Raw genomic sequence first — 52,875 nt, forward strand, 5'->3', positions numbered from 1 at the left:
ATCCCGTGCTATCTGACTCCGCGCATCCATTGTTCATTCTGTGTGAAACATCTGTGCATCTGCTGAACCGTGGAGAGCTTTAAAGGGGATAGCTCCTGATAGATTCCTGTTTGTTTTTCTCGGCACAAGATCAAAGCCAGGTGGCCTTTAAATTAGCTCGTAAGGGTTCGCATCGTGTGACAGCGCTGAGTAAAGGCCCACGGGAGGGAGCGGACTCTTTAATGTTGATCCAGAAACCAGACTATCCACTTTCGTAATGCCATCTCACAGATGGGAGCCGTGTCAGCCTCCGTTAATAACAATAAATTCCCACAGCGGCACAGTGTTTGCCAAGGTAGCGGTTCTGGGTCCAACCTGTTCGTTTGTACAAATAAGTGATCCCGAAGTGGCAAAGCTATTCTCAGCCACGAAATCGGATTATGTGACGATCCATATGCAATCACTTTGTGCCGAGGGAGAAAACGCCGTGGAGGAGAGACGGCAGAGAGGAGACAGAAGGATTAGAGTTGAGAAGGAGGTGTGGGGGTGTGCGAGGAGGAGGGAGATGTAGGGAGAGCGATGGTGGAGAGACATAGCGGGGTTGCCAGGACTCCAAAGCTTGTCTGTCATTTCGTACGTCAGTCAGCCTATTCCTGGACTCAGACGCAGGTACAGTATTTGCGCAAATGAGAGCGTATATATAACGCACCCGCACACAGGAAAAAAACATGCTCTCGCTCCATCCAGCCAAATGTATCCATTTTTACCCTCTTTCACAGCCTAAATACATGCCACCGCCATAGCAATCCATTTCCCCCTCCTCATTTTTCTCTCTTTTTTCTTACCTCACTCTCACGCTGAAGCATTGCAGACCTTCTGGCTGTTTCCCTGGCAACAGCTGCTTCCTGTTTGGCTGTCTGTGTTGCCACATAGCAGGGGTAGTAGTGGTGGTGGTGGTGGCAGAACTGGCTATCTAACAATACTACAGCAGCCCTGAAGTTGACATTTGGTGTTTTTGCGGCGCTAGTAGATATAGTAGTGTATCAGCTGTAGCTAAGCTAACGCTAATGGTCAAGTGATGGCTAACTACCCAATGTTGGGGGTCGGAGGGTAAAGCTTCCTGTCCTGGCCAGCTGATGAGCGTGTGGAGGACAGTAATGTAGAAGTATCCTTTCTATTAAACGGCGGAATTTTTAAAGAAATTGGTTGGTTTGAAAACTCATTAGAGAAAGAAGAGCTTCGAGCAACATTTGCTGACATTTGCATAAAAGCTGAAAAACACCACTTACGCTCTGGCTTTTTCAGTTTGGGATTTTGGAAAGGTGATGTAAACAACCCTTTGAAATCTCTCTTATTACAGCCCTGTCAGTGGTCATGTGAATTTCTGTTCAAAACCCTGAAGGCCCGAACCTTCAGTTTAGTAAATTGATGCTGTTTTCATCCCCTTGTGGTATTTTTTCAAAATCCCAGTAACCCACCTGATCTTGAGGCTCAAGGAACGTTCTGTAACTGAAGAGTAATTACAGGACAGCTGTTTCAGATTTATCCTCATAAAAAAAAAAAAAAAAAAATCCTAAATCCAAACCGCAGAATTTGGTTTAACCCCTGTTTTCCAGCCTGCCACGTGAGCTGTAAATAATGCAATGAGTTGCACAGACGTTGTCCCCTTCCACGAAGCCCACGCAGACTCCGGGCATAATTAATATTTTGCGGCACGGTGCTGTAAACAGAGATGTGGGCACCTGCGACCTGTGGTAATGAAGGTCAGTGCGAGTCAGCAGCAGCAAATTAGACCCCAGGATCCCTGGGAGTGCACGAGCCATTTAGGTAATTACTAGGCTACTGTGTTTTAGACCAGAGTACGCCATTAAGGGCACTTTTGCAAGTCAACAAGAAGAAACAACCCGGCGTAATGAAGCCTGATGTATGAACGAAAACTCTACATTTGGTAAAACATCTCCATAAGGGAATTGCTTTTCCTAAAAACCTCTTTGGGAAAGAATGAGCGAATGCAGATTCGGGCCCTTCACACGGTTGTTGCTGCCGAGTCGTCTTGATCCAGCTGTTGCACAACAACCTCATTCAACGGAAACACTCCTCTCAGTGCTGCGAGCTCTGCATCACATGATGTACTCTTCATTTGTCATTAACCTGTCCGAGCAAAGCGCCTATTGTAAATTTTGTTTCTGAAAAAATGGTCACGTCAGCATCGGGGGAGATTTTTCCACTCCGTGTTGTCACCCTGACCACGAATTACTTTTATACGTGTGAGTGAGTGAGTGAGTGAGTGAGTGAGTGCCGCTTAGAGTATTAAAGCTGCGGACACCCGCCATGTCTGTCAAAGCATATCAGACATGGCTGAGCGCCGCTTCCCCTCGTCCCCCCCCTTCTAAGTGTGGTTAGATAAACGCCAGGAATGACATCAAAACTCGGCTCCCGAGGCATTTATTCAAAGAGGAGCTCTTTGTCCAAGGCGACCGCAGTGTTTTGGCAAGAAAATGCAGTGGAGGGAGGGAGGGGGGGGGGGGGGGGGCGCTACACTCATGTCTCACAGGAAACAATACCTTCTACTCAAGACACTTCTCAAGTTCACAGGTACACCACGTGTTACATAGAGTATGCAGGCAAGTATCTTGTTCCAGTTCCCCTCCCAACTCGAAAAAAAAAAAAAAAACCCTCTCAGAAGATAAAAGAAGAAACGCAGCACAACGAGAGTGGGAAACACAGAGCGACTTCAAAGCTGGGAGATGAATTTCTTTAAACAGGGTTCTCCGAAGACCACATCAAACGCAACATGGAGGGGGGCTGTGTTGGGTTCAAGTGTGCGCGTGCTCGAGGGAGAACCGCTGTGCGAGCATCACAACACGCAACGCAGATCGTTGGCGAGATACATCTGGGCCACGACGCCGTGAACTAAAAAAAGAGGCTGTCAGCTCGGTTAAAGAGTTTCAAGTGAATGTGTGTGTGTGTGTGTGGGGGGGGGCGGGGGGGGGGGGTGCTGGGTGTGCGTGTGTGTGTGTTTTCTTCTCGTTCTGGGAGGCCTCTTCAGCACCCAGAGAGCCCTTCAGCCCAGCGGCTGCCAGGGAGACGATCAGAGGGTGCCCCCCCCCAGCCCACACACTCGCTCACGCACACTCACCCTGCCGCGTCAAACCACACACTGCATGTGCTTTTTTTTTCTTCTTTTTTTTTGATTGCGTATCAGCCGGAGCGGATATTGATTGTTTTAAACAGAGCATTTTACGACGTAAATGCAATTCCTGAGGCCTGCAGGACGCCCACTCACGTTTTCCCATGACAGACACGAGCAGCACTAAACACACACAATACACAAACAACCACAGACACATTAAAGCTGGCATTCTTGACATTCCCGCAAAAGCCCTGTGGTGCGATCCGCAGGCAATCCCCTCTGACCCGATGGCCCTGCGCCGGGAAAGACGATGTGACCTTTCTCCTGTTTTGACCGCGGCCGCCCGCGCAGCTTCAGAGCTGTCGCCGCACTTCGTAACCACGGCGTCGGTGGAAGGTGGAAGGCCGGTTAAATGGGAACTGTAAAGCATTCCTGTCTGACCCTTGGCCTCCTGTTCTTCCTTTTTTCATGGAATTCTTCATCTTTAGTTTCTGGCCTTGTGGCTCTGCATCCTTCCGGTCGGCGCTGCTGTTCCTGCCCGTCTGCCCGTCTTTCTGTCTGGCGTCTTGTTTGTCGCTTCCTGCTCTCTGTCAATAATTACGGCGGCGTGTCTCTCTACGCTCTCCTCGTCTCATCAGGTTTGACGGCTTAGAATTTGTTACTTTAAGAAGCATCAGGTGAAATCGATATTTAACCAATGGTCTAAACAAATAGGGGGAAGCGCTGAAACACACTCCGATATAACACACCCACAAAAGCACAACACCTCAGTTGTGTTCAACTGGTAGGAGACGGAGAAGGCTGAGCGGTGGAAAAGGTGTCGTTATTAATCTGCGTCCCTTGTATCACAGACACAATCAGTTTCTGCGTTTCCGCGTTTCATTTATCCTTTCCACTGAAATTAACATCCAACAAGAATACACACAAACACACGCCACCACAGGATGCGATCTGAATTTGAATTTCCTCTCTGCCCCCTGAGCATCCTGTGTGAAAACCCTCCCACCGCAGCAGCAGGAAGTCACATCTGTGAGGAAGGTCGCAGGAGTTATTCTGGACGGGCCGACCTGCCGTGATCCGAGCCGAATAGAAGAACTGACACCGATATTGCAATCAACACTGACCTGAATGTGACCGTTTCGCTGCCATATTCAAGCTGGGAGATGGAAAGCATTCACGATCATTCGATAACATCCTTTCATTCTCACGGGAGACGCTCCGCCAGCTGATGGAGTGTAACAACCTGTGTGTAAGAGTCGCTGCTAATGGGATTAGGTTTGATGCGGCAGATGATTGGCCTCGGGGCAGCGTTCTGCCCTCTTATCCCTCTTAATTGATACGCAGACGTGGGCGGATGGCTAAGCCAGGCCAGCGTTGGGAGAGGGAGGAGTACGAAGATGGGGAGTAAAAAGAGGGGGTTTTGTGTGAGCTGAAAATAGAATAGAGGAGACACCTGCTGGGTCCACATGGCTTTGAATGGCCCATTTTAAGTGGCTGCACTCACGCACGCATCAGTCTGAAGCGCTGCGCCTGCTGTGAGGAAATGTGGTTGAGCTCACGGTGCCCCTGATCAAGGCTTTCAGAAAGGTGGTTTGAGTTATCCGGTGGGCGGATCAGAGATGGCGGGCTCTTATTTTGAGGGAATTGAGGCACAGGTGCATGTTGCACAGAAGGATGGTTACGGGTGAAATGGGGATAGAGAAGAGCAGGGTAACAAGTACAGCACCAGAAGGAGGCGCATAGAGAGGGTTCCAATATTACAAATATTGCTGTAGTAGCAAATGGCTTAAGGTCAATGTATGTTTAAAAGTGATACATTACAAATTTAGAGCATATATTGTGCTTCAACACCTGAGGCTATGCAGCAATTCCGCAGTGACAGCATCAGTCAGGACGACGATATCAGCTGCCATATAAGCGCAGTGCAACATAGCAGCCACGAGCCAGACGGTCGGGCATGTCAGTGCCCTGAACGTCATACCGAGAATCTTTAGGGTAACAGATTTATTGGTCTTTTGGGGGCGGGTGTGTATATTTTCCAGGGCTGTCAAAGTTAACATGTTAATCTATGTGATTATGGTGGTAGAGATTAACGAGCTAAGATATTTTAATTCAGTTAACGCAACATTGTTTACTTCGTTGTGCGTTGCCCCCTGACCCCTCAAACTGCTGAAGGAGAGAGGCTACATGTGTGTAGCTTTGTGTACAGCTTTGTGTGTAGCTTTGTGTGTAGCTTTGTGTACAAAATTAAACAACTGAGTCCAAAATACACGCTTCTAAAATGCTCGCCAAGTGATCACTCATCATTTTAAAAGATTTGGGGAAACTTTTAATCGCGATTTATTAAGTAATCACTTTTACAGTTTTACAGAGAGCAACATTAAAATGCACGAAATGTGTTTGTGGTCAGCTCATGAATAGAAGTCCAATTCTTTTTCCTGTTTTGGTCTCCACCAACTCGCGAGGGAAATATGTGGCTCTTTAGCACAGTGGTCACCAACCTTTTTTACCTCACGGACCATTTTAATGTCAGACAATATTTTGCGGACCGGTCAAGAAGGTCCGGCGGGATAACGGGGGGGGAATAGTTGCACACTCTCTGTTTGCTGGTGGGCGAACTGCCGTGCACGGTAAGAGGACAATTGTAAACGTGAAGAAAAACGCTTGGGAAATATGAGGGACGAGCGCACACAATTAGGAGAGAAAATAAAACATTTTTCATAAAAATCTTTCTGTGGTGCCCCGGTGGTTGGAGATCATTGCTTTAGCAGATGAATGCTCCTCTATGTTCACCGGCTAATTGCTAACCTTTCTAGTCTGTCATTTTGGACTTGAGTGCATGTTAGGGAATATTCGTGAAAAGGTAATTGGGGAGGGGTTGGGTCAGCAGAAAGCCACCATGCGCACGTGCCTTTGTGCGTTTTTCTGACCCACTCAGCAAAGAGAAAACATCTGCGCGTGGATCCATCTGCATGCAATCTTCTGCACACAACATCTGCGTTCGTCTGTGAAGAAGCACAAAGAAAGCAATCAGCTCATCCAACGCCACAACTAAAGGTGCAAATTCCTCTTCCATTTCAGATCAGAACCACCATACGCGCGTTCACATATGCAGGTTCAGACGTCAAGGGTGTTGGTGAGTCACCGATTTTTAATGCGCATGGTCTTGACAGAGGTTATCGCCAGATAACATCAAAGCAAAGTTGGACACACAGAAACACACACGCATACTGCTGAGCTGAGAAGTCAGTTACTGAGTTCTTGTGGTAGGACGAAGCCAACTGAATGCACAGATGCTGGCAAAGTTCATGCTTTAATTTTTTTTTAAGTTCATTTGATATCTGACACCGCGTAAGGCGTTGCAGCGTTTCTGTTAGACAGAACGGAGGAGAGAGTCACTCGCGTCTCAAGAACGGCAATGGGATGAGAGCACAGCTCTCCTTATTACTCAGCCAAAGAGAAAGTTGACCGAGCTGCTTTGTGAGACGGGGGAATCGTCAGAATGAGAAGCAAGACTGCCGCGCACGCTTGTTAAGGGTTGAATAAAATAAGAGGAACTAGGATTACAAGTGCATACAGAGTAGGTGTTTACCATCAGGCTCTCGAGAGGAGCTCATGGGTAAACACCCATAAAGCCATTAAGATACCCGGAAATATTATTATTTATTATTTAGCCACTCAGCGTGTGTAGCGGCAGCTAAAACTTGTGAGAGTATGAAAAGGAGCGAGTGAAATTCTGTATCTATGAGTAAGAGTTGTTGAGTGAGGGAGTGAAAAACATCTGTCAGTAGTGTGTGTGTGTTGTGTGCAGGTTGTGGAGGAGAGTGCTGGGGGGAGACCACCTACACTTCCACCTGCTCAGCCTTTTAGAGGGGCCTCTTCAATCACAGGGCTGGGGTCATTATGGATGCGAGCTTCTAGCCGGCAGGCATTGTTTTTTCCGCTATTTCTGTCCGCGCTTCACAGCAAAAACATCGAACAAAAGCCCCATTAAAAGCTGCGCTTCAAAACGCGAGAAGCCACGACAGGAAACATCGGGCCCTGCACATCTCACCCTCCGTTGGCTCATGTGAAGAATGCGTTGAGAAACTCTCAACATCTTCAAGAATATTTCACATAATCAATTGTTTTTCTTTGTCAAGAATAGAGGTTATATTTGCATACAGTGCCGCAAAATTGTTGGATAATAAGCTTTTTTTTAGGTGAATGCGCGAAAGAAAGTGAACACCTCTGACTTTGCCCAGATTGACACGGCGATGAGGAATGACAAATCAGTGAACTGTTTGACAGGCACTGTGAAGATGACTAAGTCTAAACTTTCAGAGTGCGATATGAAGGGGGAACGTGTTTGTTCTCGACTTGAGGGAAAAATATCTGCTTGTGATGCGGCACATGTTTGTTTTGGAAGCTGTGCAAAACCAATGCACATTAAATACATTTCATAGAAATGTTGCACACGTAATTGCAAGATTAAAGGAACAGATGGCCTGTTGGGGTGTTGTGTTTATGATTGTATGGGGTTAGATGAGTAGATATGTACCTACTGCCAGAAGCCAGCTAGCCTAGCTTAGCATTAGAAAAAGCTTGCAAAAATACAGTGATCAGCACTAAATAAAGCTCACTATTACACAAGTAAAAAAACTAGAGAAAACACACAAGGAAAAAATACTTATATAATAAATAATAAATATAATAAAGGGGTTTGCAGGTTAGCCGGCCAGCTAATCTTAGCCTGCTAGCTGTAGCTTCAAGATCAATGACCAGACATAAAAGTGGATTTTCTGTCTCTTGGCAAGTAAAACAAATGCTGGTACCCGTCTTTCTTTACAAAGTCCAACTATTCCCTTAAATTATGCCTGTTTTAAGTGTTCTCATAAAGTTGAAACGGCCTCCAAACATCTCGAAGATGCCAGATGCAATCTGCTCTTAAAAGACTAGTAAACAACTCTGCCATGCAAACAATTTGTGACCAAACAATACTCCTTAATTGCCCAGGGGGAGTCTATATTTGGAGCCAAGCTCCCTAAATGAACCACTTAAGGTAAACTACATTAAATGTGAGGTAATTAGCGTGCCACATACCAAGTTCTGCTAATTCTGCTGCCTGTGGTTCTCTCCGCCTGCTTCCACAGGACCTGCAGACGGCTGTTAATGCTAGAACCTCGGCATCTACTCTGCGCGACACCACCGTCCGGGCCCACAACTGGTAGCAGGCTGAGCCGAGCCACGGGACAACACAACGTGCCCGTGTGTGTCTCATCACTTCAAGCTGCTTTCAAGGTGGCGCGCCAGCAAAAACAAAAAAAAATATCCAAATTTACATATGTGGGCAAGAGTGTGACTGTGAGCGAGAGAGCGGAGTGCAGTGTCAGTGAGACTGGAGGAAATACGTGGGTGTTTGTGGGGGAGTCGTTTGATTTTTACTGGCACTGATTCACCCGGGGGCGTCCGTGTCCGGGCCTGTTTGAGACGTGCCGGGTCCCGGGCGTCATAGAGCGGCGCTCGGTTACGGGATCACGCAAAGGCCGCCCGAGGCTTAACAGGAGTTGCCAACGCAGACAAAGCCGGAGAGAATCTGCGGTATTTTTGTGTTGACAGAATGAAAAAAGTTTCATGTGAGCGTTTGCCCTGAGAAACTGCTGCCGAGGCTTTTCTCTGAACTGTCCATAACCTGGGTCAAACCCAGGGGATTTCTAACACAAGCACACTCAAAGCACATGTGTGCTGCTTGACAGACTGCTGCAGCTGTTTATTTATATTAACAGGGATTTAAGGGTGTGTATTTGAGACTTGAAAGTTTACTCACACCCCTGTCATCGGCTCAAGCTCTATACCTCATCCTCTCAGTGACGTCCTTCCTGCCCAGGTCACAACCTCCCTGATCATTACGATTCCCCCCTGCAGGGATTCCCTTGTCTGGCTTCACCTCCACTATGACGCTCTGCTGTCTAGCCAAGTAGAGTTTCCGTCGTGTTTATTTGGACTTCCTGATTATGAAGGAAAACTGGAAAGTGGACCAGACGGAGGACAAGACTGAACACCAACAAGAAGCCTCTGCTGACGAAGAAAGGGCAGTTTTGCAGATTGTTCTCACGCACAGTTCTCTGATAAAGGAGATGTATTTGTTTATCAAAGAGCGAAGGATTCCAAGGTTGATGATTTATATTGTTGTGAAAAACAAGCAGATTAATGTGATCCGCGGAGGCTGACACGGCAACACTCTAAAAGGCCAAAGCCATGTTTTGACCATGTGGCAGATGAAGAAGCAAAAGGAAACACACACGTCGCAGAGCAGCTGCGGCCCGAGCGGCCCGAGCCAAACCATAACTGAGGAGAACCGGCTCGGGGGGAATGTCAAAGGCGCTTGACGACCGGCGGGCAGCGCGCCAGGCCCGGTTGTGTGCGTTCCCTCGCTGCAGAACAGGAACTGGCGGCGGTGTGTTATTTGCCACTTCAAGACTATGCGAAGGAACTATGTGTGCTTTCTCAAATCACCGACTCGGAGTTAAATCCTCCTCTTCCTGAGACACACACACACTGACGCAAACACGCACACACCGTCACACAAAGATCTGGAGCCAATTGTTCTCTCATGCCACAACACCCTCACCCCCGCATTCCCCTCTGCTGTGCTAAATGTCCTCTTGTGCTACAGGCTCTGTGGCTTTTTAACTTATAAGTCTGAACAGGGCAAGACCATTAAGAGCACATTCTGCCTTCATTACCATGATTGCATGTGCGTGCGCTATAGACCCAAAAACAGAGAGAGAGCAAAGGGAGGCGGAGAACCAAACCGGGTTCCAACGGAGAAAAGGACAAACGCGTTGACCCCCGGCGCTGACATCGGGGACCCACACTTTGGAGTAACAGGTCTCTCCGTGGTTTCTCTCCCCGCTGCCTCTCTGCAGAACATGGCGCCCGGCCGGCGAGCGCGGCGGACCCGCCCCAAGCTTCGGGCCCGCTACCTGACTCACAGCGCCCGTAGGGCAGTTTATGGGGTTCACTGAGCAGCGTGGACCAGATCTCAGTCCCTTCAGTTAGCACGGCCACGTACACCACCGATGGGATTTAAAAAAAATCTTTTATGTATCAAATGTGTCCCTAGATGTACATAATTCACACTGCAACTCATTTAGATTTCACCACTTTGTGCACGTCTTTGATTATCTATCTATGATTGTCTATCTATGTCTATGATTGTCTCTCCCCTCCAACTGTCATTTCACATAAGATCAGGGAGATTCTTTTTTTAACTAGCGTTCGTAGCGCTTTGAGTATTTGTGTCCATCACTGCGTCTGGTAGGCCTACATGTCACCTGTTCAGCCTGACGTGGTTTATTTCACTCAAGTATTTTGTTAAACTGGGATAAATCTGCAAGTCCCCTTTGTTTGAAATTAGAGAGTAGCCGTATCTCACGGCGTTTGTCATGAATATATTTCTTGAGACACATGGGATAAGGGTAAAGCACTTTCCCAGATAATGATGGGTAGGTCCTTGCTTTCGAACAAAATGAAACATAACGAGGTCCTATCTTCAGTTTAAAGTGTTATCATGTTAACGTTTAATGTTCACTAAAAAAACACCAAATATTAGCCCGATGAGAACACTGGACGAAACATGACGAGATCATGTATATATATATATATATATAATTACCCATTTCATTAGTTGTTACAAAATTCACCAACAAGCACAAATGTTAACCTCTCGGTGGCGCTAGAGGAAAATGATTGATCATTCGTCCTGTGGGGACCACGAATGTACGTTTCTCAACTTGAGGTAACTCAACAACAGTCGTTGAGTTACCTCAATCTGGACCAAACCAAAGGCCTGACCTTGCCACGTCATCCTTAGATCCATGCTGCTAATGTAGCGCAGTATTAGGAGTGTAACGATTCATCCACTGAATCGATTAATCGATTTATGTTCCTGCGATCCAACTGAATCGATCTGTGCTCCGCAAATCGGCATTCCAGACGACATGAATCGATTACGAATCGATTGAAATGGTACATCATCGATTTGTATCGATACTTGGAAACTGCACATTGGATTTAAGCACAAAAACTGTATGGATGTGTGTTTGTTTTTTAACACTTTAGACACGTTAAACGTTACTCGAATCAGTCTGCCTGTCCTGTCTAAGGCGCCGTGGGATTAAACAACGGCGACAGTCAGGACCTCTAGCAGCGTTACCGCTGCAGCAGCAGCAGGTGGTAACTCCAGCTCTGCAGACACCTCAGGCCTCGCCAGCACCAAACTCAACATCACAGTAACAAGTTATCTGTAACGACATGCGACCCTACAATGTGGTTTTAAAATCCGGGGTTGTCAAGAATGTTGCGTGGGGAAAAAGGCAGGACTCAAACGCAGAGTTTGCGGGAAACAAAAAGGACTTTAATAGTCAAAATGCAAAGACGCAAAAGGCCAACAGGAAAAAAAACACACAGGAACATGGGGCAAAAAGGCAGGACCGAGGAACATCCAGGACGATAGACAGGGACATCCGTGACAAAAGACATTGACACGACAACTGACAACAGACACACATGGCTTAAATACACTAGGGAGGTGCAGGTGATTGGACACAGGTGGAAACAATCATGACATGAGAGAGAATCACAGAGGAGGACAGGACAAGGCAGGAAGTGACATGACCCAGGGAGAACAGAGGCAAGAAACTACAAAATAAAACCAGACATTAACCCAAACCGTGACAGGGGTTTTGTGAATTGATCCAAACATTGTGTAATTATTGTGTAATGTTTACATTGAAAATGGTTGCACTTGATTCAAATAAAAGGTTAATACATTTGCCATTAATTGTTGTTTGCTTGTTTATAATATCCATAATTAATTTAAACCGGATTTCCTTACAAGAAACAACAGGGATCTCAGAAACTTTGCCTGCACTGTCCAGTAAAGTTACTGAATTGATTTCAAGTCACTGAATCGAATCGAATAGAATTGTTCTAAATTAACCCAGATCGTCCATGAATCGAATCGGCAACCATGAATCGCGATTCGAATTGAATTGTTGTTAAAATGAATCATTACACCCCTACTCAGTATAAATGATCTCATATTTTACACTAAATTGAAACGCTCTGATATTATCTCTTCTGGCTGCTTCGCATAAAACATGATTACTTCTATACTATACAGGATATTCATTATTCCCGAGGCCTGTTCCAGTACAGTTACATCAATGGTCCTTCAATGTAGAACTACAGTTCCTGTTTCATGCTACGGCCGAATACGAGGCCTCAAAGATGCCGCGTTATTAGATGCACTGATGCATGCTTAGAATCAATCAAGCATCTCTCTTTGGAAAGCTCATGAACTTTAGCCTTCTAATTATTGGCACACAACGGCAAAATTAAGCAGAAGCTGCCATTAACATCAGCGAGCTCAAATGTTAATAGACCGACATTGGCAGTCTGGGATTAATGGAGGAGAACGGAGGTAAACACCATCGGGCGGTCATGTGCTGTTGACGAGGATGCTGCTGCTGCTGATGTAAATGGTGATGGATCCTACTATTAATAGATCTGGCGATACAGCGACTGCAGTCACAAAGGAGAGCAGCGACGCTATGGATGAGAGGCCCCATTATGTCCAAATGAAGGAGTCAGCCACTCTGTCAAGAGGGCACTTAACAAACAAACCTCATCTGACTGAGCGTGTCTTTCTTTTTCCCCTTGCCCACTCGCTCTCGCCGTGCTAGGCCCAACACTTTTCTGCTGAGTGGGTGTTTGGAGGAGTTGTGAAGGTCAGGAGAAAGACTCGGAAGCGAGCACTGAGCTTGGGGCTTTGACCTTTGATTGACCCCGGGCGTCCCGGCTGCTCTGAGTCACGGAGACGGAGCGGCAGAAAGGGTCCTGCGTCGAGGAGCAGCAGACGACGAGTATCAGGCTGCTGTCCGGCGCTGACAAAAGAAGAGTTGTGCAGAGGTTGCGAGGCACAATGGGGCGGTTTGAGGAGGAGGAGGTGAGGACAACTCAATCCCCACCATAAGCACCTTATTGTGAAAGCCTGCTGTGTCAAGAGACAAAATCTATAGGGTGACAAAACTAAGGGGATTTCCCGCGTGTAGGAATTTCGGGGACTAAAAGAAGCACTGTGAATTATTCAGGCCGCTGAGGATCCGTGGCACACATGATAAGTAAAAAGGGCACGAGAACGGTTCCTAGCATGTAGGGCAGCTTGTATGGCACTGCAGGTTTTCTACATTTAAAGGGCATCCACTAGGGGCATCGAATAGGGGAACACAAAAGGTAACTTTATCAGGTTTTCTCCCCTGGACGGGCACCATAAAGGGCCTTTTATTCAGTGTCCTCCACTGGAAGGGCCCCCTGCAGGGCATCAAGGAGGGCACCTCTGCTGCATTTCTTTCAAACAGCCCAATAATGCCATAAAATGTCCAAAGAGTTCATTCTACAGACATGGGGCTCAGAACACCCACCACCCTTAAAGCCACACCCCTACATGAGAACTAAGATCATTTTCCAGGGGATGTGGGAAATGGTGGATAAATATTTCCACTGAAACTTATCTCTTTCCTTCAAGCAGATGTTCACATTATTGTCACACAAATTCTAAACTCATGAATACTGATATATGTGCTTGTTCACACGCGCACACACGCGCACACACACACACACACACACACACACACACACACACACACACACACACACTTTACTTAATCTTACAGTTAACAGCTTCTTTCCACCCTCCGGCCTTGCCTTTCCCAAACTCACCCAGGGAAGCAGAGCAGGTAACACTCAGTTGGTTTTGGCACTCGTCCATGTGATCCCGACTGTTAAAACCGAGTCTGTTGCCAAGCAGCTTGTCCTGCCCTGGAACTCTTTGAAAGTTTGCCCAAAAAAATATGCATAAAGAACCCAAACACAAAAGCCTGGCACAGTTTTTAGGCATCTTCTAAAGAGAAAAAAAGGGGAACTCAGAGGAAGGAATGTCTGTACTTGAGTACACAGAACAACTCTAAATCTAAACAGACTAAACAGAGACGTGACTAATCAAGATGTGACTACGACGTCGGCCACCTCTTTTCCCCCCACAAAAGCTCAAACCTGATAACTGAAATGGTCAACGGATCACCACCACGGTGCTGTTCAGAGACAAGACCCCCCGAGTTCACAGCACTACTGTCCACAACGTGGGGATCAAGATCAAGAGATCGCAAAACAACTGTACCACCCTCACACTGTTTTCTCTCCCGGTGGATCACGAGTGCTTTTGACCAACATTTGTCTTGATGGCACGGTGCCACCTCCACCAACGTGGACCCTATACTGTTGCGCTTTGCCAAAATGTCACTGGGACCGTGGTCGGCCTCCGCCGCAAGGCTGAGAAAAACCTAAACCTGAACGGCGCAGGGCCGCAGCAGCCAGCTGCACAGAGAATAGAATTTATAGGGGAGGTGGCAAAGTGGAGGCATAACACTGCCAGGAACTGTTGTTTTCCTCTGTTTATTCATATTCCCATGGATACTGACAAGAAGGCATGGAATAAAAATAGTGCCTCGGAATACCGGTGGATTACTCGACAGTGGGTCATTATCAGACCCAAAAGGTGGTGATTCCAGACTCTCAGGCCGACTTCCGAGTCGTGGAGAGCAATTGTCTTCTCCCCTCTGTAACGTCTCAAAAAGACGTTGATAAGTAACGAAGCGCTCCCTTTTAGACATGATGACAGTCAGAGCAAATATCTCCAAATCGGCTTTTTACGGCGGGTACATGTTATCCCAGGGGACTTGTAAGCGTTCATGGGTGGAGGGAAAAGACCCCCCACCCACATGCTGACTGACATTGGATGAGAACAGGAAATGGTAAGCAATCAAAGGGGGAGGGGGGGGCGCACTGGTTTTGTAATATTTTTGAGTACGATGATATTCTTGTTTCATTTAGGAGTTTGCTGAGTTGTATTTGTTGTCATTTCGGCCAGTGGTTCCCAACCTGGGGTAGACATTTTGATTATTAACTATACTGTAAAGTTACTGTGGGGTTATGACAACAGTAACCGTTTCAATGTTTTTGACACACACGACAGTGTTGATGAAGGGCGCCTCAAGCTCCTCTAACAGAGCTGTGTGCGTATGTGACACAGAAAAGGTAAACCACTAATAGGGGACTGCTTTAAACCTGTTTCCAGGTTCCATATTTCCCTGTGATTGGATTCCGGCCTTGTCCCCAGCCGGCATCTGCAAACAAGTCCTTCATTGTTGGTGTTACTCGTGGTCATCCCTCAGGATTTAGCGCCTGCCGAAGCCGAAGCGTCCTACCTGACTCGTTTTTGTCTGCGTGGCTAAGTGGGATACATCGGCAGAGGCACTGGTGTCGGCGTGGGTGTTGGAAGAATTACAAACAAGAGACAAAGGTTTCCTTCTCACTGAAACAGGTGAGGATTCACGTTTCCTTTCTCGGCACTCTTAAAGAAGAAACAGCAACTCTTGAAAGCCAAACCCAATGAAAGGTGGTTTTCTTTGTGTGTGAAACAGGTTCTTGAGACCAGAAGGGAAAATTGACCAAACATGAATTTTCCTGAGGTTGGACAGAGTGTGTTCACTCACGGGTATGTGCGCTTCACTTAAAGCGTGTCTTTGCAGCATCACAAAACACTGGAGAAGTCCAGTCAGAAATTTAAACTTGATATCAATGACAAATTAAGAAATGAAAATGAAAAGTAGACTTGTCGGAGTGTCAGTCACACAGATATCTGAGACGTCTATTTGTCCACCCGACCCAAACAGAAAGCCCCCGACCCGCAAACGCAGTTTATTCAGGGGCTGAAGGACCGCTGGTGGAGTGAAGCCCAGTTGGGCGTGGCTTCTCGGTTCTCCCGGAGAGGAACCGAAACGTCACCATGCCCATATAAGGCCGGGGGACTTCCTCCTCCGCAGGGATCATAATAAACAACACAGCGGTTCGCTGTTTTATAGAGGCCATAATTCATATCTAATGGGGGCAAAGCTCGCGTGCAGAAGAGCCGACGCGTAGTCGATGTGACGTTTGTAAAAGTACATCACCTCAAACCAATGATGGCACTCGTATCGGATCTATTTATTGCGATGTAACAGCGGGGATGGGTGAATTAAAGAGCCCCGGTCCGATCTGACGGAGGCGCCTCACCTCTGCGCTCCTCCAACGGGCCGCTTCTTCAACCTACGAGGCTTTATAAATAAAAGCGGACTCTTCTATTTCTGAAGCCGGTCTCCGCTGCGAAGCCTCCTCGGTGCACGCTCGCTCTCTCTCTCTCTCCCTCCCTCCCTCCCTCCCTGTGTCTCTCTCTCTTTCGGTCATGCCTACAGGCTTGTTTACAGTCGCCTCTTCCCGGCAATAGCGTCAGTCGACGTAGTCCTCGCCGGGGGGGGTGCGGGGGGCGGAGTCTGAGCCGCGCGGCCAATCACGATGCAGCGCTGCCTGGCAGAAAGCGCGTGTGGAGTCCTGTATAAAAAGACCCGGTTTCCAGCCGCCTGAACACACCTCAAGGAGCGCTCGAGTCCTCGGCAATAGCGAATTACGGAAAGCAAAACTTCTCTCTCTTTTTTTTCCGCCGCGGGTTCGCAAAGAAGAAAAGCCGCACTGAGACGTTGGAGAAAGACCTTGTGACTGCGTCGTTGGAGGACTTTGGACTTTCACCCCGTCTCCTTTGATTCTTTTGGGACGCTGTTGAGAGAGAGGCAGAGGCAGACGTCGGTTTGCGCGCTCTGCTGACACTGACATTTGTTGATTCTCGAGAAGCTGTGTTTCTAAAAAGAAGCGGCTGGTAAGCTCACTTTATTCCCCTTTTCCGACTTTATGTCTACAAAGATGGAACAGCCCTTTTACCACGACGACTCTTTTCTGTCGCATTACGGCCAATCGGACGCAGGCATGCACGACTACAAGCTGCTGAAGCAGAATATGAACTTGAACCTGACAGAACCTTATCGCAGCCTGAAATCCCAGCTGAGGGCCGAGATAGACCCGTACCATGGGGGTCACCAAGACGTCGGGTCGCTAAGGCTCGCGTCCCCGGAGCTGGAGAGGCTCATCATCCAAAACAGTAACGGCGTGATCACTACCCCCACCCCGGGCCAGTACTTCTACAACCGGGGCATCACCGATGAGCAAGAGGGCTTCGCAGACGGCTTCGTGAAAGCCCTGGACGAGCTGCACAAGATGAACCAGATGCCCCCTCCTAACGTGTCCATCGGAGCCGGCGGAGCTGCGGCGTGTTCGGCGGCGGCCCCTAGCGTCTTCGGCTCAGCGCTGCAGCCGGAGCCTCCCATCTACACCACACTGAACGCCTACTGCCCGAACACAAGCCTCTCCTCCGCCTCCAGCTATCCAACGGCCACCATCAGCTACCTGCCGCCGCACCAGCAGAACCACCCCCAGGGCGCGACGCACGGGACGCACCCGTTCCAACACGCGCTGCCGGGCTCTGGCCTCCATCCGCACCGGCTCCTCAATCTGAAAGAGGAGCCCCAGACCGTTCCCGACCTGCTTAGCAGCGACGGCTCGCCCCCGATGTCCCCGATCGACCTGGAGACCCAGGAGAAGATCAAGGCGGAGCGAAAGAGGCTGAGGAACCGCTTGGCGGCAACCAAATGCCGGCGGCGCAAGTTGGAGCGCATCGCACGGCTGGAGGATAAGGTGAAAGGTCTGAAGAACGACAACGTGGGGCTCTCCAACACGGCGTCGGTGCTTCGGGATCAGGTGGCGCAGCTCAAGCAGAAGGTCCTGACGCACGTGAGCAGCGGCTGTCAGCTGATGCTCACGAGCAAGTTGGAGGCGTTTTAAAAAAATTACGACAGAGACTACTAAGTGACTGAGAAGTAATAACACTGGAGCCGCGCTCTGCACGCGTAGCACCGGGAACACCGGGGCTGGTGTGTTGTCAGCGCGGACAGCAGCAGCACAGGGCCGCCGGGCCGTGCGGAGACAACTATTTACGCTATTTAGGGTGAAAAGACTGAGTGAAAAAATGGTACTTCCGGATGCTGGACATCGCTCAAAGCACCATTCAACACCTGACACCGGGGCCGCATCCAGACCGAGCGCACAGTGAGCCGGGCAGCGCGCACAGACAGACCCACAGTCGTGGGAATGATTATTATTGTATTTCTTTGTATGTTTTTGCAACCGATAATTTCATGCCACGCTGCATTATTTCAATGTATAAATTATTTGTTGTTTGTCCGGTTGACCCGGGCAACCCAATGACGTCCAATGTTTACACTGTCTTTCATTTTTTATTTGTGATGTGTATTTAAGTAAAGTGTCTCCAAATGAAACTGAAAATGGTGGATTTGAGTGTTTGTTTCTAAATCAGTATATCACGCGAGTCATATACGGGGTGGGGAGATAAGAACCAACAACGTCTCTTTACTACCATATTGTGGCCGTGACAGTTGCCATGACTCCCGGCGAGGAGCGCTCACAAAATCACATTCGGGTTTCCGCGTTTTTACGCACAGAGCGTAGCCCGCGCACGTAGACCTTTCCTTGTTACGCACGGGCATGTCCATATACGGGTATGCCGGCGAAGATGGCGTCACATGGTAGCGTTTCTGGGAACCCCCGCCCAGGTAATGCGAACGAGTTCCATCTGCCCTTCCTTGTTTTGCATCGATAAGGGCTGTTAGCTCCGCGAGGGTGGTGGAATTTCCTTTTCTTATTATGCAACTTTCGACTTAAGAAGTAGTTTTATTTATTTAGACAGATCATTTGCTGGGCGCAGTGAGTGACATTATACATAAATATTAAGCCTTAATCACATCCTCAAATTCCGTTGGGAGACACTCACACGCGTCAACGCCGCAGCACATATTTAGGCGTCAGAGTAGTAAAACAAACAAACGAAAAAGGGGGAAGTGACGGCGACTCCAGGAATGCCGGGGCGTCTCGCGATGCCGTGCCGGTAGGCGCGAGTGGGCGTTCGGAGCAGGCGGGGGCGTTTCGTGCGGACGGACGAAGATGTGCGCGCTGCCAAGGACAAAGTCCTCGTGGGACGCGTCATGGGCCAAAAATGCGCGGCTGTGGGGCGCTGAACACACTGAGGGATGGAGAGGAGGGGAAAGTCCCGCGTTGGGCGCAAGTGAATTAGTCGGCATAGGGGTCACTGCACGTCCTCCCCGGGGCCCCCCATGACGCAGACAACAATGATAGTGTGTGGTGGGGGGAAGCGAGGGTTAATTGTTCGCTGAAATTACTCAGGGGAGCATTTAGGAGCTCATACTCAGGGAAATATGCGAAAGCCAATAAAAAGGAACGCGATGCTTTTGTGAAGTCGTGTGCAAAACTGATCTCAGGAAAACTGAGGGGGATTTCTGTCGTTTTAGCAGTCTGTGACGTGCAAACAGCAAACAAGACAGCCGGCGTGGATTTAGATTGGAACATCGTTCTCTATCTCTCTCTCTCTCTCTCTCTCGTTTTCTCTCAGTACTCGAGAAAACCACTTCAAAAGAGCGAAGACATGAGGGCTGCGGTCTTTTTCTTGCGCTCCCACACCTGAAGCTGTTTTCGCCTAAAACATCATTTCCATCAATAACAACGCCTATTCAATTAATCTGCCATGGATGTGGAAACTGAACCGGGGGACGCCCCCGCAACTTCTCCTTTTCATCAAGAAACATAGATTTCAGGGGATGTACATTTCTGGACGTGTTTATGTGTGTCGTTTTTTTTGCCCTTTTCAACAGTTAATAGTAATGAATTTCAGTGGCACTGAAGTACAATTGATTTATTTTCTCTTAAATATTCATGAATGTGCCCTCAACCCAATAACATCCTGCACTTACAGCATCAAGCAGAACAGCTCCTACTCAAAGGAATACTTTTTAAATATCACTGGAGCGTTCAAGTCTCCATTTACGCACGCAGCAGGCCTACATATTATTATGTGCTCACACACGCTCACAGAACAAGCCAATGGGTGCCATACTGGCTCTCCACACGCCTCGGCCCACAACCCACACTGAGTGTCTGTGGGAACATCTGTGATGCGAACCGTGACGTATGAAGAGCTCTCGGTGGGTTTGATTTTCCTCTCCACGAGCCCCCATCCCCTCCCACAGACGTGCTCAGGCCTGGCTCTCTCTCGCTCATCCTCTCCCTCTCTCTGGTCTTCTGTTATCTTCTCGAAGGCCATGAATATTCCTCCCACCTTGCCGCAGCCATCTGAGGTTCTTCGAGAAGTCGGAATACAAGTTTTAGACGGCAAACAGAGGACTCATTCCGGAACGGGACGTTTGCCTTCGCGAGACCTTTGGGGTAGTCATGAAAAGACATCTTTAAACCGTGTACAGTAAATAAGAAATGATTAGCAGTTCGCTGTATGTATTGAGGCCATGAAATGGGCCAATGTATGTGTTTCCCCTTTGATCATAATCCCAAGTGTGGGAAGCTCATATGAATGACTCTTTACTGTATGACGATAGAAGTGGTTTACACTTAATTACGCACAAATCAACAATCATCCACCTCTTTAATTTGACGCATTATTATATCCATTCATCAAAAGTCCCCGTCACAAAGCTGCCAGTAAGATGGATCACTCATCGGGCCTGTAGCAGGGGTTGGGCCCCTGCTACAGGCCCGTTGAGTGTCAGGGCCCCCCCCTGAACTTTATCTAGAAAATATTAACACAAAGAAATGTGTACCCAACAGGAAGTGAGCCAAAGTGACCACAAGGAAAATAAAACAGCCAAAGAGATAAAACAACTATAAAGAGACACACAACAGTTGCAAAGGAACCCAAAGAGATTCACAACTACGAAGAAAAGGGGGCAAACAACTAAAGAGAAACTCAAAACGACTACAAAGACACACAAAGTTACCAAGAAAAGACATAAAACAACAATGGGAGGCTGAACAACAATGAGGTCTGTGCGTTTGGCCCAGAAGTAGGAGGGATGTCGGAGCCTTTCGCATGTCTGTGCCCACGGACCCGTTGTCTAATCTTACGCCCATAGCAGCAGTAATGCATCTCCGCCATTGGTTTGGCTGAGAGGTAAAATAAAGCAGTCGGCTGTGACTGAGTGATCTGGCGCGTAGGAAGCGTTTGTTGGAATAGCATCGGGTTGTCGTACACGTTGGTGTATTAATACTACAGCAGTGCAGTGGCCTGGACAGCAGGCTTTAGATCAACACGTGAAGTTCTGATGAGGGTGAACTAGCCAGCGACAAAGTGCAGTCTGAAGGGTTCCTGTAGGCGCACAACACCATCTAGTGGCACAACACTGGAACCGCAGGTAAAAATCGCGAGCCACAGGCCAGAGCTTCAGCGCCAATAACACGTGGTGGTTTATATTAATCCTCATATTGTTTTGAACAAACATTCCTTTTTATACAAGTTCCCTCACACAGGGAGAGAGCATACCCTTTTCATCTGCATGTGCAGCCTCCACGACCACAATTCAGTATCTTATTTACAACCAAGGGGCCGCCGGAAGATTATCAGTAAAACGTGGAGGGTTGTGTATTTGTTTTCATCGGCACAAAGGAAATGAGTTAAAGGCCTGTCTGGCTGCCCGCGTGCACCCATCTCATCTTACCGTTAACCCGCCACTACTGCGTCCCATCGGGCATTTATCTGTTGTGTGCTAGCAGGCCATACCGATGAAGGTACAATTAATTGTGTTTCCCTCTTGTGTGGGAGGTAATGAAATGCGCTCCTTTTATGGGTGAAGTTAATGTCACGACGGTAATAAGGGGGGGCGGCTTCCAGTGTAAGAGTTGTCAACACTGGGCTGGGTTTTTGGTTTAATATTTTTATTTAATCCGTATTTTAGTTGAAGGGTAATTATTATACAGTTCTTAAAATGATTGCGTTGGATTTGACTTTTTTCTGGTGCATAGAATTGAATTGTACCATCCAAAATGATGTTTCCTTTTTGTTTGAACTCATTCTCTTCCATGTTACAATTAGTCCTACTAATGAAGCGCAGTCATCAGCATAGTGAAATGAGTGCCTGTGTGTGTAGCGACACTCATTTGTGAGCCCCTCTGTCCACTCTGCCGCTGGCTGCTCGAACGACACGTTATTAACTAACATCGAAATGCAAAAGCCGCAAAACAGACAGCCACACACACACACACACACACACACACACACACAGTTCCTAATTGCTTGTCCTTTAAAAAAGAAAACTAATCAATTGGTGCGTGGCGTTATCAGCATTCACTGCCGTCTCACCTGCAGAGAGCAAACACTGAGAAAAACACCACCGTACGACTAAAGTGTCGAGGTACAGTATTAGTAACTTTTAATAAACGGGCCCTTCTGATTAAGCCAGACATTGTCGGTGTTAAAAGCTATTTCCTAATTAGTGTACGAGCCTCTGAATATCTCCCCTCCAGCAGTGGTGGAGGGAGGGCGGGACTGAGTGACAGCTGGTGAACACACTTGTCGCGTTGCGTTAGTAAAGCCGGGTGTGTCGGTGGTGAGAAGGCGTCGCATGACGCTGTCTGCTCCGGTAACGCAGGTGGAGGCCATGTTGTTTCAAGACGCTGTCAAATGCTTTTCATGATGACAACAGAGCGCAGGGCTACAGGGTTTGATTTAATTAGTTGTGAAACAAGAAGAATATTAACGCAGATTGTTGTTGATGGGTTTGTGATGCATGGAGGACGTCTCCGCTCTGTGGGGGGTTCTGTTGGTTCTGGTGCTTGATGAACAGCTGCGTTTCTAACCCAGGCGACTCCTTTGCAGAAATCCAGCTTCTCTGAGAAAGAAACATGAAACGAAGAAATCTTCTTCTTTATTCCCGAGCTCTTTACATACAAAAGGTCACAGTGATGACCAACAATGGAGTCGTAAGAAGCGGGTTGACAGGGCCAATGCAACCAAGGTGACCCCTATTGACCTTTTAGTTATATCCATACAACAAACAGCCAATTAGGGTTAGAGGACGGCCAAAAGGAGCGTTGAGTGTGTCCATCCTCATGTAAGCTGAGTCAGTTTCACCACACGGCTGAAGAAGCCCAGCGTGCACCAGTTCAAACAATCACCTCAAAGCATCTGAAGCAGTTGAAACAGTGAGTTTTGGATGAACAGCTGATAATGTTGTAAAACCAATGAATAAATAGTTGGATTAAGTCATAGATACTCAGTTGAGGTAATCAACCAAACCAGGCACAATTAAATTATAATGTTAACCTTTATATGAGTAATAGCGTTGCACATATTTGGAACGTCACAACCCTGTGAGGGTAAATCTGAAATAAGAGGTACATCCGCTGTATTACACCGTGGTCTCTGAGCCCACCTGCATGTGATCAATAAATAGTGTTGTGGGCTTGCAGACGATAAAAGGCCACTCCATTAAAGTGCATCTGCAAGAAGAACTATGACTCGGGCCCACGGTTGGCATTTACAAAAATTGTCTTTATTGAGAACGTAAAGCACAACAAACAAATCACCGTAAATCTGACAACTCCGTTGCCCTTTTTATTTTTTACAAAACATGTACATCTAACAGTGCCTCGCTCTAAGGAAATACGCGCCGCAATCATAAAAGAAACATCCACGTTACGTCGACGACATACAACGCGTTCGAACTACCACAGCACCCTTCATGGTACGAGGATTTACTGGAGCAGGCAGATTTGTATTAAACCTCCGCTCAGGTATTAAGCATACCCGACCCCCCCGCGGCCAGGGCCAGTAATCTCTGTTAGAAAGCTACATTCATTGTTATTATAATCTGCAGGGGGGGGGGGGAAGAGAAGGGGGCACCGCTATCGTAGACCTTATGACATGTAGACTGCACGAAACGGCATCACGACAGTGAGATCTGCTTTGAACAACTGACTAGCGCACAAGTTAAAGCCACCTCGACGGCATCACGAGAGGAGCGGGGTCGGGGGGGGGGTGCCGGCGGGGGGGTACATCGTGCCTACAGCGCTGCCGCCGGAAGGATTCAGGGATTCATGCACAAGCGCCGACGCTGTCAGGACGTTAACAGCCTCGCATCAACATCAACACGTCAATGTTCTTTACGCAGCCTCACGAAGCAACACGATGCCTCCTGAAATAAAACATCACTATCTTTATGATTGAAGTCGGCCATGGCAGAATTGAGGATGTTTCCCTTATCGGTGGTATTTTCTTTTCCAGACTATTTAGGCTGTTCCAATAAATAAGCAGCTGTTTATCGAGAGCTTCTCGTTCTATTGTCTTCTAAACCACACACGTAGAATGTGACGATAATGATAATGCCAGTTTATGTCTGTGGTAAGGTTAGTAAGTGGAGCGAGGTTACAACTCCTTTTCCTTTTAGATAAGGACCTAGACAATGATCTCTAAATAAATCGCCGCCTACCACTCCTCTCTACAGGCCGCTCCCGCTCCCCTCCACGTCCTCCACCATGACCGAGCGCTTGTGCAGCACGTAGTTGCCCTTCCTGCCGCTCCTGGCCTGCGGGGGCAGCTTGGTCTGGCACGGGGCGCGGTACTGAGGCAGGCCGGCCTTGGTGGTGTCCAGCTCCTCGGGGTCGTCCTGCTGGGCCCGGAGCGCCGCCATCACGTCCTTGTCCGAGGGGCTGAGCGTCAGGCAGCCGCAGGGGCGACCGCCGCCGCCCTCGGACCCGGCCTCACCGGCCTCTCCCGCGTACTCCGGCTCATCCTCCACGGCGACGAAGGCGTCCCCCCACAGGCTCTCGCAGAGGTCCCTGCCGTGCTGGTACATCTGGAGGCAAACGCACACACGACATATGTAGAGTAGATACAAAGTCTTTGTGGTCTATTGGCTTCTTTGCATCCGTTTTGCATTTTGCTCCTTGGTGTTTTGCGTCCCTCTGTAGTTATTTTGCAATCGTTTTGCTTCTTTAGCTTCATACTATTTGTGGTGATTTTGCTTCTGTTCTTAGTCATTTTTCATCTCTTTGTCGTCACTTTGTGTCTTTTTGTGTCCCTTTGTGTGGTTTTTGCCTCTTCCCATAATTCTCTTTGAGGATCTCTGTTTTTTGCAGCTGTTTTGTGCCTCTTTGTCTTTGTTGCCTTGTCTTTGTAGACTACAAATAGACTACATATTGTAGTCTATTTATGCTTTTTTGGGGCGTTTTTCTATTTTGAGTCTCATTTAGTTGACATTTTGGGGTTGAAGGCGACACCAATTCTTTCCAAACTGGTATTGTATTTTGGAGTAAACGTGAAAAGAATTCAACATTTGTGAGGTACGGCCTTTCTTAGCTTGTAATCATTTATCGGAGTGATTGATTTTGGGCTTCTAGGGCAGCGCCGGCCTTGGCGAACAAACAGCCTGTTCCAGGTGCCTCGGGGGTCTGCAGGCACCTGGCAGCTGCTTTCCCGCACGACTCCCCTCTCCCTCTTTCTCTCGCTCGCCCGCCTCACCTTGTGAGCCCTGATGACCTTGACGAGGCTCACGCCGGAATCCGAGAGAAGTCATCTCTGTCGTTACGGTAGGACGACAATTCTGTCGAGCCTCGTACAGCCGACCAACAGAACTTGAACCTATTGGTGAGCTTTAGTGTTTGCTGTCTGAAAGGCGTTACAGCCCTTAGTCTTTGTAAAGTTATACTCTGAGCATCAGCCTTCTGGTTTCTGGATCATGAAAAATGATACTCCTCCCTAATGCGGTAAACGCAGGGATTAAAAAGGTTTTTGCACAACGCTGCAAAAAAATAAATAAATAACGTAAATGGCGCGGCCCTACTCGCTTCGAAATAGCAGTGGGAACTAATTAGTGAAGTTGGAGTGACCAACTCACTTTTGTTTCTCTTTGGTGTTTTCTGTCTTTACTGCCGGCCTTGTAAACCATTACGTCATCGATAAGATGTAACTTTGCATCTAACTTCCACTCTACCGGATCTTATTTCCTTTTCTCATTGCTTCCCCTCACTGTTTGTTTGTCTCTCTTCCTCTGCGTCTTTCTCTGCAGCACACCCACACCCCGACGTCTGCTTCCTTTCATCCTGCTGCCGGTTGGGGGATTAAGACTAAGTCCCACAGGGGGATCGGAGGAGAAAAGAGCTGTAATATGTTTTCTGTGGTTGAAGGACAAAGAGGATGGCGGCCATTTCTCTCCACTACATATACTCTGCGCCTGACGCCGAGGTCTCATCCCAGCGACCTCATTATACACACGGGGCCGCACACACACACACACACACACATATACACACACCCTTTTCTGTCCTTCCCCAGGCAGACAGGGTCTGCTGCCAAAGCTAATTCACTACAAGCACAAGTGGCTGCAGACGACAAGATGTGATCAAATAAGTGAGATACGGAAATTCCCCGGGGCTCTATTCTGTCTCACCCATCCTTATCTTATAGAACGCTACCCCTCTCTGTCCGAAAGCTACGACATAACATCCAAGCAAGGACAGTATACAAAGGATTTTGAGACCAAATGTAATTGGTAGAGGTAGTTAAAGGGAAATGACATCCTATAAGCTACGGATTAAAGCCCTTACATCACTTCGTTTCTAGTTTTTCATTCCATTACTACTTTTTTACATTGAACTTATATAACTTTTCTGTGTTTTTGTATTAGATTCTATGATTTATTACATTTTATGTGACTTTGACTATCAAAAAAGGTCCTGGATAATAATATAACAGCTCAAGAATGTAACACAACAGCAACAAACACATAACTAGCGTGAATAAATCATATCAGCACTCTTCTACATACAGTTACGTAACAAACCTAGCAGCGCCGTCGTAGCATAACAATGCTAACGTAGCGTAGCAATGCTAACTTGACAGTTTCTCACGAGGAACACAAACAGTTCTTGGTGAAAGTCCTGTGTGTGACTGACCCATCTACCACCGCCCCCACGCCCCCCCTCTGCCACCTCAGTGGACTACCTGGACTTACTACCTGATTATACCACATGATTTTTTTTACCACCTAACTGTTTATTTCAATGGCTCGTTGTCCTATGTAACATCACGTGCTCCGAACCAAATACAAAAACATTCAACGTTTGTCTGGTTTTCAAAAACGGCTTTTTTCTTGGTGATGGGCTGTTTTGCACACTGCACGCCAACCCAAATGACTCATTTGTTACCGCCTCATTGTCTGTATTTCTTTCCTGAAGGCACCCAGCCAGTATCCAATTGGTTTACAAAATATTTACACAGTCATTTCCTGGATTTAACCTTCAGTATCCTCATATGAATGTTCGCATACCAAGACCATAAATTCACTTTCTCATCCGCAGATGCCGCTCTAGATGTGGTTTTTGTGCCAGAGCCTGGCACGGACACGGCAACTCTTTGCAGACGTAACCTCATTCCCACAAAACCCGGAGCAGAGAGAGTGTCTGAAGCCGAGATAAATCAGACCTTGGCTTGCAAATAGTGTTACCAATGAGTACAAAGCCAGAGTGAGGCAAGGTGCCAGAGGGGATTTTTGCATGCAGTGGATGTGTGTCTGTATGTGTGTGCATGTGGCCTATAATACATTAGCTTGTTTCCATGCAAATTTCCAGGCACTGCACACAGCATTTACAAATCCCCACTTTCTGTGCACATATTTAGTCTGTAACAACCAATCGTAGCCCACGGTTCCCTTCCTATTTATCAAGTGTTGCTAGAAAATAGGAATCCGTCGAGGATTTAAATAAATGTTTTAAGTGGATTTTCTCCAGTCATAGTGAATGTGTGGATTAAGCCATTTGAATGAAAGCTTAAAAATCTCACTCATTGGTCACAAGGTTTGTCTATGCATGTTCACAGTTCTGCTTCCCTGGGAAGCACGTTGCAGCCTTGAGGAGGCCTGAAGGGCTACGAGTTCAGACCGCTAGCAGGAAAAAAGAAAGGAAGCCTTACTGCTGGGACCTGCAAAGGGAAAACGAAAAATGTTTTCAAGAGGCAAGGGCTTGTTGGCAGAGGTCCTGATCTGTTGTGTTGTGCTGAATGGGGTGTCTTTGTTTTCAGGAATTGTTAAAAACACTCCGTTTTGAGAGCCACTCAAGGGCGATTAGTTGCCCCCCACAGGGAAAAATGGGCAGACACAAACGCAAAAAGCAACCTCTGAGGATACATTCCCTCTCTCTTACTGCAAATCGGTCATTTCCAGTAATCATCCACAGAGCCGCATTAACAGGCAACAGGTTCCTGGGGCTTTGTGATCATTTGTGGTGGAGAGCGAGAGATAAAGGAAGAAAGAAAGAGGGAAACGGATGAATGGGTGGCTGGATGGACGAATTACGGGTGGATGCATTTGTGGATGGATGAATAAATGGATGTGTGGAAGGATGAATGGATTGACAAATGGATCCATGGATGGCTGTAGGGTTGACTGGATGAATTATTGAATGGATGATTGGATGGATTGGTGGATGGAAGGATGGATGATTGGGTGAATGGGTTGACGGATGGATGATTGGATGAAAGGATGCATGGATGGATGATTGGATGGATTGGTGGAGGGATAAACGGATGGTTGGATGAATAGATGATTGGACGGCTGGCTGGATGGATGAGGCGTGGTGGCATGTGGTGTGTGACGCTAAGTCACACTGGCCACTCTGCCTCTTTTTAAATCACCCAGCTGGCCTCTGCCCGCTGAAGCAGGACCGAACCTCTTCACGCTTCAGTCCACAGGGCTGTTAACCCTCTGCTTCCCGCACCCTCACTTGACTACCAGCACGGATTGACTATCTGGCCCTCTAACACATGGCTGTTAGAGGGCCAGATAGCATGGCTCAAATGACATGCCTGGTTGTGGTGCGTCAGTGGGCTTTCAAGCCTCTGACACACATCCTGTGCTTTCCCCACCTGTGGTGTAACCGCACTCATATAAAGCGTCAGTTCATACTGAAAGAGCTTGTTACAGCAGCCATTATATTGAAAGCTATTTGACAACACTAATCATCCCAATAGTGGCTGCTGTTTGCGTTCCTCCTGCAGTATTGTCGAAGCTTTGGTCATCGTAATGACAGAACAGTTCACAAAATGCAGCACAATTCATCCTCAAGGGATACTAAATCTCCAATCCATCCAGGAGTTGTTATATTGTATATATTGGGTGTGGCTAAACACACCACATTTCTTTTGATGGTTAGGGGAAGAAAATCAACAACACAGTAATGTTAGCAGCCACAGACATGCCCGATCACAGCCTACCTGCTGATACTGAACACATGTTCCGGTGCAATTGTGTCCCCTGGGATCTTTGGCCCAGTTACGAGCACACGTCATGTCCATCTTGCAGGCATCAAACCTGAAGAAAGGTGCAAAAGCATTAGACTTATCTCATTTTAATATGTTGTGTGGTGTACCAGAGAACTCAGGAATCCCGAGGCTACACACAAGTGCTTATTGGACACTCAGATGTTAGCAGATGCTAAGCCGGAAAGTTATTCCGCTGTGAGAGATGCTGATGGTGATTTAGATGTGTTTGGCAAGTTGTTTGGGAGACTCACCAGTCACGGCAGAAGCTGTGGCACAGAGGAACGGCCTGGATGTACGAGCGGCGGTGGGGATGAGGCCAACGCGCGGCATCGGGGGAGCAGCGGTAAAAACAAGACACGCGCTTCAGGAAGCCTTTGCACCTTAGGGAAGGGAGCAGAGCGGTTAGGACTAACATGGTGCCGTCTTTAATTAAGACCTTGTGACAGAGTGTCTGAGTTTGGTATTTGCATGCCGTCGAACATCTGTGTGTCACTAGAACCATCATCCACTGACATGATTTTTCATTTTCTCTTTTTTTTGGCCTCTTGGAATCAATGGAAAAAGTTACTATAATAAACATAAACATTGCCACATCTAGAAAATACACATCATTAACATTTATTTGCCGTCGCATTTCCCACCAACTGACAAATACAAGTCTTATTCACTCTCCTTTTTGCTTGGTTTATGGTCTCCACCAGCTCCTGAGGGACATTTAACAGTTGCAAATCTGTTCTACTAGCTGATTCAGGGTAGAAAATGTTCAGTCAGTTCCTATACATTTTTGGTTAGATTAGGCCTATCATGATTATTACATTATCAAGTGACACATCCTCGATCCATTGAACAATATATCGTAGAAAAATTGACTAATGTTCTTGTAGTTATCGTCTTATCGTAAATATTGAGATGATCTCAGGGGTGATCCCCTTGGTGAGACTTACTCAGAGCTCAGAGCCCCACACTTGTCCCAGGGTTCGTTCTTATTGACCTCGGAGGGCACATGTGAGATGTCCTGGATGTTTTCTTCTGTGCAGCAGCTATCTGTGATCAGCAGGGACAAGAAAGACATTTGAAGCGAGCTGCCTGTCCGGAGAGTCGCTTGGACTACATTCTCACCTCACGTTGTTCATAAACCATTCAAACGGCCACTCACTGTCTGCATAGATCCCGCACTCCGTCAGTTGCGGCTCCGGGCCGGGCGCAGCCTTGTGTTTGCCATCTTGGAGACACAAGCCCTCCGAGCGGGTTCCTCCAATCAGAGCAGCCGCCAAATACGTGCAAACCAATAGCAGAGGTCCAGAGGTGACGCCCATGTCTGCAGCCGCAAAAAGGTCTGGGAAAAGAGTTCAGCACGTCGGACAGCGACAGACAGAAACGCACCTGAATGTCGAGGAATCAAAGCGGATGCGGTGCAATATAAACCAATGTGGTACCTTCAGATTCAGGAATTTGTTAATCGCGTGCCATTCTTGCTCCATGTGTGTGTGTGTGTGTGTGTGTGTGTGTGTGTGTGTGTGTGTGTGTGTGTGTGTGTGTGTGTGTGTGTGCGCGCCTTAAGACATCCACGGCCGGCTGCTAAGTAGACCGGCTGAGCCTAATTATGTGAGACAGCGGCCCCGTGCTGAGATGGATGACATGCGTACTTGTTTAATCTGAGAACCCGACGTGTGACCCTAATCTGTTGGACATGGTCGTATGGCCCTGTTTTTAGAATATGCAGTGGAAATGTTTTTTTTTTTAAAAAGCATGTCAAAGAAAAGGAAACGGCAGAAAATACGGGAAACTTTAGCGCTCTGATTTACTCTCACCTGAAATGTTTCACCTTACCGTCTATAGCCGAATTACTTGATTCAATTTTGTTTTTAATTAATTGTTCACAGTCCTTCAACGATGTTCTATCAACTAATCTGTAAGATCACTAGAAAATAATTAAACAGATAAAGCAGTTAATCACCTAGACTGAAGGTATCATCGTAGAGAAAATAATAAAAGTAACGTGCAGACATCGGTGTATATCCTTGACAACGGAAGAACATCTTTTCAAAACCTACAACTTTAAATCACGCAGTTTAAGTGGGGAACAAATCCATGTTTTCCTGTGGAGTCTGTCCGCGCTCGTTAGTGAGTTTACACACTGGCTTTGTGGTATTTTTCGTCTCATCTGCTGTAGCAGAGCATGCTTTTTTATTTAATCCACGTAATGTTGCCGTGAATTCGGTGCGCCTTATTTTTAATCCAAGCGTCATCCAACGCGTCGTCGTGTTATTGTCCATCTCTTACCTGTCTCGGGGTGAAAGGTGCTGCGTGCGGAGTGGTTTCTCCCGTTGTTATGCTCCTCCGTCGGTGTCGGCGTGTTTTCTCCGCGTCTCTCCGGTGTGTTGCTGTGGATCGCGCGCCTGTTAATGCTGATCGCTGCTTCGGTCCTCCCCTCCCTCTCTCTCTCTCTCGGTGCATGCTGGGAGTGAGTGTGTGTGAGTGTGTGTGAGCGTCCTGAGTGAGCGGTTTTTCTCTCTTTGTTCTTTTTTTCCCTTAGTTAGATATATTAATTTAATGTGGTTTAGTGGTTGTTTTTCACTTTAGTTGTGGGGTTAGTCGTTGGGGTTCTTTTTCTTTGGGTTTCTTTTCTCCTGCCGGTGTCTCGCCGGTCGGCGTCTCTAGACGCCATGGTAAATGGAGACACGTTCTCCCAGCTCACGAGGAAGCACGGCATTAAGATCGCCGCGGGCTTCCCGTGCAGCGTGGAGGACATCGGGTTGGCTGTGGGGGAAAAGGTCGGGCACGGCAGCGTTAAGTCGGCCTCGCGCATGAACGGCGCCGTGGTCATCTTCCTGGACCAGGTGGAGAAGGTGAACCGTGTCGTGGAGACGGGCCTCACGGTGAAAGAATTGTTTGTCCAGGTGGTGCCATTAACGCAACCGGCAACAAAAATCGTACTATCAAATGTCCCTCCGTTCATCACCGACGAGTTCCTCAGTAGAGAGCTGTCCAGACACGGAAAGGTGGTCTCACCGATCAAAAAGATCTTGTCTGGATGTAAGTCTCAGTTACTGAAGCACGTGGTGTCTCACCGCAGACACCTGTATATGATCCTTAACAACCGGAATGTGGAGCTCAACCTCCGCTTCCATGTTAAGGTAGATGATTATGAATACGTGATTTTTGCAACATCCTCGTCGATGAAATGTTTCAGCTGCGGTGAGGAGGGGCATTCCGTGAGAGCCTGTCCGGGGCGCGGGGTCCCTGCTCCGCCTGGCCCGGGAGCGGCGGCTCCTTCCGCGGTCGCGTCTCCTGCGGGGGGCGCGGCGGTCGCGTCTCCTGCGGGGGGCGCGGCGGTCGCGTCTCCGGCCGGGGGCGCGGCGGTCGCGTCTCCTGCGGGGGGCGCGGCGGTCGCGTCTCCGGCCGGGGACGCGGCGGTCGCGTCTCCGGCGGGGGGCGCGGCGGTCGCGTCTCCGGCGGGGGGCGCGGCGGTCGCGTCTCCGGCCGGGGGCGCGGCGGTCGCGTCTCCGGCCGGGGACGCGGCGGTCGCGTCTCCTGCGGGGGGCGCGGCGGTCGCGCCTCCGGCCGGGGACGCGGCGGTCGCGTCTCCTGCGGGGGGCGCGGCGGTCGCGCCTCCGGCTGGGGGCGCGGCGGTCGCGCCTCCGGCGGGGGGCGCGGCAGCGGGGGGGCATGGTAGTGGTGCTGCTGAGCCTGACCTGCACGATGTGAGTATGAATGTGAACGGTGATGGTGATGGTGTCCAGGGCAGTAGGGAGGGGGATTTGGCTACAGTGGGAAATGGTGAGGAGGGAGGGGATCAGACAGGAGCGGGTCAAAGCAAGCCTGTAGAAGAGGCAGAACAGGGTGGCGGAGGGGAGGGGGGATATAAAAGTACGAGTGGGGGGGGGTGGGCTGAGCAGGTGGAAGAAGCAGAGATGGAGGAGGAGGAGGAGGAGGAGGAGGAGGAAGAGGGGGACAACTGTGGGGCGGGGGAAAAAAAATTTGCCCCCAAAAGAAAAAGTATGGCAAAAAACATAGGCAGTGAAGCCAAGGCCAGCAAGGGAGGGGAGGACATGAAGACTGGTCGGGGGCAGAGGCAGTCAGAGGACAGCGACAGTGAGGAGGGCTTGTCGGACTGCAGCGATGCCCCGACATTCTTAAGTAACAGCCAACAAAAAAAAATGTACGGCGCTGAAAAAATAAGTATGTTTTTAAAGAAAACAAAAGGGAAAAAGGGGGTAGAGGTCATAGATTTCTTCCCCGATCTTAACTTGTTTTACATTTCCGCCAGACACCATATGAGCCGGAGGGAAGAGTCCGGCCTCACTGAGCAGGAGGGCTACAGATTAAAGAAGCTCCTAGGGAAAGTACGCAGAGCAATCAACAAGGGCAATGTCGAAATCTCCAATGTGTGTTTTAATTAATTTATTGGTTTTTATTTTTGGTGTAAACTCACTCAAGATGAATTCTTTTAAAGTGGGAAGTTTAAATGTGAACGGAGCCAGAGATGAGAAGAAGAGAGCATCTATTTATGAATTAAAAAAATTGAAGTGTATTGATGTTCTCTTCTTACAAGAAACTCACAGCGACAGCACCAACGAGGCCGACTGGATGAGGGAGTGGGAAGGGGAAGTCCTCCTAAGCCACAATACCAACCTCAGTGGAGGAGTGGGCTTCCTCTTCTCCAGGTCTTTTAATCCACTGTCACTGGAGGTCAAACACATCATCGAGGGGAGGTTGTTCTTAGTCAAGGCACGGTTCGACCTTTTTACTGTTGTTTTTATCAATGTGTATGCTCCAACAATCGGTGCAGAGAGGAAGCTGTTTTTACAAAAAATTGATAATGTTTTAAATGGCTGTGCCCCGGAGGATTTTTTATTATTGGGGGGGGATTTTAACTGTACGGAAAATGAGTTGAAAGACCGTAATCACGCAGAGCCACATCCAGCTTCCCAGCGCGTTCTGAGGCAGCTGGTCCAATCTCATGGTCTGGTGGATGTGTGGAGAAGGATGCATGCAGACTGCCGACAGTACACGTGGTCCCTTTTTAGAGAAGGTAGGATCTCCTCAGCCAGGTTAGATCGTTTTTATGTTTTTAAGCAACATTTTAATATTTTTAAGATGTGCAGTATTGTCCCTGCTGTTTTTACTGATCATTCTTTGCTTTTATGTAATGTTTTTATTGGAAACGTTTTACCTAGAAGTGCATATTGGCATTTTAACTCTGTATTAACTAGTGATAAAAATTTTAGAGAGGTCTTTGTATACTTCTGGGGTGTTTTTAGGCTGAGGAAGAGTGAGTTTAGCAGTCTTAAACAGTGGTGGGACCACGGGAAGATTGAGATTGGGCTCCTCTGTCAACAGCACACCTTCAACGTCACCAGAGACATCGCTAGATCTATGAAGGACCTGGAAACTGAGATAGTGGAACTAGAACATTTAAGCGAGTCCACAGGAGATCGAGGACATTTTGAAGTCCTCAAAGGGAAAAAAATGGCTCTGGCCGACCTGTTTAACGTTAAAGTCCAGGGTGCACTGGTCAGGTCCCGATTTCAGACCATCACAGAGATGGACACTCCCTCTAGCTTCTTCTTCGGCCTGGAGAAGAAGAGTGGGCAGGGGAGGGTGATCCACTCACTGTTAGGTGACGCAGGGCAGCCGGTTGTGGAACCATGCCAGATTAGGAAGCGAGCTGTGGCTTTCTTCTCCTCCCTATATACCAGTGAGCACGGGGAGGAGGAGGCACTGATGGATGAGCTCTGCAGTGAGCTTCCTCAGGTCCAGGAAGAGACCAACGCAATGCTGGACAGGCCAATAAGCCCAGGGGAGCTAAGGGCCGCCTTGATGGGCATGCAGGGAGGGCGTGCCCCGGGAATTGACGGCCTCTCGGCCGAATTTTACAAGGCGTTCTGGGACATCCTCGGCGATGACATCCTAGAGGTGCTAAATGACAGTCTGGCCTCTGGTTCCATGCCGATGTCCTGCCGCAGGGCAGTAATAACGCTACTGCCAAAAAAGGGAAACCCGCAGGACATCGGCAACTGGCGCCCTGTGTCCCTGCTGTGTGTGGATTACAAGCTCCTGTCCAAGGTCTTTGCCTCCAGGCTGAGGGAAGCTATGGAGCAGGTCATCCATCGGGACCAGACCTACTGTGTGCCCGGCAGGTCCATGGTGGACAATGTCTACCTCATTCGAGATGTTTTGGAGGTCTCCAGCTCATTGGGCAATAACACTGGCCTGATTTCTCTAGACCAGGAAAAGGCTTTTGACCGCGTTGAGCACAACTTCCTCTGGAAAGTCATGCGGAGGTTTGGGTTCAGCACAGGTTTCATAGCTAAGATCAAAGTGTTGTACAGGGACATTGAGAGTGTGCTGAAGATAAACGGCAGTCTGTGTGCTCCTTTTAGAGTGTATAGAGGAGTCCGGCAGGGTTGTGCTCTGTCCGGGATGCTCTATACACTCTCCCTGGAACCCCTTCTCTGCAAAATACGCTCTAGCCTGGAGGGCCTGGTTTTACCTGGTTTTAGTAGAAGAATGATTTTATCAGCGTATGCCGACGATGTTGTTGTTTTTATTAAAGACCAGAGGGATGCAGACCTTTTAAATAACATCGTGAAAAGTTTTAGTAAGGCATCGGCAGCGAGGGTGAACTGGAAAAAAAGTGAAGCCCTCGCTGTCGGTGAATGGCGTGGCGGCCTCCCAGTTCTTCCCCAAAGCCTAGTGTGGAGGAAAGATGGATTTAAATACCTGGGGATTTATCTGGGGCAAGAGAGCATCGTCCAGAAGAACTGGGAGGGCGTCACAGAGAAGATAGAGGGGAAACTTTCCAAATGGAAATGGCTGCTCCCTCAAATGTCTTTTAAAGGTAGAGTTTTGGTTTTAAACAACCTGATTGCATCCCAGCTGTGGCACCGTCTTACCTGCCTGGACCCTCCCTCAGGCTTCCTCGCCAACTTACAGAAGAAAATGGTGGATTTCTTTTGGGGGGGTCTACACTGGGTGCCACAAGGGGTGCTGTTTTTAGCCAGAGAGGAGGGGGGACAGGGCCTCGTCCACCTGGCTAGCCGGACGACCACTTTTAGACTCCAGTTTTTACAGAAATATCTCACAGGTCCGGAGTTTTTAGTATGGAGGGACGTGGCCAGCTGCATTTTTAGACGTGCAAACAACCTGGGGCTGGATACTGCTCTGTTTTTAATTGATTCTAAATTTTTAAAGTTAAATGGGCTACCTCCATTTTATCAGGGTGTTTTTAAGTCTTGGGCCCTTTTTAATCATAAAAGGTGCCCACAGTCTTTTTCTCTGTACTGGTTGTTGAGAGAGCCTTTGATCTACAGAGCAAGGCTGGACATCAGCAGCAGTGGTACCCCAGGCCTGATGGGGGCGCTGCTGAAAGCACGAGTCCTGTGCCTGCAGCAGCTGGTGGACGCAGTGGGGCCGACGCTGAGCGACGCCCCGGCCCTGGGCTCTCTGCTGGGGCTGCACTCCGTCCGGATGGCGAGGAGGCTCCTGGAGCTGTGGAACCAGAGGCTGACTGAGGAGGAAAGAAGCCTCCTCACAGACTACAGCCAGAAAGATGTGGAGCCGGACCCTGCAGACCCCTTCCCCGAGATCTACCTGAGCCCAGGACTAGGGGAACTCACCGGCCCCCTGCTCGCCACAACACGCCCCGAAGCGCTGACATTGCACGAAGCAGACAAGAAGACTCTGTATTTTAACTGTGTGAAGAGCATAAACCGGTCCGGACTGTGCGACAGGCTCCCCACTGTGTGGTCCAACAGACTGGGACAAAATGGACCGGGCCCACAGTGGAGGATTTTATACAAGCCTCCCCTCAAGAAACGGACTGCCGACCTCCAGTGGAGAATTTTACACGGTGCTGTCGCCTCCAACGCTTTTATTTCTGTTATTAATCCCACTGTTCTGAGCAAATGCCCCTTCTGTGACCTCCGAGAGACTATTTATCATGTTTTTACAGAGTGCAAGAGACTTGCGAGTTTCTTCTCTCTTTTAACATCGGTTTTTAGTCTTTTTAATGTGGTTTTTACTGAAAAGATTTTTATCATGGGAGCTGCCTACAAGAAAGCAGAAAAAGAAAAATGGCAGCTCCTCAACTATCTTTCAGGGGAAGCCAAAATGGCCATTTATTTAAGCAGGAAGGCCAGAGTGAAGGACAGAGAGGGGCAGGAGGCCAGGGCAGTGTGGCTGGTGAATATCAGGGCCAGGCTCTGGCTAGAGTTCCGCTTTTATAAACACATTGGAGACGTAGACACTTTTAAACAACGTTGGTGTTTTAATAATATTGTGTGCTCAGTGAAAAAGAATGAATTGGTGTTTGCCCCTGTTTTTATGGCATGAAACGTAATTTTGCTTTGTTTGTTTTTGGTTTGTTTTTTTGTTTTTTTTGTTTGTTTTTTTTTGTTGTTTTGTCTTGGCTTTTTTTAACAAAGGAAGGAAATCTGTGACCTCTTTTTAACACATTGACAAAGTTGTTGAAATATGTAAAATAAATTGTTTTTCTAAAAAATCAAAAAAATCTCTCTCTCTCTCTCTCTCTCTCTCTCTCTCTCTCTCTCTCTCTCTCTCTCTCTCTCTCTCTCTCTCTCTCTCTCTCTCTCTCTCCCTCCCTCTCTCTCTCTCCCTCCCTCCCTCTCTCTGTCTGCCTCTCCCTGTGCTGGCTGTGATCTGTGCTTCCTGGGGGGCCGCTCGCCACTTTGTCACCGGTTTATATGAAGGACATTTCAGTCTCCTCCACCCGGCTCACCCCCCTCCCTCTGCCCCATGCTGGGAAGTGCTCCCCTCCCCTCCCCTCTCTCTCTCTTGCACGCACACACAGAGAAAATACTCCCTCCTTCTTAATCTCCCCAAATGAGATGTTTACCGAATCCTACTTGTTGACAACCTTCCCTTCATCAGACCAAGCAACGTTGTATGGAAATACACCCTAAATAAACCCCACACTTGATACTCCATATAGGACAAGTGTTGCCATTGATGTTGAGAGGATCACTCAAAGGGGGTGCTGAGTCACCTACCTGTCCTCCACCCAGCCTCATGTATCCACATGTACTGAGGTCAGGGTTTTTGCAGATGACAGGGTTAGAGGAGGGTATCGCTGAGATTTAATACTGCGTGATGTGCTGAGGACGGGGAACACAAATCTCTGCAGAACAAAACACTGCACGCTCACCACGAAGCCGCTGCGCTTTCATCAAACCCCTTCCTGCTCTCAGAAAGGAAGAGTTATTTAAGCCTCCTTTGCTGGTTGCATGTTTTTCGGTGAGCGTTTATCAGTGCCAGCAGTTCTACCAAAAGGTAAAATGCCTAAAAACACGTTGGTGGTTGTTTCCACTTGGTGGATAAGTGGCAGGGCGGCGCTGAAGTAGGCCAAGCAGTCTGACGGGTGTTTTACGGAAACATTGTGGCCAGCCAATGGCTTTTCCACCATGCGTGTGTGGCTCCTGGCTTTTAATCTCACCTCCCGTTGGACCTGGCGTACCCACCTAATCCCTGGCTGGGTGCTTCTCTCTCTCTGTCTCTCTCCCTCCCTCCCTCCCTCCCTCCCCGGGTCACCTCCCAAGGCTTTTGGCCACAGGATGGCAGATGGAGAGTGTCTTGTGGCCTAGATACACCCACCTAAAGCCGCGGCTGTGAAATTGGTGGCATGCCTTCGACATGATTGGTTTTGGCATCAAAACCACGCAGGGACCAGACAGATTGGCCATCACATAAACAAGTAGATTGAGAGCAGATGAAATGGTCTCTGACACTCGACTGGTATTCAGTATTATTCAATACTGCATATAGTTCAAGGGGGGAATGAAGGCCGCTCAGGCCACCAGACTGTTTCATAACGGCTGAGGGTCGTCACCCTTTATTCCTGCGGCGAGAGCAGAGGAGCGAGAGGCAGAAAAACGTCTCTCCATCTAGTAATTAGAGGAGGAATAACGATATCCTTTGTGTGAGAGCTATTCGGGGAAAGGAGAGAGAGGACAAAGCAGGCCGGCGCTGCTCTCTGTGCACCCTTGTTGTCACTGTCATTTAACGGGGGGGGGGGGGGTCACTGCCATGCGCTCGGGCCTTAGGCAGGACCTCAGCTGGCAAACAGCGTCACCCGTACTTGTCAGCTCACTAACTGGAAGACATTCATTTACTCCAGTGGGAGTTTTTTTCCTTTTTTTATTCGTCGTTCCATTGACCTATTTCTCTACACCTCGACTATCGACATGAAGTTTGGTGATGAACGGTGTGAAAAGTCTGTGAAAATAAAATCCTCATTAGATCAGTAAGCTAACAGATGTTGTGTCAGTGAAACAAGCCACCGCACGGCCAACTCGATATGTTATTCAACTAACTCCTAAAGTCAAATAAAGGCTTTATCATCAACATGATAAAGCCTAGTTACTTAAAGCCTAGTTACTTGTAACTAGTTAAACTAGCTAAACTAGTTAACTAGTTACTTTGACAGTGATCTGTAGTATAGGAAGTGAAAAGAATTGAAAAAGTTAGCTAGAAGTAATCAGTTAGTAGTTGAAATAGTGAACTAAAATGAACAGATAACAGACAAAGTTGGCTAAAGGTAATGGATTAACAGCTAGTTAGTTAAAAGTGAAAAATAAACAGCTAGTTGGCTAAAAATAATGGATAAACAGCCAAAAGTAACAAATAAAGTTAGCTAAAAGCAACAGGTAATTGTTTGAAATGCTTTGCCGTGGAAACATCAGAAACGCCTTGAGCTCAATGCCGTCTGGTCAATATTAGGCTGTGCTGTAAGAAACCACCGTTCTTGAATGGAAGTTTTAGTTCATTGACCTTTCAGTTAATAGAAATGTCACTAGTGAGATACGTTGGTGGTACTAACGCGGGTTGTAAGAAGAATTTCTACAAATGTCACAAAGAGTCTGAGGGGGCAGACGTAACAATGTTCTGCTCATTTTATGGCTTCATTTCTATTTATTTCTTTTTGATGACATTACATCGTGCTAGAATAGATTCACACATCAGTCACATATCTTTCAGTCTAATACGTATATTGTGCTCAATGTTGTGACAGTGATTTGAGCTGGAGGACACATCCAATCCGCAGTGACCCCACTGTTTGTTATTAGAATTCAAAACAGAAGCAGGTCCCAGTTCTCCCCCCTGTGGTGACATGGGACCACTGCACAGACAGTATTTGTGCCCACTCACTGTTTAACATCTACGGCTCCTCTGTCATCACTCACTCACCACCTGATTAAACTGAGTCAGCGGTTGATTTGACCTTCTTCACATCCATCGCCGCAGAAAGTTGAGACGAGTTGAACCCACTTGAGTTCATTCAGGTCTTTGATGAGGCCGCTGTCGCTTGTTGCCGTTTGGCCTCATTCTACGCTCCTGGATGTGTTTCCCAAAGTTCCTGCTCAGGGTAGCAACAGCACAGGTTGTCCGTCTGTCGGGATGGTCGACCTGCTCGCCTCCTCGCCGCATGCGTCTTTATCTTCTTGGCCTTGTTAGCACACGTCAAATTCCCAGACGCAGCTGGGTGCCGGAGTACGCCAATGACACCCGTGGGAGATTGACAGAGTTAACTAGCGCTCATGCCGGCAGTGCAAACTGTGCAGACGGGCCTCAGTAATAAAAGGAACAGAAGTCATTCAGTCCGACCTTGATTGTGTTTCAGGACCAAGGTCAGCACCAAGCGGAGCATCGAACCCTGAATACAGTCTATGCTTTAAGAAATCATCACTCGCGGATCCTGCCACCCATCTGCAACACGAACCCCGTTGTTTAATGGCACCTTTCAGGTTGGTTTCACAGATCTATTAACTCAAACTTCAAAGTAGCAATTTCAACGTAAATGTAATATATTTCTGAAGTAAAAATCTACTGCATTCGCTTTGGAAGGTCAGAATGATTTCAATGAATACACCTGAAAAGAAAAGAAGCTTGTGTTGTTGAACAATCTGTTGAGATGTGTTCTGGTCAAAGTACACACTGTATCTACATTGAAGGGAGCAGGAAGTGTCAGATTCCTTGCGTTTGAATACAGTCAGCAATGACTTACCACAGGAGATGATCATCCGTATTAGTGGACCTTCCATTGATTTGTTTCATGTATTAACCCTATTATATAAGAAATGTATGTGAATGTTCCATTTAAAGTGTTTTATCTATTGGGTTTTAGGCAATGAAAATGGATGAAGATGTGAAATTAAGAGGTGTATTTTGTTCTCACTCTCTTATCCATCGCACAAGAGAAGGAAACTTGACTTCAGTGAACATAAAGAAAAGGTTTCCAACTGAAAAACTGAAAAGTTGTTTCACACGTTCCTGGAAAATGTGTAGATGAAATTCGGTTTGTGGGCAGAAAGCCGACTTCAAAGCAGCTGCTTCTGTATATTGTTGTCCTCATAATCTCTCTCACATCTAGATTATTATTCTCTTGGAGCAGCCGGTTGTTTATCGTTTCTCATTTCCTCCAGTCACATAAGAAGGGTTTCCCTAGCCAGAGAAATGAAACACTGCACGTGAAACGAGAGTCTCTGACTCACAAGCAGGCTGGATATTTTGACATTAAGGAGGCGAAGGGCCGCAGAGGAACGTAATGCTTCAGCTGCGCCTTTGGGACGATGACAGGAGGACAGATTCATGTTTGTTTTACAAGCTGCGGCTCTGCGGCTGCAGATGGAGGGCTGAAGAATGTCCAGAGAAACAGCCAGGTTTGTCCCATAGCTCAGACAAACGTCCCTGTGTCCGCACCGCTGCTGTCCTCCTGTCGGCTTGTTTTTAAAGATTCAAATGTGACCAAACCAGCGCCCCGTGCACGTGCGGAAGGTCAGTGGCGGTTGCATTAGTCGGGGCACAAAGCCGCAGCCGCGTGCTACGTTTTGGATGTTGTTGTGTAATCTTGAAGGACTCTTTGCGTCATTGAAATAGGCTTAGCCGTGCATGTGTGCGCCTCTTCAACAATTATTTGAGGGACTAAAACCTGTGGCTGGGCCTTCGCCTGCAATATCTATATCAATTTAGATGTACAATATCAGACGAAAGCCGACACGTATATAATTAAGAAAATAACCTTTGACTCAACTCATCTACTTGCACTCTAAAAGCTTGGTACTCCGTCAGCATCTGCTTTTCTTCCAGCTGTTCTTCCTGTTGCAACAAAGGAAGCAGCTCGAGCTCGCTCAGCATCAGTGTTGTTGACATTACCCTGAACCAACAAAACACTTATCAGAGCCTTTTCATTTATGAAATAAAGTATCTCGACTGTGACATCCTTGAAAAAATAGTGTTGCTTTATAATAATTATGTAGCCAGCAATGGTTGTCATGGTCAATTTAGATTGAGTCAGAATCACACAACTAGTACAGATCAGAACACTGTTTGCAGAAGCTTAGATGCAAACAAAACCTTTGCCCTCTTTCTTTTGACTTTCAGTGCAGCGCGTCGGATTGAATAGAGTTGTGTGGGTCTAAAAAGGTACAACGTACCGTCCAAGGCTTCATAAGCAGCTCCACATCTTTGCATTCATCTTCCAGGTCATATTATTGACATTAATCATAATGATAACTCAACTTTATGCATCACATCTCCCATTCCAGTTAATAAAATGATTTAATGAGTTTACCAGATTAATGACATCATGTCAGAATGTTCTCCGAGTGCTGAGACTTTGCATTAAAAACAGATCTCAGGTCAGGCATCTTGAGTTATAACACACTAAGCAACCACGCCGACCCTTTATCGTCTTAAGGATGTAACAAGAATAATAGAGCTTGTTTCTGTCACTGGGTGAGACTCTTTCTCCCCTTCCTGTATGAGTTTTGCCTCCACGTGTGTAAATGCTGTATACGTTCTGGTTACTTGTGTTTGTCCGTGCAGCACTAACCTGACACATGCATGAGCTGTGCTATTGAAATAGGTTTGCTCAGCCTTGCGCACTATAGACCGGCGGCCACTCCCGCTCCACTGCTCTGATATCATCTTGTCTCTGCACGTCGGGATCCGCTGACCTTGTGTGCGTCTGTTTGTGGTTGGGGCGAGTGTGTACGTGCGTCTGTGCGCGTCTTTGTCTCCGTTATTCGGCGTTCACTTGTGCGTTTGGGCCAGAGTGAACACGGCAATCCTCTTACGCTGCCCATTTGTCAGGAGCAGCGGTGAGTGATGCGGTGCTGAGGAGGCTTTAGGGGCGTCCTGCTGGGTCCTCCTGCTGCCAGCGTTGGAGAGGAGCCTCTCCATTCACAATCAGGCACGGTGGTCAACAGGATTACCCACAATGCCCGCTGTTGCTGTCTCGCCTTCTTATCGGTGACGTCAGTCCGCGCGCGCGCACGCGTGTGTACGTGTGTGTGTGTGTGTGTGTGTGTGTGTGTGTGTGTGTGTGTGTGTGTGTGTGTGTGTGTGATTAAAGATTGAAACATTGTCATCCGAGGCTGTTCTGTGTAATCTTTGTTTTCAAAGAAAGGAGCAGAAGACGAGAAATGTGTCGTGTTTTATGTTTGCCTCAACGTCTTCACTTAATCTGCACTAATCAGTATTTCAACCTCACCTCTGATCGGTTTACCGAGTAAGTGGCTGCAGATTAAGTCCAGTGCTCACGCTGATTGATCTCACACAGGGAGAAACGTGTGCTTTTGAATGCGTGTGAAAATAGGCCCAAAGCAGGAATTAATCAACATTCTTCTGTCGATTTTTGTTTTTAATTTTATTTACGCCTTTTTCTTCCTGTCAGCGGCATGATTAGTTTGGGGATTTTACATTAAAATGAAAATGAATCCACCCTTTCCCAGATTGCAACGCACTGCAGGGTCAAGCAATGCCTCCATTGCACTGCCATCCTTCACCACAAGGTGGCAGAGTGGTGACTCTTTGCTGGTGAAATGGCAAAACCAACAAACAAAGCTTCACATTTATCTATTGCTGATACAAACTCTGCCGGGGTACAGAAAGAATGAATAATTTCACCCAATCCTCCACAATGGCCACAATAGTGACACACACAGACACACTGATGGTCAGGTGGCCTGTTGCTCCCACTGCGTCTGTCTGCTGGTAATGATGATCCTCTAGAGGTCTCTCTCATCACAGGAATCATGTGTGTGTGTCTGTGCGTTTACACGTGAGCTCAGTCCGCACCCATCACACCAACGCACAAAAACAGACACACACAATTCACTAAAAGAGTGGAGCGGATCAGTCATTCGGAGTTGTTCCATCCATCCATTTTCAAACTGCTTAACCTGCACGCCGGGTCGCGGGGGGTCTGGAGTCCATCCCAGCCAACTTCGGACTGTCTATTGTCCGAAGTCCGTCTATTGTATTGGACTGGTCGCCAGCCACTCGCAGGACTAACACAGAGACATACAACCATTCACACTCACATCCACGTGCAATTTCCCCAATTAACCTGATCCTCAGAGCATGTCTTTGGACTGTGGGAGGAAGCCGGAGAACCCGGAGAGAACCCACGCAGACACGGGGAGAACATGCAGACTCCACACAGAAAGGCCACTGGACAGAGTCAGACCCAGGACCTTCTTGCTGTGAGGCGACAGTGCTAACCACCACACCACCGCGCCTCCGTGCCGCCCATTTGGAGTTGTTGACGCTGTAAAATAATAGGAAACGCAGCTTTAACAAGCTTTTGGACATTTTCTCATCTCACACCGACCAACAGGATTTATGGTGCGTGACCACCGAGCGCCATCGAACCAACGGACGCTTAAAAATGCAGAATCCAGGGTGTCGAACAGGTGGACACAGGTCGTACCTGTTTATAACAGCGCACATTAACCTTGACAAAGTCGTTACGATTCATTACCCTTGGAGTCCCTCATTGATCCATTTTTGCCTTTTTCGGGAGGGAACACGGGATCTTTAGTGCACAAACCAGCCTTATTTATGGATTTCTTCATCAATAATTCTAATGTACTTGGAAGTTGGCTTCCGGTTTTTTGCTGATGCTCTGTGCACTAAGGATTGGCAGCTTTACTGCTGTTTGTCAGTCATCTGAGTCAAGCTTCACTGTTCCCATCTGCTACAATCCTTTGTATGCATGTGTGTGTGTGTGGTGGAATATGTACCAACACCATGTGTGCTTTTTAAAAAAGCAAATACCTTCTGTCCCAACAGAAGCCCAACATAAATACTCCAAAAATCTCAAATGATCATCCTTTCTGAGTAAATCTCAACGGCCAGATCATCCCAACAATGACTCTCTAACAGGTTGAGGTCTTCAGAAGACAGCAGGGAGAGACGATTGTCCAAACGTCTGTCTCCTGGAAAGTCGGACACTGATGTAAACATGTGGTTGTTTGCGTGAGGGGACACGAAGGGGAAATGTGCGTCAAAGTGTGTCTGAACACTATTCAAACATGCAGTGGTTGAAAACTAGCAGCAGAAAAGGTAATGCTTTACCTTAACGCCATGACCCAGTTGACCCCTGGTGGTTTAACTTTCCACACTACTCCGTGTTCATTTTAAGGGGCATTAGCTTGCACTTGGAGTTGCAAGCTAATCGAGTATTGTTGCTTTTTGGGGGGGTTCCAAAACCTCCCGAGGCATTGGAACAAACGTATATAGAAAGTATATATAGGGTGGTCATGAGCACAAACTACACTACTTGTGCCATTTACTATATCATCCCTATATATTAGCTACATACTATTTGATTTTGTTTCAGCGGGAGATGATATTGCTTATAGATGGATCTGAGTGATTCTTTGTAATATAACAACGGGGGTAGTCAGGAGGGTTTGTCCTTGAGTTTGTTCCAAACCATGACCGAGCATCTGCTACTCTCCAAACTCACAGGGATTTTAGAAAATGATTACGCAAGAGGTCGAGAAAGCAGCATCGCGCCTGTGTTCTATTCTACCGCTGCCATAATGACCACATTATAAAACTCAATGAAGCGTGGCTCCCCCCAGGCGGCCTTTCCACCTGCTCTGGGTTTTTGTTACAGAGAGATGCAGCTTCCTTGGGGCCCGAGTGGAAATCAATAGCCTCTCCTTCCTGCTACGTGGCCCGGCGGCCCACCGGTGGCCCCACTGCGGCACAGGCGACGCTCCTAGACTTTGACAGCAGAAACGGGAGCAGAGGGAGCCCACAGCGCTGTGGGAGTTTGTCCGGGTTTACTGAGCTGCAGAACAAAGTACTGCCATCAGCACCGAGATGATCTGGCTCTCCGACTGCCAGCCAGACGGCCCTGACAGCTCCATTTAATCTAACAAGTAGCTGCCTGCTTACAGGCTTTTTACTGTGGGTCTCTGAACACATTCTGCTACGACAAGGGACAGGTTGATTCGGACATTGTGGAATTGCAATATGTACATTTGTTTGTTACGTCAGCTCCAATCGACTTCTTTTATACACAAAGAATTGGTTAGATTGGTTTTCCCCTTGATGTGTGTGAACCAACTAAACAGGCATTTAGTTGGTTGAGCTATTGAGGTAAAGGTTAGAACAAAATGAAGCCAAAAAGGATACTTTGTTTGTCAGTCAAGCTAACAATTCTTTGCAGAGCCTTTTCCGTGCAAAGTCGAATTGTTTGTTAGTCATTTGAATGCGGACCAACAGCCTTCCTGCCGTCTTCCTGCCGTCTTCCTGCCGTCTTCCTGCCGTCTTTCTGCCGTCTTCCTGCCGTCTTCCTGCCAATTTCCTTTTGATATCGGTCTGCCGGTCGGGGATTTGACAATATGTTGCTGATTTCTTGCTGTGTTTGGCACAGACAAGGTCGTGGCTGTGTGGGCAGCCTGGAACATATGTTACATAAAAACAGTGTAAAAGTCCTAATCCCCAGCAAGACACCATGAAATGACATTGCCAAAGGGCCAACCGCCCTGTCAATCACGGAAGTAATGGCGTGGGTGGAAACATTGTGTTGCCCAGCGTGGCCTTCTTTTTTTTTTTGGGCCACAGGCTCTTGTGGTTTGTTTACCCGTCAATATGTGCTAACATACGTAAACCTGACCGCAGTCTTGCATAGAGAGACGTATTTGTACAACACCGTGTCAACGCCCCACAAAGGTCTGGCTCCACTGCTGGCTGCAGCGTCAGACCCATTGACATGCGCAGTTACCTTTTAGGGGAAATAAATCTATGGTTCTGGCCTCCATTTACCAGCCAAATAAATGTGTTTTTGTCATTGAGTTTCCTATATTTAATATACGCATAGATATTAACCATGTGGCCTACATTAGCCTGTGTTTAACCCTTAAGCGATGACAGGGTTCTGGGACAGAGGATGTCTCACGTGTGCTGACAGTAAAGCCTTCAGGCGCCAATTTGTCATTTGTGATTTTGAACAGTACAAACTAAATTGAATCGATGTGAATTGTATTGAACCCGGGAGGTAATGACACAGTTTATTGCATTAATGTCGAGGGGGACAGTTTCTGTCGCTGTCCGCGGTGCTGAACGTGTCTCTAACCGGCCTCCGTAGTACACACATCCACCACACCCACGCTGCCGTGGGGGGGCTTCCATGTCCCAAATGTGAACTCGAGTTACCCACGACATGTTCAAGATATAGAAGAAACAAAAACAAACAAACAAACAAAGTCTCTAAACGGGGCGGGCGGTGTGTGCGCGCGGGTCGGACGCCCCTTCAGGACACTGCGCGTGCGAGCAGGAGCAGGAGGAGGAGCAGGAGGAGGAGGGGCGAGAGGGAATCCCAGGAAGGAAGGGGGGTAGAAGGGAGAGGGGGGTAAATATCGCGTTGCTGCTGTCTCCCCTTCCAGTCACCCACATCCGAGGAGGTGAAGGAAGCGGACCGACAGTTCAAACGTGGCTGCGCGGCGTTTCGGAGGCGAAGCGAGGGGAGGAAACGTCACTCTCCGGCGACGCCGACGGTGTCAGACGGGCTCCTCCGCGGCGAATCAGTGGCCCGACGTCGGCCCGGGCTCGAGGATGAAGCGCGTCTCGGAGCGGCGCCGCAGTGGTGTGTGAAAATCTTCATTTTTGTTGCACCCGATGTCCTTTGTTGGCCTTGCATTTCCTTTGGGAGATTGTTGTTGGGCAACCGGAGCACAACTTGGATCACGCTCGGCCTCCCGGTCGCTGAGGCGCACATAAAAAAAAAAACCGAGAAAAAGATGCTCCGAGAGGGAGACAGCAGCATGACCGGCAGCACCGGGGACACGGAACACAAGTGAGGCGGAGGCACAACCGGCTTGTTTTTGGAACCGAGCGCAGCGGGACTGCTTGACATTGTTGCGTTTCCCTGCGCTTCTTCTTCGACCCGACGCCGAGCGCGCCAGGACGCGGCGGCTGCCGCTGTGCGGGTTCGGGTGTGAACCGGTGCATGCCGCAGCCCTCCCGGGTTCAAACAACTGCTAGTGCGGGTGGGTTCAAGAGATTTCTCCAGTGAGGGGAAAAGCCTCCGCCCCCCTCCTCGTTGCGCCATGGATGACTCGGGGATAATCCGGCGCCGGAGGCTGCAGGTGAGCTGCTTCCTCCTCACGGCAGATTGTCATCCTTTGATATGTCTCTTACTACCAAACGAATGGTTTCCCATTGTTTCCAGATGTGGGCCACACAACCAGTGTCATAGGTCCACTGACATATTCATGAATTTCATATGACAAGTTACTGTAATTTTTATTTAGGACTTCAACATAAATGCAAGTTAACCTATAGCTGCAGGCCTCAGTATTCCCATGCCAGTTAGTTCCATGATTAATTCATGATTTCCCTCAGTATTCAGTTGGTTATTTGGTCGATAAAACATCAGGACCGCCCCGGAATTCAAGGGGATGTCAAAGCTTTTTATATATTTACTTTGTTAGACTTTACTGTGAGAATGTGAATAATTGCCTTTTTTAAATTTCAGTTCAGTCGCCGTATCAGAGCAGGGGAAAACATTAATCTGCAGTCTCATCACTACTGGGTGTTATCCTTGCCCTGTGTCTCCTCCCAATGAGGTCACACTTGTTTTCTTTTGTGTTTAGAAATACAGGACATCCCCTATGATCTCCTGACATCACCACACAGCTCGCTAGGATCACTCCAATTAGTTCAAGCCGTCTCCTTCACCCAATGCTGCTGATGAGTCGTCACTCGTGCAGATATGACGCGTGCAAACCACAGCGCTCATCCATTATGAAGCAGGCTGCTTGTACACGGGCCTTACCCACCCCATCGTTGTGTGATTCAGTCGGGTGAACTGATCGGGGATGAGCAGCCTGCAGGCCGGGGCGGAGAGCAGCAGTATATGAGCATTCGTTTTCTGGAACGCGGTGGTTATGTTGCTGAAAAGAAGGGAGGAATGTCTAGCGAGTGCTCTCTCAGCTGCAGCTCTGAGCTCCTCGGAGGTAAAATTGACCCCTGTTCCTGAGATACGGAGTGTGTGTGTGTGTGTAAAGGAATCAAGGGAGGATTAGAAGTGAGGTTTGGCGCTCACTGCTCTCCCACCGAGATGTACGACAGGAAAGGAAATGAATCATAGAGGAGTCCGACTCGCTATGTCCCTGGCATTCTATAGATTATTTGTTGTGTGTCTGTGTGTGTGTGTGATTGGCTGTACATGTCCTGCTCAAAGGCCTTGTTGTCACTCCCACGGGTCTCATCATCCCAACCTTTACTCCCCCTCTCTATTCCTCTCTTCATCTGATACACACAATCATTCTTTTAGCAGAATACGGTGAGGACATCCCCCTGCTCCCTAGCAGTTGGGGTCAGGGGTCACACCGGTGATGCATTGCTTCCACAGCGGGAACTAAAAATATTTGTGCGAGCTGCACGTTGTGTCATTTAGAGAATGATATCTATAGATTCCCTGTCGTCTGTATGGAAACACTGACCCGTTTTGTTCAACAATATATCAACTACAATGGCTATTATGTCACTACCAAGGAGAAATGTTTTTTGGGGATACAGCATAAGCCTCGGGCTACTGGATATGCTATCGACACACGTGACCTCTTTAACAACACCTGTGTTAAGCTAAGAACTGTTCCATGGAATCAAACCTCGCCGTAAATATAAAACATTCAAAGGGACATTTTGATTATATTTTTAGACACGTGAAAGGAGCTTAGAAATTTACTTATTTGTCTGTTCGGCCTCGACTTCTCCTCATCGGTCATTGTCGTCGCAGGCATGACGTTCCCGTAATTAAATATAGGCAAGACAAATGGCGGCACCGATAGGAGCGCAGACCGCCGTCGTATGCACATGACACTCATTAGCCTCCTCCCCCTTTTCCATCTGTCAAACCCAAGACCGTTAGTCAGACGCCGTCGGATGCTGGAGATGATGACCGGTCCTGTCACAGTGTCTTGGCAGCAGGACAGTCCTTGATTGATGCTCATTGTCCGTCTCCGGGCGCCAGCGCCCCACCATTTTTCTTCTGCGCGGTGCGTCCACAAAATGATTGGACCGGGCGACCCGTCCTGACCGAGCTGCAGTGCTTTACAGGCACGCAGCTCAGCTGACCCCTTTTCTTTTATGAATGGAGCTTTTTTTTCTTTTGTTTCTTTAGTGCAGGAAGGAGGACTTGAAGGACACAACAGCAAAAAAACGTTTTTCTTTTTTAGGTTTGTCACATTGCTGGAAAACATGGAGCAGGAGGCCGCATTCGTAAATCCTTGACTACTACTTGACTTCGCTATGGTTGAGAAATAGCATCCCAGATCCATTGTGTTACATTTGAATGGTTCAAATAACATGTTACCATCTAAAAAACAGAAAAACGCAGAGAGGATTTATGGTAAATTTCAGTATCCTTCTCATTTCTGCGTATTTTGGCCTTTACGGTTAAGTGTATTACCAAATGATTCATCCGGAGTGACTCAACATGAGGCCACCATAAACACACAGACACATACAGTACACACACACACACACACACACACACAGATCGTAGGAGTAATACAGTCGAACCGTTTCCAAGGTTATTCCCGGTCAAAGACAACATGCTTTGACACAAAGCGGCCATCTGCGGGTCCGTCACTAAAAAGCCCAACCTGTGTCTGCAAACCCGGGGTGACCTCATGGCGGAATGCTCAAACCTCAGGAAGAGGAAGAGGAAGAGGAAGAGGGAGGGGGAAAAACAAGCGCTTCCTGTCAGAGAGCGCAGCACGTGTGCAGCCGAGCAGTTTGGCTTTTTAATCCGCGATCGCCGGCCACGTCATGTTTGTGACAGGGCCTCCCATCTGTTCGTCGGTCACCCGCCACCAACCGCCAGACTTCCTTTAATGGGACTCTGAGAGAGCTGCAAACGCCACCACGCGTCAGCCTCAGACGTCGACCTGTTTTCTTAAGGACGCGCTGTGACGTGGGAAACGCGGCCGAGCAACCAGCGCCGAATTCTGACACACTAATTGCACCACAAGAGAATTGAGCCGCGGATAATTTGGCCTCCAGGAGCTGATTGCGAGCAGAGAACAATACGTCCTTGATGATGTTTGGGCTGCTTAGTCTTCGCTTTGCGGGCGGGAAACGGAAAAAGACTTTGAGTCACTCGGGGCACGTCGGAAAGCCGCCGCGACGACCGCTGAACACGTCTGAGTCGGAACTGGAAAATTCTCTCTCTCCGTCTCGCTCTCATCGCTTTGCAAATGTAAAATGGAATTGGGGATTATGTGGGTACCATCTGGGAGATAGAGACTATGTGACACTGATTACTGAGAGCTATAATAAAGTGAGTGTGACAGTGGACCACTTTAATGGAATTTCCACTGTGTTAATAAAGGCCACGTCACCTGAGGGTTGATTGGATGAGCTACGTGCTACAGGCCAGGAGTCCAAGGGATGAAAGGGAGCATCAAGTTCATTGTGTCTGTTTATTATTTCAGGCACCGGCAGACGGCTGCACGTGCTTAATGTGCCAACTGGCTCTTCTATGCTTTCTATTTTCTAGACACGCCTTAAATAGTCCCACAGAGGCATTTGATGGACAGCAAGCAGGTGTTCGCGCGTCTGGACTCCCACATACGAGCGGTGGGCTCTGTGGGAGTTTAAGGCAGGGGATCTTGTGTTTATTGTGCTGTTGACCACTAAAACCTTTCTAGCGACACAGTAATCATTCCAACCGTTGCTGAGATGTGTCGATCTGTGTTTGACCGACCAACAAACCAAAAAATATTTCCAATCAAAGCACTTTGATTGTTTGCAATACGGTTAGATTCAACATATATTCGTGTCACACTCGCTTTCTTTAGACCCTTATTTTTGTTGCCCCCATGTACATTTACTGACACATGGAAATAGGGTTCATGGCGTGTCACATGACGTGGTTTTGTTTGCACTCGACTGCCGCCGCTCTGGAACGCTTGGTCAAGGCTTGTTTGCACAGTTGGCTTCGCTCCTGTAAGTCACCCGCCCCTCGGCTCTGACTGCTCAGGGTCAATTAGCCTGATCGATGAAGGACAAAGTGAGCGAGGGATCAATGGGTGGAATATTCAGATGTCCTCGTAAGGAGGGATTTGTCTCTGTTAAACAACTTAAACCCTGGAGACAAGCGGTGGAATCGCCGTGTAGCTTCCGACCGGCTCGTGAAGATGACTGTTTTTCTATTCTTCTTATCGGGGGGTTTCACTGAGTTTGGTAGACTGAGGAGCCTTAATCCTGAGCTTTCTCCTCGGCAGGTCACTGACACTCTCCTTGTAACACGCAGCTTTCAGGCGGCCACACTTTA

The 52,875-nt window shown here is 48.0% G+C and overlaps 3 protein-coding genes and 1 long non-coding RNA gene across 8 annotated transcripts in view; 2 read left to right on the forward strand and 2 right to left on the reverse strand.

The window, feature by feature from the left end:
• Nucleotides 1-5,428: 5,428 nt before the first annotated feature.
• On the reverse strand, nt 5,429-16,394 carry LOC144384615 (uncharacterized). The gene is made up of 2 exons (XR_013451426.1): nt 16,268-16,394; nt 5,429-6,117 (listed from the first exon to the last, which is right to left on the reverse strand). It is a non-coding gene; the product is annotated as an uncharacterized LOC144384615 (long non-coding RNA).
• A 132-nt stretch (nt 16,395-16,526) lies between these two features.
• Nucleotides 16,527-18,424, forward strand: LOC120828141 (transcription factor JunB). The gene has a single exon (XM_040191511.2). It carries the CDS (start codon nt 16,937-16,939, stop codon nt 17,921-17,923), a length of 987 nt encoding a protein of 328 aa, XP_040047445.1. The 5' UTR covers nt 16,527-16,936; the 3' UTR covers nt 17,924-18,424.
• Nucleotides 18,425-23,489: 5,065 nt separating this feature from the next.
• On the reverse strand, nt 23,490-32,037 carry rtbdn (retbindin). Of its 2 annotated transcripts, none has more exons than XM_040191411.2 (6): nt 31,557-32,037; nt 30,430-30,609; nt 30,218-30,317; nt 29,525-29,653; nt 29,226-29,322; nt 23,490-24,813 (listed from the first exon to the last, which is right to left on the reverse strand). In XM_040191411.2, exons 2-6 carry the CDS (start codon nt 30,587-30,589, stop codon nt 24,457-24,459), a joined length of 843 nt encoding a protein of 280 aa, XP_040047345.1. In that variant the 5' UTR covers nt 30,590-30,609; nt 31,557-32,037; the 3' UTR covers nt 23,490-24,456. The 2 variants fall into 2 exon arrangements, with proteins under 2 accessions (XP_040047345.1, XP_040047346.1); XM_040191412.2 differs by having other exon boundaries at nt 30,430-30,591; nt 31,557-31,717.
• Nucleotides 32,038-47,872: 15,835 nt separating this feature from the next.
• LOC120828469 (microtubule-associated serine/threonine-protein kinase 1) overlaps nt 47,873-52,875 on the forward strand; it is a 28,981-nt gene continuing 23,978 nt past the window's right edge. For 3 of the 4 annotated variants that reach the window (XM_040192058.2, XM_040192060.2, XM_040192059.2), the window contains exon 1: nt 47,873-48,679. In XM_040192058.2, coding sequence (XP_040047992.2) covers nt 48,641-48,679 — 39 coding nt within the window. In that variant the 5' untranslated portion in view covers nt 47,873-48,640. The remainder of the gene's footprint in view (nt 48,680-52,875) is intronic. The other variant, XM_040192062.2, reaches the window with a different exon arrangement.

Source organism: Gasterosteus aculeatus, chromosome 11 (genome assembly GCF_964276395.1).
Source record: "Gasterosteus aculeatus chromosome 11, fGasAcu3.hap1.1, whole genome shotgun sequence".
NCBI classification, from domain to species: Eukaryota; Metazoa; Chordata; class Actinopteri; order Perciformes; family Gasterosteidae; genus Gasterosteus; species Gasterosteus aculeatus.

Coding starts and splice junctions, on each gene's coding strand:
- LOC120828141 (XM_040191511.2), top strand. CDS start 16,937: ATGTCTACAAAGATGGAACAGCCCTTTTACCACGACGACTCTTTTCTG.
- rtbdn (XM_040191411.2), bottom strand. CDS start 30,589: ATGGGCGTCACCTCTGGACCTCTGCTATTGGTTTGCACGTATTTGGCG. Junction 29,654..30,217: donor TGTGGGGCTCTGAGCTCTGA/GTAAGTCTCACC, acceptor CCCTTCCCTAAG/GTGCAAAGGCTTCCTGAAGC. Junction 29,323..29,524: donor CACAGCTTCTGCCGTGACTG/GTGAGTCTCCCA, acceptor ACCTTTCTTCAG/GTTTGATGCCTGCAAGATGG.